Source organism: Harmonia axyridis, chromosome 6 (assembly GCF_914767665.1).
Source record: "Harmonia axyridis chromosome 6, icHarAxyr1.1, whole genome shotgun sequence".
NCBI classification, from domain to species: Eukaryota; Metazoa; Arthropoda; class Insecta; order Coleoptera; family Coccinellidae; genus Harmonia; species Harmonia axyridis.
The window spans coordinates 19,663,770-19,724,717 of record NC_059506.1 but is presented as its reverse complement, the minus strand read 5'-3'; the positions used below and the strand labels follow the sequence as shown (position 1 = coordinate 19,724,717).

General features: G+C 33.5%; 1 protein-coding gene and 1 long non-coding RNA gene across 3 annotated transcripts; both read left to right on the top strand.

The window, feature by feature from the left end:
- The first annotated feature begins 1,121 nt into the window (after positions 1 to 1,121).
- On the top strand, positions 1,122 to 6,350 carry LOC123683105. Its single transcript, XM_045622007.1, has one exon. It carries the CDS (start codon positions 1,122 to 1,124, stop codon positions 6,348 to 6,350), a length of 5,229 nt encoding a protein of 1,742 aa, XP_045477963.1.
- A 10,252-nt stretch (positions 6,351 to 16,602) lies between these two features.
- On the top strand, positions 16,603 to 19,678 carry LOC123682421. 2 transcript variants are annotated; one of them, XR_006747817.1, is made up of 6 exons: positions 16,603 to 17,202; positions 17,372 to 17,455; positions 17,509 to 17,606; positions 17,888 to 17,985; positions 18,716 to 18,874; positions 18,982 to 19,678. It is a non-coding gene; the product is annotated as an uncharacterized LOC123682421 (long non-coding RNA). The 2 variants fall into 2 exon arrangements; XR_006747816.1 differs by having other exon boundaries at positions 16,603 to 17,455.
- Positions 19,679 to 60,948: the final 41,270 nt, after the last annotated feature.

Here is a 60,948-nt window from a genome sequence, read left to right as displayed (position 1 = left end):
TAGGTACCGTAGGGGTGCACTAAGAAAGGAATTCCCGAAATTCCCACGGGAACGGGAATTAGCGGGAAAAAACTTTTGTATGAAAAAATCTAAACCGCGTAAGTTAGATGATTGAAATTTGACATGCATATACCTTAGTGAATGCAAAGTTAAGTCATGATTGGATTTTCCAAAATTCCCATGGGAACGGGAATAGCGGGAAAAACTTTTGTATAGAAAAAAAAATTACCGCGAGTTAGAGGCTTGAAATTTTTTAGTATATGGGTATCTTAGCAAATGTACAGCTTCATGGGAATGGGAAACATCTTTTTCATGAAAAAATACTGCACTAGCGCCAGATTCAGAATAATTGTTAGCGGTAGCGAGGCGCGGAGGGGGGCGCAGATACCCGAGTGAGCAACCGGAACGCGGCAGACGCATGAGGGCAGACGTCGTTGATGGTCGTGTCAAATATTGAATTTTGCGGGCGAACTTTTTACTATTCTTGGATGGTTTAAATCTTTAGTAGGTAGTTTTCTGTTGTAGATTACTGTTGAATTTTCCAGGCGGACATTTCACGGTCTTGGATTATCTTATAATTTTCTGTTGTAGTTTCTAAATTTTGTTCTAATAATTGTAGGTTATAAGTCTTTACGATTTCTTAATTTTGTTCTTATAGGCTTTTCGCCGTTCTTGGATGCTTTTTTTATTTTCTATTGTAGATTCTAAATTTTGTTCTTAAAATAATTGCAGGTTATAAGACTTCAAGATTTTTTATTTTTGTTCTTATAGGCTTTTCGCCGTTCTTGGATACTTTAATAATTTTCTGTTGTAGTTTCTAAATTTTGTTCTTAGAATAATTGTAGGTTTTAAGTCTTTACGATTTCTTAATTTTGTTCTTAGGCATTTCGCCGTTCTTGGATGCTTAAAATCTTTATTAGTTTTCTGTTGTAGGATTTCTTTATTTTGTTCGTAAAATAAATTAAAAAATTACAATTTTTTTTTCTTATTTCGGTTATTACGATTTCTTATTTGATTCTTAGTGGTTTCTTATAAACAACATAGGTTGATTTAGTTATTGTTTCTTTTATTTTGTTGGAATAATTGTTATCTTTTCGTATCTTTTAAAAGTATCTTTCAAAATGAAGGTAGAAAATATAAACATTAACGGAGAGATAGTGCCACAATTAGCAGTGGAAATGGAAGGAGATGGGGCTTGCCTTTTCAGAGCTCTTTCATTCCTGATGTACGGCACTCAGGAAAATGCTTTTGCCACACGGCAAGAAGTGGTCGTTTATGTAGTAGAACATTGGGATGAATTTTCTATAATGTCTCACGACATAAACGGTGACAATTACAGTTCCGCAGAACAATATTTTGCGGATATGATTAAACGCAACACATATGGTGGATTATGTGAATTAATCGCGGCAGGGAGAATATACAATTTCGTTTTTCAAGTTTATCGCAACGGTGAATTGTATGTTGAAGTTGGTACTCAAGGTCGCCCAATAAAACGCCTTCGCTTCAAAAATAATCTATCCGACGGGCATTTTGATGTTTACCTACCTTATGAAGAATTTAACCCCATGGTGGTATTGAACGTTGTGGAACTAAGGTCCAATCAACCAGGGCTAAACGAACCGAAGGCGAAAAAGAATAAAAATAGTGAAGCACTTGATGTTGTGCCTCCTATTTGTTCTTCCGAATCAGAATCTGCAGTTTCTGCTGACCTGTCTTTAGAAATGAGTACATCATCTGTCAGGAAGACTAAGAAACGTAGGGCTAGATTTACAGACAAAACAAGAAAGATGCAAATTCATCGCAATCAGAAAAAATATGTCCAAAATAATCCTGTGCCACACAGAAACGCTACTGCTAATTACCAGCGTAAAAATCCTGAAGTACATCGAAAATCTGTTGTTGTTTATCAGGAGAAGCACCCTGAAGTGCACAGAGAATCTGTTGCTACTTATCAGGAGAAACACCCTGAAGTACACAGAGAATCAGTTGCCGCGTACCAGAAGAAGCACCCTGAAGTACATAAAAAATATGTTGCTACTTATCAGGAGAACCATCCTGAAGTACACAGAAAGTCTTCCGGTACTTATCAGGAGAAGCATCCTGAAGTACACAGAAAATCTGTTGCCGCTTATCAGGAGAAGCACCCTGAAGTACACCGAGCAGCTCAAACTCGATATAATACAAATGTAACAACACGCCCATGGAATACTAAGTGTCAATCGGCAATGTCTTATCAGCCCGAAATAGATTACGAATGTGACAAATTAGTAGCAATAGGTAATATGAGTCAGAAATGTCAATGGTGTAACGCGCTTAAGTGGAAAGACGAGACCCCTGGACTTTGTTGCGGCAGCGGAAAAGTTCAACTCAATTCACTCAGTAAACCTCCTGAACCACTTCACAGTTTACTGATGGATCTCCATCCTGATCATAAGCATTTTATGGCTAATGTCCGTAAATACAATAATTGTTTTCAGGTGTCGTCTTTTGGTGGAAAACAGGTTGGAGGTGATGGATTTACGCCGACATTTAAAGTACAAGGGCAGGTGTATCATTTAGCAGGTAGTTTATTACCAGAACCTGGAAAAGCAGCACAGTTTTTACAGATTTATTTTGTCGGAGAAGATGAAAGGGAAGCAAATTTAAGACTAGCCAACTATCCGCATTTGAAGCCAAACATTGTCAAGCAGCTTCAAAAATTGTTACACGAAGTCAATCCCTATATTAGAGACCTAAAGTGTGTTATTGACAAGGTGCCTGCTTCATGCGATACGTTCAAGGTAGTTATACATGCGGAAAAAAATCCACAAGGTGCTCACAGAGGACGCTATAATAGCCCTGCTGTCAATGAAGTAGCATTAGTGCTATTGGATCAACAGTTTGAGCAACGGGATATTATATTAGAAAGTCGCAGTAGTCAACTACAACGCATAAGTGAATTCCATCGGTCATACGATGCTTTACAGTACCCGTTAATGTTCAGCCACGGAGAAGACGGTTATTCGATTGGTATATCACAGCGGGACCCCAACACTAAACTACCTCTGAAAAAGACAGTTTCAGCTGCCAGTTTCTATTCATATCACATAATGATACGGGAGGGGGAAGAAAACTACCTGCTTTACTTCGGTGCTCTATTTAGCCAATACATAGTGGACCAGTACGCCAAAATAGAGACTGAGAGACTTAATTTCATTAGGTACAATCAGGCAAAACTCCGAGCTGAGAGCTACATACACCTAAAAGATGCGATTGGTCAACAAGATGTAGAAGCTAATCAGTTAGGTCAAATTGTTGTACTGCCATCCTCATTCACCGGTGGGCCAAGATATATGCATGAGCGGACCCAGGACGCCATGACATACGTCCGACACTATGGCCGCCCGGATTTATTTATCACCTTTACTTGCAACCCTAAATGGGAAGAAATTACAAAGCTACTGCACCCAAATCAAAAATCCTACGACCGCCATGATTTAATAGCAAGAATATTTCGCCTCAAAGTAAAAAAAATGATGGATTTGATAAATAAGGGCAAAATCTTTGGTGAAGTTCGATGTTACATGTATTCCGTGGAATATCAAAAACGTGGTCTCCCACACATACACATTCTTTTATGGCTAATTGAGCACATTTCTGCTGACATGATTGACAATATTATTTGCGCAGAGATTCCGGATCCAGATGCTGATCCGAAACTTTATCAAATAATCAGATCGAACATGATACATGGCCCCTGTGGCAACTTTAATAACAAGTCTCCGTGTATGAAAGATAGCGTGTGCTCTAAACGGTTTCCAAGACCTTTACTTTCAGAAACACAGACCGGTGATGACGGCTATCCCCAATATAGGCGACGATCTCCAGGGGATGGTGGCTTTACTGTACATATCAACGGGGTAGAGCTCGACAACCGCTGGGTTGTTCCATATAATGCGGTTCTTTTGAGAACATTTAATGCTCATATTAATGTTGAGTACTGTAACTCCGTAAAATCCATAAAATATATTTGTAAATATGTAAATAAGGGGTCGGATCAAGCGACTGTTACACTGGAGGATTCGAAAGATGAGGTGAAAATGTATGAAAGTGGAAGGTATATAAGTAGTGCTGAAGCGGTCTGGCGAATACTTGGGTTTCCTATTCATGAGCGATATCCTACAGTTATACATCTGGCGGTGCATTTAGAAAACGGTCAAAGAGTTTATTTTAATCCATCTAATTTGGCTGATAGGGTATCCAGTCCACCAAAAACAACACTGACCTCATTCTTTGAACTATGTAGATTCGACGATTTTGCAAAAACTTTATTATACTGTGAAGTACCGGCATATTATGTTTGGAACAATAATAAATTTGAAAGAAGAAAACGAGGAGCAAATGTAGATGGTTGGCCAGGTGTTAAAAAAGAGCACGCGTTGGGTAGGGTTTACACCGTACACCCGAATAATACAGAGTGCTACCACCTCCGATTGCTCTTACACGAAGTTCGAGGTCCAACATCGTTTGAATCACTAAGGACTATAAACGGTGTTGTACAACCAACATTTAAATCTGCTTGCAAGGCCCTTGGATTACTTGAAGATGACCAACATTGGCGTACAACACTTCAAGAGGCAGCCCTTTGTCAGTCTCCGTTCATGATGAGAGAACTCTTTACTATTTTGTTAGTGTTTTGTCAAGTTGCAGATCCTGTCAGTCTATGGAATGAATTCAGAGAAAATCTTTCTGAAGATTTCAAAAGACAGATTGAGAGGCAAGCAGCTTGCGATGTAAACTCTCTCATGGATGAAATCTTCAATAGGTGCCTTTTGGAGATAGAAACAGCATGCTTAGCTCTAGGTGGATGCGCAATAGAAGGGTACGGATTACCAAAGCCGACTAGATCGGAAGGATTTAATAATGAATTAGGAGTATATATTAATGAACTAAACTATGATGTCCCTACATTGCAAAGATTTGTTAATACAAATGAGGATTGCTTAACAGATGAACAAAAATTGATATACAATAAAATTATAGCAAACATCAATACAAACGACGGAAAAATTTTCTTTTTGGACGCCCCTGGAGGAACTGGTAAAACTTATCTCATTAATTTGATACTTGCAAAGATTAGAAGCAATCGTGGAATTGCCATAGCTGTCGCTTCATCGGGGATTGCTGCAACTTTATTGGAAGGAGGTCGCACTGCTCACTCGGCTTTAAAGTTACCGCTTAATTTATCTATTTCGGAAACCCCAATTTGCAATATTCCAAAGCAAAGCAATCTTGCCAAAGTTTTACGTAAAGCTGAAATCATAATCTGGGATGAGAGCACTATGGCTCATAAAAAATGTTTTGAGGCGTTGAATAGGACTTTACAAGACTTGAGAGATAATAACTCTCTGATGGGTGGCTTGACACTTTTGTTAGCCGGAGATTTCAGACAAACATTACCGGTTGTACCAAGGGGAACTCGGGCAGACGAGATCAAAGCATGTTTAAAAAGATCAGTTTTATGGCCATCTATTGAAATTCTTAACTTAACTAAAAATATGCGAGTGCTCTTAAAAGGGGATATCAATGCAGGTAACTTTTCAAATATACTACTTAAAATAGGAAATGGCATATACCCAGAAAAAGACGGTTTGATAAATTTACCAGAAAATTTATGCACTGTAGTTACAACAGTCCCGGAATTAATAGATAAAGTATATCCAAATATAGCTCGAATTCAACATAAACCTATAGAATGGCTGCATGAAAGAGCTATTTTATCACCCACAAATGAACACGCCGCACTAATAAATGACGTTTTGCTAAATTCATTTGAAGGTGAAGAAATGATATATAAATCAGTAGATACAGTAATACATACAGAAGACGCTGTTCACTATCCGGTTGAGTTTTTGAACACTATTAATCCAGCTGGTCTTCCATACCACAGTCTTAGATTACGAGTCGGTGCACCAGTAATGTTGCTCAGGAATTTGAAACCACCTAAATTATGCAACGGCACGAGACTTCAAGTCAGGGTCTTGCATCGTAATATTGTCGAAGGTATTATTTTAACTGGGTCTGCAAAGGGAGAAACGGTATTTATACCGCGAATACCGTTAATCCCAAATGATCTTCCTTTCGAATTTCGGAGACTACAATTTCCATTGAAGGTATGTTTCGCCATGACCATTAATAAGTCGCAGGGTCAAACACTCGCGCTAGCAGGAGTTGATTTGCGACAGCCCTGCTTCTCCCATGGTCAGTTATATGTGGCGTGCTCCCGCGTAAGTTCGCCATCCAGTCTGGTCATTCTCGCACCACCCTCCAGAACGACCAGAAACGTTGTTTATAAGGAAATTTTATAAATATGTTTCCTAAATACATTTCAGTCTAGCTCTTATCCCGGTTGCACCAGCCACCCACCAACCGAACCACTCTTCCATGCTACTCTTTTTAGGGTTCCGTACCCAAAAGGTGAAAACGGGACCCTATTACTGAGACTTCGCTGTCTGTCTGTCCGTCTGTCACCAGGCTGTATCTCATGAACGCTGATAGGTAGGCAGTTGAAATTTTCACAGGTGATGTTTTTCTGTTGCCGCTACAACAACAAATACTCAAAATAAAAATATAATAAATATTTAGGGGGGCTCCCATACAAAAATCGTGATTTCTTGCACGTTTTTACAGATAAGGCTGTATCTTATGAACCGTGACAGTAAGACAGTTGAAATTTTCACAGAATATGTATATCTATTGTTGCTATAACAACAAATACTGAAAATAAGAATAAAATAAAAAATTTTGTACGGAACCCTTCGTGCGCGAGTCCGACTCGCACTTGGCCGGTTTTTAATTTTCATGTGGTCAAACTTTTACTTTCATACCGACTGACATTCACATTCACACCTCTGAACTCCAGACGAAAGCCTATAGGTACTTTAGGGTTATAATAGCCTCCCCTGATCGTTTTATCCTAAATTTATAAGAAACCAAATTATCCTAAACTAATAATCTAAAAATTAATAACAATACATTATTCAGCTGAGCTACTTATACTATAACCTAATTTAAAAATAATAAAATTAAGCATTTTTTAAACTTTTCTCCAACACCCACAAAGATCTCTCTTTTATAACACGCCACGCGGACGAAGTCGCGGGCAAAAGCTAGTATTAAATATACTGAATATAATGTGAAAATTACAATATTCAAATATTGGTAATGTTAATATGAGAAAATATAATAAAAATTTAGAAAAGGAAATGTGCCAAAGGTGAATTTAATATTATATCCAAAATTGTATCTAATCAACAATGAAGAAAAAAAAACCATGAGAAGGAACTTATCTTAAAATTAGGGTGAATCTCCTCCCCAAGCCAACTGTACCAAGTGACTCAAAATGAAACGGTATGAAAATCTCTAGCAACAAATGTAGGACCAATTGAACAATTTTCCCAGGAGGTATGCACCATTAACTCGCAATTTTCGTGAAGATCTTGAATGATACCAATACGTCCGATAGAAAAAAAATTACCATATAATAAAAATCTAAGAATGACAGAAAAAAGTATGTATTACTTTAAAATTCAATTCAAATTGATCACAAGGTAACTTACCCTCGTTGTCGAGGATTTTCACTCAATTGTAGCTCACAAAATAAATACTTGATTTGACTAGGCTATCCAAATTAAATTGATTATTGCCTTAGCAGAAAAATTAATTCAGCTACCATAATAAATTTCAAAAAAATGCCGACTTTAAACTCTACTGCTCGCCAAAATTTCGTTGTTACTCTGTGAGAGGCTACGATGGAAAAAGAACGATATTCGAAATGCATTTTCAAAAGAACTCAAATTGAATGATAACCGAGATACAAAAAAATGAATGAAAAAACTGAACGTGTTGATGTTACTTTTTGTGTTTTAAATGCAAGTTTGAATTTAACGCTATAACATGACATCTACCGGCAATGCAACATACCCCCTGTTACAGAAATCATTAACCACAGGAACAAATTATAAGGAATACTGTAAATAATTAAATTCAAATTCAAACCGTAACATACCTCCCCTTCCCATAAAAAAAAAATCGAAGATTTTTTTCCAAAGAAAGCAAGCAAATAATCGATACAGTCAACATGAGAGAAGAAAACTTCACCCCAATCACTGACCAGCATCAAGAGTTTTATCAGGCTTAAGTTGAGACACATGCCAATTTCCCTTAGAAACACCTGAATCATCTCTAAGTTCATATGTATTAACCCCTAGCTTTTTCGATACTCTATATGGACCACAAAATTTATCACCTAATTTAGCTGAAAAATCTTTTATACTGGATGACAAGAAATGTGATTTTACCCAAACAAAATCATTTACACTATATTGTTGAGGTCTATGCCGCAAATTATAATCGTGTTTAGTTTTTTCATGAGCTTTTTTCAACCTATCTTTCACGAATAGTCTCAATTTTTCCATCCTCATTAGCTTTTCCGACTCTTTACTACCTTGTTTCTCCTTGACTCCATCCACAATACTTTCTCTATCCCTGATTAATTCATAATCATTACCATCCACAATCATTTCACATCCAAAATTTATAGAATACGGTGTATTATTAACAACTTCATGTTTCGCTGTACGATAGGCACAAGCCAATTGAGGTAAATATTTGTCCCATTTTTTATGATTTTCTTCAATGTAACTAGCTATCATAGTTTTTATAACTCTATTCGACCTCTCTGAGAAATTTGGTTCCGGATGATAAAGAGGATTATAAAATACTTTCACATGATATTCATTAAGCAACTTTGAAAATTCTTTACTCTTAAATTGAGTGCCATTGTCACACTTAAGTATTTCAGGAACTCCGAATAACAAAAATACCTGTTCTTCTAAAATTCTTATTATTGAAGATGCTGTTGCTTGTCGCAAAGGATAAAGTAGTGTGAACTTACTAAAAAAATCGCAAACCACCAAAATATGTTGATAACCCTTAGTACTACGAGGAAAAGGACCAATCAAATCAATAGCTTTGTATTGCCAACATCTATTAACTTCAGGTTTCTTACCCATTATACCAGCTTTTAGTTTTTGTTCCGGTTTATGTGCAGCGCATATTTTACATTTATTTACATATCTAGTAATATCATGCTGCATCCCAGGCCAACAATAATTTTCCAAAATTCTATGGTATGTTTTGTATATACCGAAATGTCCTCCACTTGTAGGATCATCGTGAAATTTCTTGAGTAACTCAATACGTTTTTCTTTAGGTACTACTTGCTTCCATGTAGTTGCATCAGATGAGGTCTTACCCATATTTTTATATAAAATTCCGCCGTCAGAAATTCTAAAATTTGAATATTTCAAAGGATTTATCTTAACTTGACTTACAAGCTTATTGTACCAAGAATCCTTGATATTTTCCAATGAAATTTCAGACATGACAAAAGTTTCCTCAGGAATTGCTCTAGAAAGGCAATCTGGTACTTGATGAAATCTTCCTGGTCTATGCAAAATAGTGAAATTGTACATTTGAAGTTTTAGTACCCATCTTCCTAGTCTACCGTGTGGGTCTTTAAGATTATTAAGCCAAAGTAAACTATGATGATCTGTGATTACTGTAAAATTTGGAGCACCTTCTAAATAACAACGTAATTTTTCTATTGACCACAGCACGCTCAAACATTCAAGTTCAGTTGCTGAAAAATTTCTCTCAGTACGAGTTAAACTCCGAGAAAGATAGCAAATTACGTGTTCTCTTCCATCATAAACCTGAGATAAAACGCAACCAAGGCCATAAGAGCTAGCATCACATTCAAGAATAAATGGATATTCGAAATTTGGACAAGCCAAAATTGGAGCACTCACTAAAAGATCTTTAATTTTAGCGAAAGCTTGTTCACAGTCGGCTGACCATACAAATTTACAATTTTTACGAGTAAGTTTAGTGATGGGTTCTGTGATAGTCGACAGGTCTGGAATAAATTTACGATACCACATAATCATGCCAATTACTCTCTTCACCTCCCTAGGTGACTTTGGGCTGGGCATATTAACTATCGCACTTATTTTATCTGGATCTACAGCTAAACCGTTCCTATTTACTATATATCCTAAAAATTTCAACTCTGGTCTACAAAATACACATTTTTCCTTGTTCAGAACTAAATTTGCCTGTGCTAATTTGTCGAGAATACTTTCTAATATACGCAAATGAGTTTCGAAGTCAGATGTTACTATAATTATATCATCCAAATATCTGAATACGTAACCTGGAAATTCGGCAAGTAAAACATCTATTATTTTTTGAAATGTTCCAGGGGCATTAGTTAAACCGAATGCCAATCTTTTAAATTGAAACAACCCGCGTCCTGGAATGGTAAACGCTGTATATTGTTTACTTTTCTCGGAAAGTTTGATTTGCCAATAAGCGTTTTTTATATCCAACGAAGTAAGATATTTAGCATTACCTAAACTATCGAGAATTGAGGAAATATGTGGTAAAGGATAAGCACACTTCTCAGTTACAGCGTTTAGCTTTCGGAAATCAACACAAAATCTATAAGTGTTATCCTTTTTTGGAACCATAAGAATTGGTGAACTCCAACCACTATTAGAAGGTTCAATTACATCTAAATCGAGCATTTTATCTATTTCCTCATTTATTTTAGTTTGCATGTAAGGACTCACTGGATAATATTTAGATTTTATAGGTTTACTGCTCGTTATTATTTCATGCTCAATATCTTTGACACAACCCAATTTTACATTCTGCATTCTATTGAAATAACCATCAACAATCTGATTTAGTTTTTTCCTCTGACAATTCGTTAAATCATCAGAAGTTTGTAAAGAATTCAGAGAATCAGAATAAAAAGATTGTTCTTTACTAAAGCTCCAATAACCTTTCCTCAAATCTGGAACTATACCCATCTTAATCCAAAAAACCGTTCCCAGTACAATGCTATGACGTAAGTCAGACAATACAAAGCATTTAAATATATGTGTCTTATTTTCCAAAGTAATAGGTATATTGACAAATCCTAAGCATTTAAGTTCCTGATTATTCGCTAAAACGCATGACGACACATTTTCCGTATGTAAGACTATTCCTAACTGATGTAAAAATTCGTAAGTGGATTCATTGATGAATATTTGATTAGCTCCTGAGTCTAATAATCCTTTAAATTTTTTATTATAAATGTCTACTGAAATATATGGACACTCTCCTCCTGAAACTCCGTCTAAAATATAATTTAAAACTGGTTTATATTTATTATTGAAAGTTTCGATTTCTTCTTTAGAACAAACAAAATCTGAAGTATCCGAACCCAAATTATAATAATCATCTGAAGATATATGTTGATTAACCGATAAAGGTTCTGAAGTCGAAGCTCGGTCCACACTTGACTTCCTTAGTGGTTTAAATTACAACTTGGACAATTTAATTTTGTAAATCCGAACCTACCACAATTGTAACATCGAATTGATTTTACTGTGCAATGTCTAGCTAAATGATTTTTTCCCTGACACTTGAAACAAACAACAGACGAATCTTGAAAAGAATTCTGAGCCCTATTTCTGTCACTTTGATCGATAATTGGTCTTTTACTATTCTGCGCACTATTCCTATCTACACTTGGAGATCTATCATCATTCAAACGTTTCTGATAAGGATATGTTTTATGCTGACTTCCATATGACTTATTTGAATAGTTCCTATCTGAGTATTGTCCATCTTTACTATAATTAACTTCTGAACAACAATATCTATTCTTAGAAGAATCTCTAGTTCTAGTGCTACCTCGGGAATTTGATCTATTTCTACTTCGCGAATTGGATCTACTTCTGCTTCTCAACCTATTATCATCACTAAATTGTTCATTTTCTGACTTAGAAATACTTGGTTTATAATCACTAAAACTAACCTGTTTTTCAGTCTCTAAATTACATAATTTACCCTTTGTCGATTCGCGCTTGTATTCTAAATCAACTTCAATTGCATGCTTATTTGATGACGGTGGAATAAAATTATTAACATAACGCTTATTATCCTCCAACTTACGACCCAATTTAATCAACATTTCCAGAGAATTAATATCATCTATCAATCCGAACCCTATACGATATTCTGGCCTGATTCTATCTTTTATTAACTCTAACTTTACCTTTTCATCGACTGAGAAAGACAATCTATTGAACAAGTTTTGCATATATGCTACATAGATAGCTATTGTCTCAGTTTCACCTTGAGTTCTTCCTTTAATTTGTTCAAAGATTTTTCTGTCTCCATCTCTGAAAAATTCATCTCGAAAAATAGCAATAAGTTCCTTCCAATCATCAACCAAACTCTTGACCGCTCTATAGTATACTAGTGCTTCACCCTCGAACAATTCTGATGCGATTCTGAACATAAATTCTTCCGAATAACCTCTTGCTTCCATAATATCATTTACTCTTTCGAAAAAAGCATTCAAGCTCAGAGAATCGTTTCTACCTGAATATTTAATTCCCAGACTTTTCAAGTGAATTTTAGGATCTACTACATTCAAATTTTGCATCATATTAGTCGCTGTTGTTAAGCTGTTATTTTGAATATTACCAGAAACATTAGCAGATAAATTTTTTGTTGGTGTCGAACTCACGGCTTTTTGATTCAAGAAACTTTGCTCGAATTCTACCTCCGCAGGCAATGATTTTGGAGCCTTAGAATCACCCATTAATTTACTCTCATATGAAGACATTAAGCGCAAACTCGCAGTGAGTAACTTAGATCTTAATTCACATAAGGTTTTATCCTGTTCAGATGGTTTGATTCTTTCTACTCTACCCAATAAATGACTTAATTTTGTTCTAATTTTGCGTTGCATAGAACCTGAAAAAGGTTCTTTGAGATAAACTTCAATTTCGTCAACCTTAGCAGAACATATATCCAATTCTACTTTTGCATCAAAATTATAAAATTCCTTGAATGATTGTCCCTCTGACTCTAATTTCAATAAACCTCGTAACATTTTGATCAACTCCGAAACTGACCCTTCAGGTTTCAGACCTCTTAACGCAATTTCATACTCTAGTTCCTCTTTAATTAACCGATCGGGTTCAATTTTCAAAAACATGGTAGCCATATTTAAAAAATGTGTCTATTCCAGTGTAAAAGTCAAAATTATATAAATGAAAATAACGTAGCAAAAAAAAAAATGGTCCAAACAGAGAAAAGAAAAGTGTCTCACCAAAAACCGAAAATTTCACAGTTCAAAATGATGGTGTTCCCTCAGCATGAATTGATCCTCTTCAAAGAACAGTATGACTTGGTTTCAGTAATGAACAATGTCCTGTACAATTGTCGATTAATCGTGTATTGGTTGTTACGTTGGGCGCCAATTGCCACGGTAGTACTTTCTTTATTATAACCTGTGATAATAAATTCCAATTATAAAGTTGCTGATGAGACAATTAATCAGTCATAAACAATTAATTAATCAGGGTTGGGTTAAGTACTTTTAATCACAAATAAATTTTTAAATCTGAAATAACAACAACTATAATCTAATAAGTTTCTTACAAATATATAATTCTTAGTTCTAATATACTGAATCGAAAGATTGCAATACCGTGCACTTAGGACAATTATACACTAATGAGTAATTTAGATAATGAAGTTCTAGTTAAAGCAGTCAAAATGTGAATGATGAAAAATTTAAAGTATCAAGCTAATATGGAATGTAATCTCTAAGAATAAGGATGAAGTTGAATTTGGAAAAATATACGATTAAGAAAATTTAAAAAAAGATACTCAATTTGGATAAGTTGAAATATAAGACAATATGAAATTATGAGTACTAAACTTTGAGAACTGCGAATACAAATCTGGAATATTAAATATACTGAATATAATGTGAAAATTACAATATTCAAATATTGGTAATGTTAATATGAGAAAATATAATAAAAATTTAGAAAAGGAAATGTGCCAAAGGTGAATTTAATATTATATCCAAAATTGTATCTAATCAACAATGAAGAAAAAAAAACCATGAGAAGGAACTTATCTTAAAATTAGGGTGAATCTCCTCCCCAAGCCAACTGTACCAAGTGACTCAAAATGAAACGGTATGAAAATCTCTAGCAACAAATGTAGGACCAATTGAACAATTTTCCCAGGAGGTATGCACCATTAACTCGCAATTTTCGTGAAGATCTTGAATGATACCAATACGTCCGATAGAAAAAAAATTACCATATAATAAAAATCTAAGAATGACAGAAAAAAGTATGTATTACTTTAAAATTCAATTCAAATTGATCACAAGGTAACTTACCCTCGTTGTCGAGGATTTTCACTCAATTGTAGCTCACAAAATAAATACTTGATTTGACTAGGCTATCCAAATTAAATTGATTATTGCCTTAGCAGAAAAATTAATTCAGCTACCATAATAAATTTCAAAAAAATGCCGACTTTAAACTCTACTGCTCGCCAAAATTTCGTTGTTACTCTGTGAGAGGCTACGATGGAAAAAGAACGATATTCGAAATGCATTTTCAAAAGAACTCAAATTGAATGATAACCGAGATACAAAAAAATGAATGAAAAAACTGAACGTGTTGATGTTACTTTTTGTGTTTTAAATGCAAGTTTGAATTTAACGCTATAACATGACATCTACCGGCAATGCAACATACCTCCTGTTACAGAAATCATTAACCACAGGAACAAATTATAAGGAATACTGTAAATAATTAAATTCAAATTCAAACCGTAACAATTCCAAAAATCATTTCCTTCAATAGAACCATTTACGAGATATAGCCGAAAATCACATTTTTTTAACGATTTTCAACAGCCTGTATCTTTTTAACCCGGCCGAATCGGAAAAAATGGTAAAGGAAAAGAGTGTTTCTTTTGACCTCAGGAATCTTGGGTTAAAATATATGTACAAGTCAAAGACTCACCCTGTATACTCACTAAGTCCCAATTGCTTGATATTCCTCTTGAGATTTTTGGGCACTATTCCAGTTGTTGAGATGATAATTGGGATAGTTTTCGTTGATATCATTACCCACTAGCGCTTAATCTGAAATTCGAGGACCCTATATTTTGAAATTTTTTCGACCTCCTTTTGAGGCAGGTTGTTGTTATTTGGTTTTGCTACGTCAATGAGTAATGCTGTCTTTTGATGTTTATCGACTAGTAATATATCTGGTCTATTGTGAGGGACTGTTTTATCAGTCAAAACTGTACGATCCCAGTACAGCTTATAGCGTTCGTTTTCAAGGATGGTCTCCGGTCGGTACTTCTAATATGGCATTTTTTCAGAATGAATTAGTTTTAATATGGTTGCCAATTCTTGGTGTAGTCTCTCTTTATATTCATTTCCTGCAAACATTTGATATCCTCCCGTGATATGTTCTATTGTCTCATTTGTTGGACACCCATATAGGCATCGATCGTCAGTAATAGTTCGATCCTTTATGATATGCCTGCAGTAATTTCTAGTTGAGATCACTTGATCTTGGATGGCTAAAAGAAAACCTTCCCTTTCTGGGTACATTGCACCTGATGTGAGCCAATAGTTCGACGCTTCAATGTCGACATGATCCTCGTTCACCTCGTTGAAATGTCTTCTCTCTCCATCTTTCCAGTTTTTCTTGGGTTGTTTGGTGGTTGAATGAAGATTGCTCCTTTTGAAGTTGTAAAGGTGTTGATTCGTCTGCTTCACACAGTGACTCTGATGTACTTGCTTGATCTCTGAAGTATTCCCGTAGGCTTTCTATCTGCCCACTAGCAAGTTCCATGATGTCCATAAGACCTCTGCCTTCTTTATTTCTCTGCAGTGTAGTCCTCTCAATGCTGCTTTTCGGATGGTGCTTGTTTGCTTTTGTCATCAACGTTCTCATTTTACGTTGCAAGTTTTCGATGTCTGTTTTGCTCCATGGAACTATACCGAATGAGTATGTTAGAATTGAACATGCATATGTGTTGATGGCTCTCGTCATGTTCCTGCTGTTGAGGTTTGTTTTTAAGATTTTTTTAATTCTCGTAATGAACTCAGTCGTTAAGTCTTGCTTCATTCTTTGGTGGTTGATTCGTCGGTTCTGTTTCATTCCAAGATATTTATAAAGATCCTCCGACTTCATTGCTTTTATTTGCTGTCCATTAGCGAGAGTGATCGGTTCATCTTGTATTCTTCCTCTCACTACGCTGAGAGTACGACATTTGTCCGATCCGAATTCCATACCTACATCTTTCGAAAAATGTTCCACTAGTTTGACCATAATTTCTAGGTGGTTCTTATTGCCTGTTATCAGTTTCAAATCATCCATGTACAGCAAATGATTGAGGGTGGTAGTATTATTATTTCCTTTAATGTTGAGACCCTTTTCAATAGCGTTTAGCTGTTTAGAGAGTGGGTTCAGCGCCAAGCAGACTATAAAGGGCTCAAGGAGTCTCCTTGGAAAATTCTCTTCTTAATTGGAATCAGATTGGTTTTTATGTTTGCCGTGGAAAGCTCGATGTTCGTTTTCCAATTGTCCATTGCAAGCTTTAGAAAATTGGTTATAATTGGATCGATCTTGTATATCTCCAAAATTTTCTTCAGCCAGCCATGTGGAAGTGAGTCGAAAGCCTTCTTATAATCAAAATAACTCATTTATTATTATTATTATTATATTCACACAGTCTCAAATGTACATTTGTCAAATGGTCTAAATGAAAGAGTAAACTAAACCATAGTCGATGAAATAAGATGTAGAGTCATTGAATCTACACAAAAGAAAGCTTGGAAAACAATAGTGAGAGAATGTGTTGACAAATATAATATAACATAATGCCCAGTAACAGGTTTTACACCAAAATATCTACTAGATGGGACTAATACAAATAAGCTACCCGAAGAACTCAATGAACATAATAATAATAATAATAATAATGAAGTTTATTCGAGAACTTCAACAAATAAACATAGTTCATCACAGAGGTAATATATACTGAAAGAGTATATTAACCTGTACGTGATACTAAATTAATTTTACATTCTAAAACTGTTCTGCAAAGAAAGGAAACAAAATTTACAAAATCTAAAAAAGTACAAGTGAAAAATTGGATGCTTCGAACCCAGATACTTCCATCCACCACCATATGAAAGGATTCGAAATACAGGATGTCTCATTCGGTATTCCATGCCAATGCCAGGATTTTGCTGTCTTTAATCGGGTAAGTGTGCGTCTTATTTGGTTTAATATAGTCATCATAGGGTATAATTGTCATGTTTCGGGTAAGTTCATTTTTTGTTTATCACGTTGCTAATGATAGATCTGATTTCACCATTAAGCCACATTTTTAAACGTTTCTTGAATAGTCTAATACTTTTTTCTTCCTTTAGGTGTTCAGGGATTATGTTGAAAATTTTTGGGGCCAAGTAGGCATGGCTTCTCTGTCCCACACTTTTACTACATCTTGGTGCTTGGTAAGTATAATCTTTTCTCCTGGTTCCGTAATCATGTTGAGGTATTTTCACAGGTATCTTACCCAACTTGACGTCCATAATGAGTTTCAGAGCATATAATTGCCTTACATCGTGTACTCCTGCCAATTCAAATAGTTGTTGACTAGAAAAGGTACGAAAATGTAATTTTCAGTATCCATTTCTGAATTGTTTCTAATCTTCTTAAGTGGCTCTGACAAGCTCCACCCCATCCAACTATTCCATAACTAATTTGTGATGCCACCAGAGCCTGGTAACATATCTTTAAATATTTGATGTCATTTATCAGATTGCGCAAGTGTTTAAACTTGGATAGCAATCCTCTTATTTTATTAGTTAAATTTTTGATGTGTTTGTCCCATTTCAGCTGCTGGTCTATTGTGACTCCTAGGTATTTAATTTCTTTTGTTTCAGCTACGGAAGTGTTATCATCAATTTGAAGGGTTCCCATGTCCGGTAGGCCAGGAGAATAGGAGGTAAAAACCATGTACTTTGTTTTAACGACATTTAAGGTGAGTTTATTATTTTTGAACCACTTGCTTATTTCAGAAAAATCACTTTCGGCTTTTGCTTCAGTCCTTCCCATGTATCGGCCTGATACTGAAAAACTGCATCGTCAGCAAAACATATAGCATCTTTAGATTCCTTCAGTTTTAGTAATCCATTTATATAAATAAGAAAGAGGACCGGCCCGAGGACTGTTCCTTGTGGAACACCATATGTAACAGTTTCCTCCGAGCTCCTAATCCCTCCAACTTCCACAATCTGTTTCCTGTTTGTCAAATAACTTTTTAGGATACCATATATTGGCCCTCTAAACCCGTAGTTTTTCATCTTTTCAAGAGGACGGGTATGACAGACCGTGTCGAACGCTTTACACAAGTCCACAAATATACACAGTGAAGGAATTTTTTTGTCTAGATTTTCATATAGTTTCCCGTTTAATTTTCTGATAGCATCTTCTGTAGATTTTCCTTCAATAAATCCAAATTGTTTCTCATCAATTATTTTATACTTTCTCAGGAAATCTACCATACGCATTTTAATGATCTTCTCAATTATTTTCGCTATGTTCGAAATAAGGGAAATTGGCCTGTAATTTATTACTTGTTTACGATCACTGCTCTTATAAAGAAGTTTAATTATACCTAATTTTAATAAATCAGGATAGCATCCATCGTCAAAACATTTATTGATTAAGTATGATAGCGGTCTTGATATCTCTGCTTTAATTTCTTTTAGTGTCTCGGATTTTATCAAGTCCGGACCTGGCGCTCTCCCCGATTTAAGCTTGGCAATGATATTCTCCACCTCCAAGTGATCAGTAGGAATCAAGTAGAGGGAATTACACAAAGCTTTATCGGCTTCTTTATTCTCTTTTGGACAATCAATTTTTTCCGCGTAAGATTTTCCTACATTACTATAATATACATTGAATATATTAGCTATTTCTTTATTATCTTGCGGGCCGACACCGTCAAATATTATTTCTTTTATTTCTGTTTCAGATTTAAGGCCGCTGCCACATATATTCTTCATGCAATCCCATACAGCTTTGGACTCACATTGGGAAATGTCAATAACCTTTTGTAAATGAGCCTTTTTAGAATTATTCACCGATATTTCTATTTCTTTTTTCAGGTGGATGTATTCATTTTTGATTATTTCATTATTAGGTTCGTTTTTAGTTTGTATGTAAAGGTTATTTTTTTTGTTAATTAACTTAAGTATTGCGGATGTAATCCACTTCTTTCGAATTCTTTCTTGTTTTTTCAATTTTACTGTCTGTGTATTATTTTTTATGTGTCTGACTAAGGTATTAATAAAAAGCTGAGCAATGTGATTTAAGTTAGTTTTTTCCTATATTTGAGACCATGACTCCTCCAGCAAATCCTCCCTCAATTTAAAGTAGTCTATATAATGCTTAACTTTTCTTTCTATAGTTCGATGTATGGGTATATCCTTTTCAGAGCCTATGATCAGTACAACTGGAAAATGATCCGTAATAAGGTACTGCAGAATATAGCCTTTCACATTTTTCAGTTTGTTTTCAATGTTGGGTGTTTTGAAAAATATATGGTCAATACAACTATTTCCTTCAGGGCGTGTGCATTCATGAACGATAGACATAAACCCATATGTGTACATAATATTTTTATATTCGTCTACGAAATCGTTATCCGTTAATAAATTTATGTTCATATCTCCGATCAGCACATGTCTTTTTACGTGATTCATATTATCAAGATAAGTTAGAAGATCTTTATTAAAGGTGTCCACACAAGTTTGGGGAGACCTATAAATTACGGTTAATGCCATGTTCATTTCGCTATTGATTTTTACTTCTATAGATTTGCTTTCTCCTAGGTTCATTATTTTATGCGTATATTCTATATGGTCTTTTAGGTAAACCAAGACACCATCATTTTTATTTAGAGTTCCCTCATTGTAAATAATTTGGTATCCTTCTATATTATACATTACCAAATTATTGATCTGAAAAGTTTCCGACAATACTATTATGTCGAATTGTATCGGCAAATAGTTCAAGAGAATCATGAACTCATCAAAATTCCTTGCAACACTTCTAACGTTCATGTGCACTATCTTTAGTTCGCCCGTTTTTTCATGCATGAATTTGTCGATATGATCAATTGTTTTTGTTTCATACTTGCTTTCGTGATAATCTCTAATGTACGGATTCATATTTTTGATGAGAAAGGATAACAAAAAATAATTAGATAAAAAAATAATAATTTTTTTTTGTTTTTTCTCCTTTTTTTTATTTTATTTTATTTTATTTTTTTTTATTTTTGCTTTCGTGATATTTTCTTATGTATGGTTTTATATAATTGATGAGAGAAAAAAAAAGAGCCAACGGTACGTACTGTTACTACTTTCCTATGCCCTCTCTGGGTCTCAACCTTGATCCTATTGGACCCAAGTTGGAATCCTTTCTTGACACTGGTTGAGGATGATTGAGCGTATGTCCTGATGTATTTGTGGGTTGGGCCGAGAGAAATGGACCATGGGGCTCAGCTTTCTGCTCGTTATTTATTAATTCTTTCAACGCATATTCCCTGGTGCCGACCACAAGGCGATTTCCCCGTATGTATGATTTTCTAGTGGAGTTTGTTCTGGCTTTGAGTAGGTTCGCCCTCAGGATCTTGAGTTCTTCTCGCTGTTTCCCCGTTAGGTCGTTAGATATACTCAGGGGGGTATCTTTTAATTGCTTAACCTTTGAAAATATTACCTTCTTCTTTAGGTTAGAGATTAACTCTACTTTTATTGGGGAGTCTTCAGTCTTTCCAAGCTTATAACAATTATCAATATCACTTTCTTTAATTTCGACATTCAGCACTCGATGTAATTCTTCGCAAATTAACTGAGGAGTAGTTTCTTTAACTGATTTATTGAGACCAAATATAATGATATTGTTTTTCCTGTTTTCACGGTCAACATATTCACGTTTCTCCTTTAAGTCGGAGTTTTCTTTTTCTAGTTGATCTATTCTATTTTTCGATAATTTCAGTTCTTGTGTGAGTCTGGTTTCAGTGGCCGAGATTGAGCTTTTAACTTCTTCTTTGCTATTAATGATTTCCTCGTAAAGTTGCTTCAACGTAATATCCGGTGACTTCCCGTCTAACGTCATTACTTATATCTTTGATATTGTGTGATATTCTTTAGAATTTATTGTACACTTGTTTCCAATTTTTTCTCTATATCTTGGGATGTTTTGCTTGATGGCTAGCGATAAGCGAATTCCGCTGTACTGATTCACAATTTCAGAATTTCACTGTTATACAAGAACAGAATAAAAATTTTATCTTGCTAGTTAGCACTCCATTCTCTCGCAGTATCACTTGAAAGGTTTCCACAATTTGTTATCACTTTAATATTACTGAAATTGGTGAAACCGAGAGGAGCCACAACTCGACGTGTGTGTATCTTTACAGATGTACAGAATCAATGATGCAGAAGATTGGAAAACTAGCTCTAGATAGCACTAGAAAATCACGATGCATCCGGGCACGAAGCCTGAAGATTCACATGAAAGTACGCTTGACCGATTGATCGCCCCTATCGAAAGTAAAAGAAAGGTGATTAGTTGTAATGTCCTAACATTATTATCATGCTATTGCGAGTGATTAAGTTTTTGAGTGATTTAACAAAGAGATAGTAGATATAATGAGAGTAGTTGTCAAAAATGGAATAAACTATTCAAGATTTTGTGGTCTTGAGATATTTTTTGCTCAAAAACAAAGTCGACATGGAAGGTATATGTGAGCAATAATAAAGACGTATGAGAAATTTTTGCCTCAAATAAGCAAGTTTGATTGATGAAAATAAATAATGTTCTGATAAAATTTGAAGAATGAGTTGTATTCGGAAAGATTATTTGTTTCAACAATTTAAAAATTTATATTATTGAACTCGAAGAACACATAAGCTAATTGGAAATATAAGAACTTTCAATGTAGAATTTTTGGAAGGTATTATCACTGAAGAAGCAAATTTATCAGTATAATAGTGATTTGCTCTGATTCTCTGGACAATCATTCACATCGGAACCTGACGAACTAATTCCTGATGTTGAAGCACCAAGATGCCACCAGACTCTCGATCGTATCAGCTTTAGTCCCACAGAAATTAATGACATTCTAAGATCACTTGACCCCACCTCTGCACCAGGTCCTGACAACATTCCTGCTAGCATCCTAAAAAACTGTGCTGAGTCTCTAACTGATCCTGTTACCAGACTACTTAATATTTCTTTTGATTCTATGAAGCTGCCTACATTATGGAAATGTGCCAAGGTGACTCCAGTGTATAAGGAAGGGGACAAGTTTGATACTTCAAATTATAGACCCATAAGCCTGCTTCCTATTATTGGTAAGATCGCCGAGCGGTTTGTCAGTTCGAGGCTATAATCGTTCATTGAACAAAACAGCAATATTCATGGCGATCAGCATGGTTTTCTCCCGAAGAGATCAGTCATAACCGATTTTAAATCATTTATGTTCTTGAGTCTGTTCCAAATAATTATCAGTTCTGAAGTTATTCGCCCAATGTTTCTTCTCGGAAAAGTTGACATACCATCTTATTTACAGGAAGAAGGCTTTTGTTCAATTTTCAAAGATCGATTTTTTTCGTGGAATTTGGTTTTTTCGCATCTTCATATGAGTGCCAGATATTCTTGTTCCTGACTTTCATATCGATATTTCGTTAGTTCTGAAAATATTCAATTCAAATTTCTATAACGAAAAGTTGAAATACTTACCTAACACTTGGGTAGGCTTTTGCTAAATTTTCAAGGTTCAAATTTTGCATTGAAATTTGGTTTTTCCCTACTCCTTTGGATTTCAAATAATTTATGTTCTTTAGTTTTTTCTGACATATTATCAATTCTCGAGTTATTCGCCCAATGTGTCTCCTCGGAAAAGTTGATATACCATCTTACTATCAGGAAGAAGGGCTTTTTGTTCAATTTTCAAAGACCGATTTTTTTCGTGAAATTTGGTTTTTTCGCATCTTCATATGAGTGCCAAATATTCTTGTTCCTGACTTTCATAGCGGTATTTCGTTAGTTCTGAAGATATTAAATTCAAGCTACTACTACTTGTAGGATTTCACGTATACCTACTTATGCGTTTCGTCCCTGGCACACACACACCGGACTCATCAGTGTGACTTTGGTATAATTGTGTGTGCCGTGTCACAGACGCTTGGGGAATTTATTATTATCGGGAGCCGCCGGGACTCGAACCCGGGACCTTGTTACATCTCGGTGAGTGAGAACACAGTCTTAGCCTCTAGGCTACCGAATGCTGTGTATATTGTTGCTATGTGGAGCTTTATGTGGAGCCGCCACATGACTCCCTCCCCAGTGACGGAGGAACGAAACTTATGCGTGTTACGAGGTCATCGGTGCAGCCGGGTGATTGCCGCCTAATCAGAGCTGCACCTCGTGGCATCGTGCGGACGGTGAATGCCGCCTATTCAGGTCCGCTATACCGCGGCAGACCAAGGAGCACGTATTGCACGTCATGGGAATAGGCGTCTAGAGTTTCGTTGGAAATTGCAGATATATGGGAGCTACGCATCGACCTTCTGCTTTCCAGGACACATCGTTAAGACGGACATTCCCATCACGTCGGGCTTGCGTGCTGTGTTGACGGAAACACGAGGCTCGGCGTGACATCAGCTCTAGTGTCCGATGGACACCCCAGTAGCCGTAACGTTGATCGGGGCAGTGGGTCGCCTCATGCGCTCCAACGCCGCAGTTTTCCGCCATCACGTCGGGGTCACCAATGTAGGATTTCACGTATACCTACTTATGCGTTTCGTCCCTGGCACACACACCGGACTCATCAGTGTTACTTTGGTATATTTGTGTGTGCCGTGTCACAGACGCTTGGGGAATTTATTATTATCGGGAAGTTATTCGCCCAATGTGTCTCCACGGAAAAGTTGATATACCATCTTACTTTCAGGAAGAAGGCTTTTTTTCAAATTTCAAAGACCGATTTTTTTTTCGTGAAATTTGGTTTTTTCGCATTTTCATAAGACATCTAGATATTTTTGTTCCTGACATTCATAGCGATATTTCGTTAGTTCTGGAGATATTCAATTCAAGCTACTACTACGAAAAGTTGAGGTACCCACCTAACACTTGGGTGGGCTCTTGTTAAATCTTGAAGATCTGAATTTTTGCATTGACATTTCGTATTTCAACCCTCTTCTGGATTTCAAATAATTTATGTTCTTGAGTTTTTTCCAAAAAATTATAGTTCTGAAGTTATTCGCCCGATGTGTCTTCTCGGAAAAGTTGATATACCATCTTATTTTCAGGAAGAACGCTTTTTTCAAATCTCAAAGACCAATTTCTTTCGTGAAATTTGGTTTTTTTGCATCTGCATATGACATCTAGATATTTTTGTTTCTGACATTTATAGCGATATTTCGTTAGTTCTGGAGATATTCAATGCAAGCTACTACTACGAAAAAATGAGGTACCAACCTAACACTTGGGTAGGCTCTTGATAAATCTTGAAGATCTAAATTTTTGCATTGACATTTCGTTTTTCACTCCTCCTCTGGATTTTAAATAATTTATGTTCTTGAGTTTTTTCCAGCAAATTATCAGTTCTGAAGTTATTCGCTCAATGTGTCTTCTCGGAAAAGTTGATATACCATCTTATTTTCAGGAAGAAAGCTTTTTTTCAAATTTCAAAGACCGATTTTTTTCGTGAAATTTGGTTTTTTCGCATCTTCATATGACATCTAGATATTTTTGTTTCTGACATTTATAGCGATATTTCGTAAGTTCTGGAGATATTCAATTCAAGCTACCACTACGAAAAGTTGAGGTACCCACCTAACACTTGGGTAGGCTCTTGTTAAATTTTGAAGATCTAAATTTTTGCATTGACATTTCGTTTTTCACTCCTCCTCTGGATTTTGAATAATTTATGTTCTTGAGTTTTTTCAAAAAATTATAGTTCTGAAGTTATTCGCCCGATGTGTCTTCTCGGAAAAGTTGATATACCATATTATATTTTTCAACTTGAAATCGAATAGCATAGATAAGCTGCAGAAAATATTGAATCGTGGTATGAGAATGGTCTTGAGGTGTAATAGAAGAACTCCAATTAGGTTGATGTTAGAAGCGTTGAATTTGATGAATGTAAGACAAAGGATTAAATTCAGAACATTAGAAATGATTAATAAGATTGAACATAAAATGCTGCCAAACTATTTATCTGAAAATATTAAGTATATATCTGAAGTGCATGAGTATAATACAAGAAATAGAAATAACTTTTATGTAGATTCTTTTCGTACCTGTTCGGCATCAGGGTCAACACTTGTAAGAGGATTAACTTTATATAATGAATTGCCAATTGAAATAAAAAATTGTGATAATTATAGGAATTTCAGAAAATTATTGATTTCTTACATTGAGGAGCATTATGGTTGAATTATTGTATTTCTGTAATTTCATTGTTTGTAAATAGTATATTTTGCTAATAAAGGGTATTATTATTATCATTATTATTATTATTTTCAGGAAGAAAGCTTTTTTTCAAATTTCAAACACCGATTTTTTTCGTGAAATTTTGTTTTTTCGCATCTCCATATGATTTCGATATATTTTCGTTCCTGACTTTTATAGCGATATTTCGTTAGTTCTGGAGATATTCAATTCAAGCTACTACTACGAAAAGTTGAGTTACCCAGCTAACACTTGGGTAGGCTCTTGATAAATCTCGAAGATCTGAATTTTTGCATTGACATTTCGTTTTTCACTCCTCCTCTGGATTTTAAATAATTTATGTTCTTGAGTTTTTTCCAGAAAATTATCAGTTCTGAAGTTATTCGCTCAATGTGTCTTCTCGGAAAAGTTGATATACCATCTTATTTTCAGGAAGAAGGTTTTTTTTCAAATTTCAAACACCGATTTTTTTCGTGAAATTTCGTTTTTTCGCATCTCCATATGATTTCGATATATTTTCGTTCCTGACTTTTATAGCGATATTTCGTTAGTTCTGAAGATATTCAATTCTAGCTACCACTACGAAAAGTTGATATACCCACCTAACACTTGGGAAGGCTTTTGATGAATTTTCTAGGACTAAATTTTTGCATTGAAATTTGTTTTTTCTCTCATCCTTTGGATTTCGAATAATTTTTGTTCCTTAGTTATTTCCAGGATATTATCATTTCTCTAGGTATTCGCCCAATGTGTCTTCTCGGAAAAGTTGATATAACAACTCATTTTCAGGAAGAAGGTTTTTTTCAAATTTCAAAGACCGATTTTTTTCGTGAAATTTCGTTTTTTCGCATCTTCATATGATTTCGAGATATTTTTGTTCCTGACTTTTATAGCGATATTTTGTTAGTTCTGGATATATTCAACTCAAGCTACTACTACGAAAAGTTGAGGTACCCACCTAACACTTGGGTAGGCTCTTGTTAAATTTTGAAGATTTAAATTTTAAGATGAAGTATTATGGAATTCGTGGCACGGCACTCTTTATCTTCCAGTCATTCCTTCAGGGAAGAATGAATATTGTTGACTGGAAGGGTCAAAAAACAACCTATACTACAGAGCGTGGGGTTCCACAGTGCTCAATTTTGGGACCAGTATTATTTAATATATACACGAACGATCTCCCTCTGAATGTCCCTGTCAGTGCGACTGTACGCTATGCTGATGATACGAATTTGTTCAACAGAGCCGATTCTGTGGAGTTACTGAGAGATGCGTCTTCAATGTCTATGCTGGCTGCACAGGGATGGTTTTCTGCAAATGGTTTGAAATTAAATATAAATAAAACCCAGATTCTGAGATTCGGAGGCCACGGGGATCACGATGCAGAACAGATTAAATTACTAGGTATAATATTCGACAGAAATCTCTCATGGAAACCCTATATGTCTGAATTATCAAGAAGGTTGTCTACGGCCATATATACGATAAGGCGGATGAGAGCAGTCTCCTCGGCTGATGTCTGTAGAATTACTTATTTTGCCAACTTTCAATCCGTGGCCACCTACGGTATACTTCTGTGGGGGTGTTCTTCTGCTGCACATAGGATTTTTTTGAGACAGAAAGAGGCTCTTCGCGCTTTGTGTGGAGTCTCAACCAGAACAAGTTGCAGACATTTGTTTAAACAGGAGCGAATACTGACTCTGTCGTCTGCTTACATCCTCGCATGTATGAAATATGTGGTAGAGAATAATTCGGACTTTAAAACTCTCGAAAGTTTTCATTGTTATGAAACGAGGCACAGGGACCATCTACTGATTAAACATCATCGTCTCACGAGAACCCAATCAAGCACAAATTATATGTGTGCCAAGATATACAATAGGTTACCAGACTGTCTGAAAGATCTGAGAGGGAGAGAGTTCTTGCATTCGTTGAAAACTTTTTTGAAGGATAATTGTTTTTATTCTGTGCGAGAATTCCTTGATCGTACTTTTTAAATGTTTATTTTCATTGTTTGTTAAACTTGTAACAGTGTTTGTTGTGTACATTTAACTCGTGTTATATATTATTGTCTATATATATCCTGACATTCCATGTAACATATTTGATGGAGCAAATAAATAAATATTATTATTAATTTTTGCATTGACATTTCGTTTTTCACTTCTCCTCTGGATTTCAAATAATTTAAGTTCCTGAGTTTTTTCCAAAAAAATTATAGTTCTGAAGTTATTCGCCCAATGTGTCTTCTCGGAAAAGTTGATATACCATCTTACTTTCAGGAAGAAGGCTTTTTTTCAAATTTCAAAGACCGATTTTTTTTTCGTGAAATTTGGTTTTTTCGCATTTTCATAAGACATCTAGATATTTTTGTTCCTGACATTCATAGCGATATTTCGTTAGTTCTGGAGATATTCAATTCAAGCTACTACTACGAAAAGTTGAGGTACCCACCTAACACTTGGGTGGGCTCTTGTTAAATCTTGAAGATCTGAATTTTTGCATTGACATTTCGTATTTCAACCCTCCTCTGGATTTCAAATAATTTATGTTCTTGAGTTTTTTCCAAAAAATTATAGTTCTGAAGTTATTCGCCCGAAGTGTCTTCTCGGAAAAGTTGATATACCATCTTATTTTCAGGAAGAACGCTTTTTTCAAATCTCAAAGACCAATTTCTTTCGTGAAATTTGGTTTTTTTGCATCTGCATATGACATCTAGATATTTTTGTTTCTGACATTTATAGCGATATTTCGATAGTTCTGGAGATATTCAATTCAAGCTACTACTACGAAAAAATGAGGTACCAACCTAACACTTGGGTAGGCTCTTGATAAATCTTGAAGATCTAAATTTTTGCATTGACATTTCGTTTTTCACTCCTCCTCTGGATTTTAAATAATTTATGTTCTTGAGTTTTTTTCAGCAAATTATCAGTTCTGAAGTTATTCGCCCAATGTGTCTTCTCGGAAAAGTTGATATACCATTTTATTTTCAGGAAGAAGGCTTTTGTTCAATTTTCAAAGATAAATTTTTTTCGTGAAATTTGGTTTTTTCGCATCTTCATATGACTTCCAGATATTTTTGTTTCTGATATTTATAGCGATATTTCGTTAGTTCTGGATATATTCAATTCAAGCTACTACTACGAAAGGTTGAGGTACCCACCTAACACTTGGGTAGGCTTTTGATGAATTTTCTAGGACTAAATTTTTGCATTGAAATTTGGTTTTTCTCTCATCCTTTGGATTTCAAATAATTTTAGTTCCTTAGTTATTTCCGGAATATTATCATTTCTCTAGATATTCGACCAATGTGTCTTTTCGGAAAAGTTGATAAACGATCTTATTTTCAGGAAAAAGGTTTTTCTTAAAATTTCAAGGACCGATTATTTTCGTGAAATTTTGTTTTTACGCATCTTCATATGATTTCGAGATCTTTTTGTTCCTGACTTTTATAGTGATATTTCGTTAGTTCTGAAGATATTCAGTTCAAGCTATTACTACGAAAAGTTGAGGTACCCACCTAACACTTGGGTAGGCTTTTGATGAATTTTCTAGGACTGAATTTTTGCATTGAAATTTGGTTTTTCTCCCATCCTTTGGATTTCAAATAATTTTAGTTCCTCAGTTATTTCCGGAATATTATCGTTTCTCTAGATATTCGCCCAATGTGTCTTCTCGGAAAAATTGATATACCATCTTATTTTCAGAAAGGAGGCTTTTGTTCAATTTTCAGAGATCAATTTTTTTCGTGAAATTTGGTTTTTTCGCATCTTCATATGATTTCGAGATATTTTTGTTCCTGACTTTTATAGCGATATTTCGTTAGTTCTGGAGATATTCAATTCAAGCTACCACTACGAAAAGTTGAGGTACCCACCTAACACTTGGGTAGGCTCTTGTTAAATTTTGAAGATTTAAATGTTTGCATTGACATTTCGTTTTTCACTCCTCCTCTGGATTTTAAATGATTTATGTTCTTGAATTTTTTCCAAAAAATTAGAGTTCTGAAGTTATTCGCCCAATGTGTCTTCTCGGAAAAGTTGATATACCATTTTTTTTCAGGAAGAAGGGTTTTGTTCGATTTTCAAAGATCGATTTTTTTCGTGAAATTTTGTTTTTTCGCATCTCCATATGACTTCGAGATATTTTTGTTCCTGACATTTATAGCGATATTTCGTTAGTTATGGAGATATTCAATTCAAGCTACTACTACCAAAAGATGGGGTACCCACCTAACACTTGGGTAGGCTCTTGTATAATTTTGAAGATCTAAATTTTTGCATTGACATTTCGTTTTTCACTCTTCCTCTGGATTTTAAATAATTTATGTTCTTGAGTTCTTTCCAAATATTTATAGTTCTGAAATTATTCGCCCGATGTGTCTTCTCGTAAAAGTTGATATACCAGGAAGATATTGATATTTCAGGAAGAAAGCTTTTTTTCAAATTTCAAACACCGATTTTTTTCGTGAAATTTGGTTTATCACATCTACATATGACATCTAGATATTTTTGTTCCTGACATTTATAGCGATATTTCGTTAGTCCTGGAGATATTCATTTCAAGCTATTACTACGAAAAGTTGAGGTACCCACCTAACACTTGGGTTGGCTTTTGATGAATTTACTAGGAAATTTGGTTTTTCTCTCATCCTTTGGATTTCAAATGATTTTAGTTCCTTAGTTATTTCCGGAATATTATCATTTCTCTAGATATTCGCCCAATGTGTCTTCTCGGAAAAGTTGATATACCATCTTATTTTCAGGAAGAAGGTTTTTTTTCAAATTTCAAAGACCGTTTCTTCCCTGAAATTTTGATTTTTCTTATCTCCATATGATTTCGAGATATTTTTGTTCCTGACTTTTATAGCGATATTTCGTTAGGTCTGGAGATATTCAATTCTAGCTACTACTACCAAAAGTTGAGGTACCCACCTGACACTTGGGTAGGCTCTTGTTAAATTTTCAAGATCCAAATTTTTGCATTGACATTTCGTTTTTTTCTCCTCCTCTGGATTTCGAATAATTCATGTTCTCGTGTTTTTTACAAAAAATTATCAGTTCTGAAGTTATTCGCCCGATGTGTCTTCTCGGAAAAGTTGATATACCATCTTATTTTCAGGAAGAAAGCTTTTTTTCAAATTTCAAAGACCGATTTTTCTCGTGAAATTTGGTATCGTCAGCATAACTGCAAATTTTTCCAGCTGCTATATTTTCAGAAAGATCATTCATGAATATGATAAACAACAGGGGGCCCAAAATTGAACCCTGTGGAACTCCAGCTTCAACTTTTTTCTGACTAGATGATTTTTCATTCCACTTCACGACCTGATATCTGTCCTTCAAATAAGAGAAGAGATCATGTGCCTTTCCTCTAACACCATAAAAATTCAGTTTATTCAAAAGGACTTCATGGCAAACTGTATCAAATGCCCTACTTAGATCAACGCAAGTCATTTCCAAATCACTACCGCTGTTATATGCTTCGGTTATAGTCTCAAGCACATCAATCTTAGCTGTGATAGTTGATTTATTCTGCCGATAGCCATGTTGAGTATTATTTAGAAGAGAATTTTGTTCTAAAAAGTTCAGCAGCCGATTTTTCAAGGCCATCTCAAAAAGTTTTGAAATTGTGGGCAAGACAGATATTGACCTATAGCTAGAACACATTCGGATGTCACCTTTTTTAAAAACAGGTGTAATAAGTGCCAACTTAAGCTCACTTGGAAAAATGCCCTGATCAATGCAATCATTGAAGACCCTACTCGAAGGCTCTTCAATGTAGGGTACAATTTTTTTTAACAAAGAGGTGGACATGCCATAAATATACTTGGAATCTTTATTTTTTAAATTAGCTGCAAGTTTCAATATTTCATCTTCGGTGACAGGAAACACATACAATGATTCAGAAACATGCAACTTAATGTTGTTCAGTAGATCCAGCGGTTCTCGAGGTGACGGTCTAGCCTGACTATGTGCAGCAGCAATGAAATGGCTACCGAAACAATCCGCCGTGAGATCAGTCTCCTCTGATGAAGTGGATATATCTCCTTTCTTTCTTGATTCCTGATTGATGATCCTCCACATCGCTTGTATTTTATTGGCCCCTCTGTTTATTTTTCAGCATTTTTTTTTTATCGATTGAACAATACTTTCCTTCAATAATTTTTTCAGTCTAGCGTAAAGTCTTGCACTAGCCTCGTCTTTTTTCACCCTAGCAATCGTGTGTGCAGCATCAACTTTGTTCTTCAACAATTCAATATGTTTACTGCTCTTCACATGTTTCTTCTGTTTCATTTCAATTTTCTCTTCAGGGAAGCAGTATCCAAATATTTCAACCAACCTATCATGGAAATTTTTAAATTGTGCCTCAGCATTTTCAGCATACAGTCTGCTCCAGTTTTCAGCTTTTAAATGTTTTATAAATTGATTAGAATTCTTTTCGTTGATTTTCCTTATAAATTTAAATCTTCTTCTTCCAGTTATTGTATGGGATAGTGGAATCTTTACAATCTGTGCGTGATGATCTGATAGATGTGGTTCGTAGGTTATGTTGCGGAGAGTATCCTGGCATATATTTGTAACTACATTATCAATGTATGTGTCCGTCTATTTACCCTGGCGTGATGATTCATGGAATGTATAGTCCAAGTTGTATGACTAAAAGAGTTCAAATAACTCGTCTCTTAATTTCGATGGCTTTGCGAAACCAATATTGAAGTCTCCTGATATCACGATTTTATCATTCCTGTATGTATCATAGCATCTCTCGAGCAGATCATTCAATACCGCCATAAATACCACAGGATCAGCCGATGGTGGTATATATAACGAGACAGCAACAAGGTTATATTTTTTAATTCTTACCGCTGCGAGTTCAATTACTCTCTCAACAGTTAGATTACGTAGCTCATCGAGCCCTACACCTGATAAACCTTTTTTTATGATGACTGCAGCACCCCCATGCCGTGACGTTTCTCTGCAGTAGGCGTTTACTACTTTGTGATTGTTTAAATTTATTTTTTGGAGAATATCATATGATAACCAGTGTTCCGTCAGGCAAGCTATATCAACTATCAAAATTGCTAAACATATCTATTTTATTTGCTAGGGACTGGATGTTCTGGTTTGACAAAGTAAGGTAATTTATTTTACCTTTCTGGGGTTTCAGAGACTGGATTTTTTCGAAAAAACGTAAATCGACGAACAGTAACCCCACTTGGCCAATTCTCACTATTATAAAGTTCATCTTTCAAGTCCATATCCCCTCCTATTTTGAAGGCCATGCTATGTGCCCCATTTCGAGTTTGCATTGCTTCGACAATAAAGCTACTACTACCAAAAGTTGAGGTACCCACCTAACACTTGGGTAGGCTCTCGTTAAATTTTGAAGTTCTAAATTTTTGCATTGACATTTCTTTTTTCACTCCTCCTCTGGATTTTAAATAATTCATGTTCTTGAGTTTTTTTCCAAAAAATTATAGTTCTGAAGTTATTCGCCACATGTGTCTTCTCGGAAAAGTTGATATACCATCTTATTTTCAGGAAGAAAGCTTTTTTTCAAATTTCAAAGACGATTTTTTTCGTGAAATTTGTTTTTTTTGCATCTTCATATGACATCTAGATATTTTTGTTCCTGACATTTATAGCGATATTTCGTCAGTTCTGGAGATATTCAATTCAAGCTACTACTACGAAAATTTGAGGTACCCACCTAATACTTGGGTAGGCACTTGTTAAATCTTGAAGATCTAAATTTTTGCATTGACATTTCGTTTTTCACTCCTTCTCTGGATTTTACATAATTTATATTGTTGAGTTTTTTCCAAAAAATTATCAGTTCTGAAATTATTCGCCCATTGTGCCTTCTCGAAAAAGTTGATATGCCATCTTATTTTCAAGAAGAAGGCTTTTGTTCAATTTTGAAAGACCGATTTTTTTCGTGAAATTTGGTTTTTCGCATCTTCATATGACATCCAGATATATTTGTTCCTGACATTTATAGCGATATTTCGTTAGTTCTGGAGATATTCAATTCAAGCTATTACTACGAGAAGTTGAGGTACCCACCTAACACTTGGGTAGGCTTTTGATGAATTTTCTAGGGCTAAATTTTTGCATTGAAATTTTGTTTTTCTCTCATCCTTTGGATTTCATATAATTTTAGGTCCTTAGTTATTTCCGGAATATTATCATTTCTTTAGATATTCGCAAATGTGTCTTCTCGGAAAAGTTGATATACCATCTTATTTTAAGGAAGGTTTTTTTTCAAATTTCAAAAACCAATTTTTTTTTTCGTGAAATTTTGTTTTTTCGCATCTCCATATGACTTCGAGATATTTCTGTTCCTGACATTTATTGCGATATTTCCTTAGTTCTGGAGATATTCAATTCAAGCTACTACTACGAAAAGTTGAGGTACCCACCTAACACTTGGGTAGGCTCTTGTTAAATTTTGAAGATCAAAATTTTTGCATTGACATTTCGTTGTTCACTCCTCCTCTGGATTTTATAATTTATGTTCTTGAGTTTTTTCCGAAAAATTATTGTTCTGAAGTTATTCGCCCAATGTGTCTTCTCGGAAAAGTTGATATACCATCTTATTTTCAGGAAGGTTTTTTTCAAATTCCAAAAACCGATTTTTTTTCGTGAAATTTTGTTTTTTCGCATCTTCATATGATTTCGAGATATTTTTGTTCCTGACATTTATTGCGATATTTCGTTAGTTCTGCAGATAATTAATTCAAGCTACTACTACGAAAAGTTGAGGTACCCACCTAACACTTGGGTAGGCTCTTGTTAAATTTTGAAGATCTAAATTTTTGCATTGACATTTCGTTTTTCAATTCTCCTCTGGATTTCAAATAATTTATGTTCTTGAGTTTTCTTCAAAAAATTATAGTTCTGAAGTTATTCGCCCGATGTGTCTTCTCGGAAAAGTTGATATACCATCTTATTTTCAAGAAGAAGGCTTTTGTTCAATTTTGAAAGACCGAATTTTTCGTGAAATTTGGTTTTTTCGCATCTTCATATGACATCCAGATATATTTGTTCCTGACATTTATAGCGATATTTCGTTAGTTCTGGAGATATTCAATTCAAGCTATTACTACGAGAAGTTGAGGTACCCACCTAACACTTGGGTAGGCTTTTGATGAATTTTCTAGGGCTAAATTTTTGCATTGAAATTTTGTTTTTCTCTCATCCTTTGGATTTCATATAATTTTAGGTCCTTAGTTATTTCCGGAATATTATCATTTCTTTAGATATTCGCAAATGTGTCTTCTCGGAAAAGTTGATATACCATCTTATTTTAAGGAAGGTTTTTCTTCAAATTTCAAAAACCGATTTTTTTCGTGAAATTTTGTTTTTTCGCATCTCCATATGACTTCGCGATATTTCTGTTCCTGACATTTATTGCGATATTTCCTTAGTTCTGGAGATATTCAATTCAAGCTACTACTACGAAAAGTTGAGGTACCCACCTAACACTTGGGTAGGCTCTTGTTAAATTTTGAAGATCAAAATTTTTGCATTGACATTTCGTTGTTCACTCCTCCTCTGGATTTTATAATTTATGTTCTTGAGTTTTTTCCGAAAAATTATTGTTCTGAAGTTATTCGCCCAATGTGTCTTCTCGGAAAAGTTGATATACCATCTTAGTTTCAGGAAGGTTTTTTCAAATTTCAAAAACCGATTTTTTTTCGTGAAATTTTGTTTTTTCGCATCTTCATATGATTTCGAGATATTTTTGTTCCTGAAATTTATTGCGATATTTCGTTAGTTCTGCAGATAATTGATTCAAGCTACTACTACGAAAAGTTGAGGTACCCACCTAACATTTGGGAAGGCTCTTGTAAAATTTTGAAGATCTAAATTTTTGCATTGACATTTCGTTTTTCACTCCTCCTCTGGATTTTAAATAATTCTTGTTCTTGAGTTTTTTCCAAAAAATTATAGTTCTGAAGTTATTCGCCCGATGTGTCTTCTCGGAAAAGTTTATATACCATCGTATTTTCAGGAAGAAAGCTTTTTTTAAAATTCAAAGACCGATTTTTTTCGTGAAATTTGGTTTTTTCGCATCTTCATATGACATCCAGATATATTTGTTCCTGACATTTATAGCGATATTTCGTTAGTTCTGGAGATATTCAATTCAAGCTATAACTACGAGAAGTTGAGGTACCCACCTAACACTAGGGTAGGCTTTTGATGAATTTTCTAGGGCTAAATTTTTGCATTGAAATTTGGTTTTTCTCTCATCCTTGGGATTTCATATAATTTTAGTTCCTTAGTTATTTCCGGAATATTATCATTTCTCTAGATATTCGCCCAATGTTACTTCTCGGAAAAGTTGATATACCATCTTATTTTCAGGAAGGTTTTTTTTCAAATTTCAAAAACCGATTTTTTTCGTGAAATTTGGTTTTTTCGAATCTTCATATGATTTCGAGATATTTTTGTTCCTGACATTCATTGCGATATTTCGTTAGTTCTGGAGATATTCAATTCAAGCTATTACTACGAGAAGTTGAGGTACCCACCTAACACTTGGGTAGGCTTTTGATGAATTTTCTAGGGCTAAATTTTTGCAATGAAATTTGGTTTTTCTCTCAACATTTTGGATTTCATCTAATTTTAGTTCCTTAGTTATTTCCGGAATATTATCATTTCTCTAGATATTCGCCCAATGGGAACTGGAGGAACTGGAGAGTGTTATATATATTCATAAAAACAAGAATAAATATGTGCTACAATCTGACATACATGGATATGATACACGGAACAAATCACTCATTAGGAAAGATTTCCTAAGATTGAGTAAATCCCAGCGCGCTCCTGGATTTCGAGCGGTGTCTTTGTACAACAAACTTCCTGGTGGGCTGAAAAATCTGCGAATGAACGTTTTCAAGATAAAAATAAAAAAGATGTTGACATTGAAGGTATTTTATTCAATTGACGAATTTTATAATATGACTCTGGATGAAATTGATTTAGCATAATATTGTTCTGGAGCTGAGATTTAATATACTATTTATAGCATTTATTTATTTATTTATTTTATATTATGTTTCTATTATATATTTATTTATTTTAGCATAATATTGTTCTGGAGCCGAGATTAAATATACTATTTATACTGCTGTTAGTAAATTACCCATAATGACGTGTGAAAACAATGTATTATTTGTATTAATCACCAATAAATATCTTATGTTATCTTTATCTTATCCAATGTGTCTTCTCGGAAAAGTTGATATACCATATTATTTTCAGGAAGACGGTTTTTCAAATTTCAATGACCGATTTTTTTCGTGAAATTTTGTTTTTTCGCATCTCGATATTATTTCAAGATATTTTTGTTCCTGACGTTTATAGCGATATTTCGTTAGTTCTGGAGATATTCAATTCAAGCTACTTCTACGAAAAGTTGAGGTACCCACCTAACACTTGGGTAGGCTCTTGTTAAATTTTGAAGATCTAAATTTTTTGCATTGACATTTCGTTTTTCACTCCTCCTCTGGATTCCAAAAAATTTATGTTCTCGAGTTTTTTTCAAAAAATTATCAGTTCTGAAGTTATTCGCCCAATCTGCCTTCTCGGAAATGTCAAAAACCGATTTTTTTCGTGAAATTTTGTTTTTTCGCATCTTCATATGATTTCGAGATATTTTTGTTCCTGACATTTATTGCGATATTTCGTTAGTTCTGGAGATATTCAATTCAAGCTACTACTACGAAAAGTTGAGGTACCCACCTAACACTTGGGTAGGCTCTTGTTAAATTTTGAAGATCTAAATTTTTGCATTGACATTTCGTTTTTCACTCCTCCTCTGGATTTCAAATAATTTATGTTCTTGAGTTTTTTACAAAAAATTATAGTTCTGAAGTTATTCGCCCGATGTGTCTTCTCGGAAAAGTTGATATACCATCTTATTTTCAGGAAGAAAGCTTTTTTTCAAAATTCAAAGACCGATTTTTTTCGTGAAATTTGGTTTTTTCGCATCTTAATATGACATCTAGTTATTTTTGTTCCTGACATTTATAGCGATATTTCGTTAGTTCTGGAGATATTCAATTCAAGCTACTACTACGAAAAGTTGAGGTACCCACCTAATACTTGGGTAGGCTCTTGTTAAATCCTGAAGATCTAAATTTTTGCATCGACATTTCGTTTTTCACTCCTCCTCTGGATTTCAAATAATTTATGTTTTTGAGTTCTTTCCAAAAAATTATCAGTTCTGAAGTTATTCGCCCACTGTGCCTTCTCGAAAAAGTTGATATACCATCTTATTTTCAGGAAGAAGCCTTTTGTTCAATTTTCAAAGATCAATTTTTTTCGTGAATTTTGGTTTTTTTGCATCTTCATATGACTTCTAGATATTTTTGTTTCTGACATTTATAGCGATATTTCGTTAGTTCTGGATATATTCAATTCAAGCTACTACTACGAAAAGTTGAGGTACCCACCTAACACTTGGGTAGGCTTTTGATGAATTTTCTAGGACTAAATTTTTGCATTGAAATTTGATTTTTCTCTCATCCTTTGGATTTCATATAATTTTAGGTCCTTAGTTATTTCCGGAATATTATCATTTCTCTAGATATTCGCCCAATGTGTCTTCTCGGAAAAGTTGATATACCATCTTATTTTCAGGAAGAAGGCTTTTGTTCAATTTTCAAAGATCAATTTTTTTCGTGAATTTTGGTTTTTTTGCATCTTCATATGACTTCTAGATATTTTTGTTTCTGACATTTATAGCGATATTTCGTTAGTTCTGGATATATTCAATTCAAGCTACTACTACGAAAAGTTGAGGTACCCACCTAACACTTGGGTAGGCTTTTGATGAATTTTCTAGGACTAAATTTTTGCATTGAAATTTGGTTTTTCTCTCATCCTTTGGATTTCAAATAATTTTAGTTCCTCAGTTATTTCCGGAATACTATCATTTCTCTAGATATTCCAACAATGTGTCTTTTCGGAAAAGTTGAAAAACCATGTTATTTTCAGGAAGAAGGTTTTTTTTCAAATTTCAAGGACCGATTATTTTCGTGAAATTTTGTTTTTTCGCATCTTCATATGATTTCGAGATATTTTTGTTCCTGACTTTCATAGCGATATTTCGTTAGTTCTGGAGATATTCAATTCAAGCTACCACTACGAAAAGTTGAGGTACCCACCTAACACTTGGGTAGGCTCTTGTAAGATTATGAAGATTTAAATTTTTGCATTGACATTTCGTTTTTCACTCCTCCTCTGGATTTTAAATAATTTATGTTCTTGAATTTTTTCCAAAAAATTATAGTTCTGAAGTTATTCGCCCAATGTGTCTTCTCGGAAAAGTTGATATACCATCTCAATTTCAGGAAGAAGGCTTTTGTTCAATTTTCAAAGATCAATTTTTTTCGTGAATTTTGGTTTTTTCGCATCTTCATATGACTTCTAGATATTTTTGTTTCTGACATTCATAGCGATATTTCGTTAGTTATGGATATATTCAATTCAAGCTACTACTACGAAAAGTTGAGGTACCCACCTAACACTTGGGAAGGCTTTTGATGAATTTTCTAGGGCTAAATTTTTGCATTGAAATTTGATTTTTCTCTCATCCTTTGGATTTCATATAATTTTAGGTCCTTAGTTATTTCCGGAATATTATCATTCCTCTAGATATTCGCCCAATGTGTCTTCTCGGAACAGTTGATATACCATCTTATTTTCAGGAAGACGTTTTTTTCAAATTTCAATGACCGATTTTTTTCGTGAAATTTTGTTTTTTCGCATCTCCATATGATTTCGAGATATTTTTGTTTCTGACTTTTATAGCGATATTTCGTTAGTTCTGAAGATATTCAATTCAAGCTACTACTACGAAAAGTTGATATACCCACCTAACACTTGGGTAGGCTCTTGTTAAATTTTGAAGATCTAAATTTTTGCATTGACATTTCGTTTTTCAATTCTCCTCTTGATTTCAAATAATTTATGTTCTTGAGTTTTTTCAAAAAATTATCAGTTCTGAAATTCTTCGCCCAATGTGTCTTCTCGGAAAAGTTGATATACCATCTTATTTTCAGGAAGGTTTTTTTCAAATTTCAAAAACCGATTTTTTTTCGTGAAATTTTGTTTTTTCGCATCTTCATGTGATTTCGAGATATTTTTGTTCCTGACATTTATTGCGATATTTCGTTAGTTCTGGAGATATTCAATTCAAGCTACTACTACGAAAAGTTGAGGTACCCACCTAACACTTGGGTAGGCTCTTGTTAAATTTTGAAGATCTAAATTTTAGCATTGACATTTCGTTTTTCACTCCTCCTCTGGATTTTAAATAATTTATGTTCTTGAGTCTCTTCCAAGAAATTATAGTTCTGAAGTTATTCGCCCGATGTGTCTTCTCGGAAAAGTTGATATATCATCGTATTTTCAGGAAGAAAGCTTTTTTTAAAATTCAAAGACCGATTTTTTTCGTGAAATTTGGTTTTTTCGCATCTTCATATGACATCCAGATATATTTGTTCCTGACATTTATAGCGATTTTTCGTTAGTTCTGGAGATATTCAATTCAAGCTATTACTACGAGAAGTTGATATACCCACCTAACACTTGGGTAGGCTCTTGTTAAATTTTGAAGATCTAAATTATAGCATTGACATTTCGTTTTTCACTCCTCCTCTGGATTTCAAATAATTTATGTTCTTGAGTTTTTTACAAAAAATTATAGTTCTGAAGTTATTCGCCCGATGTGTCTTCTCGGAAAAGTTGATATACCATCTTATTTTCAGGAAGAAAGCTTTTTTTCAAAATTCAAAGACCGATTTTTTTCGTGAAATTTGGTTTTTTCGCATCTTAATATGACATCTAGTTATTTTTGTTCCTGACATTTATAGCGATATTTCGTTAGTTCTGGAGATATTCAATTCAAGCTACTACTACGAAAAGTTGAGGTACCCACCTAACACTTGGGTAGGCTCTTGTTAAATTTTGAAGATCTAAATTTTTGCATTGACATTTCGTTTTTCACTCCTCCTCTGGATTTCAAATAATTTATGTTCTTGAGTTTTTTACAAAAAATTATAGTTCTGAAGTTATTCGCCCGATGTGTCTTCTCGGAAAAGTTGATATACCATCTTATTTTCAGGAAGAAAGCTTTTTTTCAAAATTCAAAGACCGATTTTTTTCGTGAAATTTGGTTTTTTCGCATCTTAATATGACATCTAGTTATTTTTGTTCCTGACATTTATAGCGATATTTCGTTAGTTCTGGAGATATTCAATTCAAGCTACTACTACGAAAAGTTGAGGTACCCACCTAATACTTGGGTAGGCTCTTGTTAAATCCTGAAGATCTAAATTTTTGCATCGACATTTCGTTTTTCACTCCTCCTCTGGATTTCAAATAATTTATGTTTTTGAGTTCTTTCCAAAAAATTATCAGTTCTGAAGTTATTCGCCCACTGTGCCTTCTCGAAAAAGTTGATATACCATCTTATTTTCAGGAAGAAGCCTTTTGTTCAATTTTCAAAGATCAATTTTTTTCGTGAATTTTGGTTTTTTGCATCTTCATATGACTTCTAGATATTTTTGTTTCTGACATTTATAGCGATATTTCGTTAGTTCTGGATATATTCAATTCAAGCTACTACTACGAAAAGTTGAGGTACCCACCTAACACTTGGGTAGGCTTTTGATGAATTTTCTAGGACTAAATTTTTGCATTGAAATTTGATTTTTCTCTCATCCTTTGGATTTCATATAATTTTAGGTCCTTAGTTATTTCCGGAATATTATCATTTCTCTAGATATTCGCCCAATGTGTCTTCTCGGAAAAGTTGATATACCATCTTATTTTCAGGAAGAAGGCTTTTGTTCAATTTTCAAAGATCAATTTTTTTCGTGAATTTTGGTTTTTTTGCATCTTCATATGACTTCTAGATATTTTTGTTTCTGACATTTATAGCGATATTTCGTTAGTTCTGGATATATTCAATTCAAGCTACTACTACGAAAAGTTGAGGTACCCACCTAACACTTGGGTAGGCTTTTGATGAATTTTCTAGGACTAAATTTTTGCATTGAAATTTGGTTTTTCTCTCATCCTTTGGATTTCAAATAATTTTAGTTCCTCAGTTATTTCCGGAATACTATCATTTCTCTAGATATTCCAACAATGTGTCTTTTCGGAAAAGTTGAAAAACCATGTTATTTTCAGGAAGAAGGTTTTTTTTCAAATTTCAAGGACCGATTATTTTCGTGAAATTTTGTTTTTTCGCATCTTCATATGATTTCGAGATATTTTTGTTCCTGACTTTCATAGCGATATTTCGTTAGTTCTGGAGATATTCAATTCAAGCTACCACTACGAAAAGTTGAGGTACCCACCTAACACTTGGGTAGGCTCTTGTAAGATTATGAAGATTTAAATTTTTGCATTGACATTTCGTTTTTCACTCCTCCTCTGGATTTTAAATAATTTATGTTCTTGAATTTTTTCCAAAAAATTATAGTTCTGAAGTTATTCGCCCAATGTGTCTTCTCGGAAAAGTTGATATACCATCTCATTTTCAGGAAGAAGGCTTTTGTTCAATTTTCAAAGATCAATTTTTTTCGTGAATTTTGGTTTTTTCGCATCTTCATATGACTTCTAGATATTTTTGTTTCTGACATTCATAGCGATATTTCGTTAGTTATGGATATATTCAATTCAAGCTACTACTACGAAAAGTTGAGGTACCCACCTAACACTTGGGAAGGCTTTTGATGAATTTTCTAGGGCTAAATTTTTGCATTGAAATTTGATTTTTCTCTCATCCTTTGGATTTCATATAATTTTAGGTCCTTAGTTATTTCCGGAATATTATCATTCCTCTAGATATTCGCCCAATGTGTCTTCTCGGAACAGTTGATATACCATCTTATTTTCAGGAAGACGTTTTTTTCAAATTTCAATGACCGATTTTTTTCGTGAAATTTTGTTTTTTCGCATCTCCATATGATTTCGAGATATTTTTGTTTCTGACTTTTATAGCGATATTTCGTTAGTTCTGAAGATATTCAATTCAAGCTACTACTACGAAAAGTTGATATACCCACCTAACACTTGGGTAGGCTCTTGTTAAATTTTGAAGATCTAAATTTTTGCATTGACATTTCGTTTTTCAATTCTCCTCTTGATTTCAAATAATTTATGTTCTTGAGTTTTTTCAAAAAATTATCAGTTCTGAAATTCTTCGCCCAATGTGTCTTCTCGGAAAATTTGATATACCATCTTATTTTCAGGAAGGTTTTTTTCAAATTTCAAAAACCGATTTTTTTTCGTGAAATTTTGTTTTTTCGCATCTTCATATGATTTCGAGATATTTTTGTTCCTGACATTTATTGCGATATTTCGTTAGTTCTGGAGATATTCAATTCAAGCTACTACTACGAAAAGTTGAGGTACCCACCTAACACTTGGGTAGGCTCTTGTTAAATTTTGAAGATCTAAATTTTAGCATTGACATTTCGTTTTTCACTCCTCCTCTGGATTTTAAATAATTTATGTTCTTGAGTCTCTTCCAAGAAATTATAGTTCTGAAGTTATTCGCCCGATGTGTCTTCTCGGAAAAGTTGATATATCATCGTATTTTCAGGAAGAAAGCTTTTTTTAAAATTCAAAGACCGATTTTTTTCGTGAAATTTGGTTTTTTCGCATCTTCATATGACATCCAGATATATTTGTTCCTGACATTTATAGCGATTTTTCGTTAGTTCTGGAGATATTCAATTCAAGCTATTACTACGAGAAGTTGATATACCCACCTAACACTTGGGTAGGCTCTTGTTAAATTTTGAAGATCTAAATTATAGCATTGACATTTCGTTTTTCACTCCTCCTCTGGATTTTAAATAATTTATGTTCTTGAGTTTCTTCCAAAAAATTATAGTTCTGAAGTTATTCGCCCGATGTGTCTTCTCGGAAAAGTTGATATATCATCGTATTTTCAGGAAGAAAGCTTTTTTTGAAATTCAAAGACCGATTTTTTTCGTGAAATTTGGTTTTTTCGCATCTTCATATGACATCCAGATATATTTGTTCCTGAGATTTATAGCGATATTTCGTTAGTTCTGGAGATATTCAATTCAAGCTTTTACTACGAGAAGTTGAGGTACCCACCTAACACTTGGGTAGGCTTTTGATGAATTTTCTAGGGCTAAATTTTTGCATTGAAATTTGGTTTTTCTCTCATCCTTTGGATTTCCTATAATTTTAGTTCCTTAGTTATTTCCGGAATATTATCATTTCTCTAGATATTCGCCCAATGTGTATTCTCGGAAAAGTTGATATACCATCTTATTTTCACGAAGACGGTTTTTTTCAAATTCCAAAGACCGATTTTTTTCGTGAAATTTTGTTTTTTCGCATCTCCATATGATTTCGAGATATTTTTGTTTCTGACTTTTATAGCGATATTTCGTTAGTTCTGAAAATATTCAATTCAAGCTAGTACTACGAAAAGTTGATATACCCACCTAACACTTGGGTAGGCTCTTGTTAAATTTTGAAGATCTGAATTTTTGCATTGACATTTCGTTTTTCAATTCTCCTCTGGATTTCCAATAATTTATGTTCTTGAGTTTTTTTCAAAAAATTATCAGTTCTGAAATTCTTCGCCCAATGTGTCTTCTCGGAAAAGTTGATATACCATCTTATTTTCAGGAAGGTTTTTTTCAAATTTCAAAAACCGATTTTTTTCGTGAAATTTTGTTTTTTCGCATCTTCATATGATTTCGAGATATTTTTGTTCCTTACATTTATTGCGATATTTCGTTAGTTCTGGAGATATTCAATTCAAGCTACTACTACGAAAAGTTGAGGTACCCACCTAACATTTGGGTAGGCTCTTGTAAAATTTTGAAGATCTAAATTTTTGCATTGACATTTCGTTTTTCACTCCTCCTCTGGATTTTAAATAATTCTTGTTCTTGAGTTTTTTCCAGAAAATTATAGTTCTGAAGTTATTCGCCCGATGTGTCTTCTCGGAAAAGTTGATATACCATCGTATTTTCAGGAAGAAAGCTTTTTTTAAAATTCAAAGACCGATTTTTTTCGTGAAATTTGGTTTTTTCGCATCTTCATATGACATCCAGATATATTTGTTCCTGACATTTATAGCGATATTTCGTTAGTTCTGGAGATATTCAATTCAAGCTATTACTACGAGAAGTTGAGGTACCCACCTAACACTAGGGTAGGCTTTTGATGAATTTTCTAGGGCTAAATTTTTGCATTGAAATTTGGTTTTTCTCTCATCCTTTGGATTTCATATAATTTTAGTTCCTTAGTTATTTCCGGAATATTATCATTTCTCTAGATATTCGCCCAATGTTACTTCTCGGAAAAGTTGATATACCATCTTATTTTCAGGAAGGTTTTTTTTCAAATTTCAAAAACCGATTTTTTTCGTGAAATTTGGTTTTTTCGAATCTTCATATGATTTCGAGATATTTTTGTTCCTGACATTTATTGCGATATTTCGTTAGTTCTGGAGATATTCAATTCAAGCTATTACTACGAGAAGTTGAGGTACCCACCTAACACTTGGGTAGGCTTTTGATGAATTTTCTAGGGCTAAATTTTTGCAATGAAATTTGGTTTTTCTCTCATCCTTTGGATTTCATCTTATTTCAGTTCCTTAGTTATTTCCGGAATATTATCATTTCTCTAGATATTCGCCCAATGGGAACTGGAGGAACTGGAGAGTGTTATATATATTCATAAAAACAAGAATAAATATGTGCTACAATCTGACATACATGGATATGATACACGGAACAAATCACTCATTAGGAAAGATTTCCTAAGATTGAGTAAATCCCAGCGCGCTCCTGGATTTCGAGCGGTGTCTTTGTACAACAAACTTCCTGGTGGGCTGAAAAATCTGCGAATGAACGTTTTCAAGATAAAAATAAAAAAGATGTTGACATTGAAGGTATTTTATTCAATTGACGAATTTTATAATATGACTCTGGATGAAATTGATTTAGCATAATATTGTTCTGGAGCTGAGATTTAATATACTATTTATAGCATTTATTTATTTATTTATTTTATATTATGTTTCTATTATATATTTATTTATTTTAGCATAATATTGTTCTGGAGCCGAGATTTAATATACTATTTATACTGCTGTTTGTAAATTACCCTTAATGACGTGTGAAAACAAAGTATTATTTTTATTAATCACCAATAAATATCTTATCTTATCTTTATCTTATCCAATGTGTCTTCTCGGAAAAGTTGATATACCATATTATTTTCAGGAAGACGGTTTTTCAAATTTCAATGACCGATTTTTTTCGTGAAATTTTGTTTTTTCGCATCTCGATATGATTTCAAGATATTTTTGTTCCTGACGTTTATAGCGATATTTCGTTAGTTCTGGAGATATTCAATTCAAGCTACTTCTACGAAAAGTTGAGGTACCCACCTAACACTTCGGTAGGCTCTTGTTAAATTTTGAAGATCTAAATTTTTTGCATTGACATTTCGTTTTTCACTCCTCCTCTGGATTCCAAAAAATTTATGTTCTCGAGTTTTTTTCAAAAAATTATCAGTTCTGAAGTTATTCGCCCAATGTGCCTTCTCGGAAATGTCAAAAACCGATTTTTTTCGTGAAATTTTGTTTTTTCGCATCTTCATATGATTTCGAGATATTTTTGTTCCTGACATTTATTGCGATATTTCGTTAGTTCTGGAGATATTCAATTCAAGCTACTACTACGAAAAGTTGAGGTACCCACCTAACACTTGGGTAGGCTCTTGTTAAATTTTGAAGATCTAAATTTTTTGCATTGACATTTCGTTTTTCACTCCTCCTCTGGATTCCAAAAAATTTATGTTCTCGAGTTTTTTTCAAAAAATTATCAGTTCTGAAGTTATTCGCCTAATGTGCCTTCTCGGAAATGTCAAAAACCGATTTTTTTCGTGAAATTTTGTTTTTTCGCATCTCCATATGATTTCGAGATATTTTTGTTTCTGACATTTATAGCGATATTTCGTTAGTTCTGGATATATTCAATTCAAGCTACTACTACGAAAAGTTGAGGTACCCACCTAACACTTGGGTAGGCTCTTGTTAAATCCTGAAGATCTAAATTTTTGCATCGACATTTCGTTTTTCACTCCTCCTCTGGATTTCAAATAATTTATGTTTTTGAGTTCTTTCCAGAAAATTATCAGTTCTGAAGTTATTCGCCCACTGTGCCTTCTCGAAAAAGTTGATATACCATCTTATTTTCAGGAAGAAGGCTTTTGTTCAATTTTCAAAGATCAATTTTTTTCGTGAATTTTGGTTTTTTCGCATCTTCATATGACTTCTAGATATTTTTGTTTCTGACATTTATAGCGATATTTCGTTAGTTCTGGATATATTCAATTCAACCTACTACTACGAAAAGTTGAGGTACCCACCTAACACTTGGGTAGGCTTTTGATGAATTTTCTAGGACTAAATTTTTGCATTGAAATTTGATTTTTCTCTCATCCTTTGGATTTCATATAATTTTAGGTCCTTAGTTATTTCCGGAATATTATCATTTCTCTAGATATTCGCCTAATGTGTCTTCTCGGAAAAGTTGATATACCATCTTATTTTCAGGAAGAAGGCTTTTGTTCAATTTTCAAAGATCAATTTTTTTCGTGAATTTTGGTTTTTTCGCATCTTCATATGACTTCTAGATATTTTTGTTTCTGACATTTATAGCGATATTTCGTTAGTTCTGGATATATTCAATTCAAGCTACTACTACAAAAATTTGAGGTACCCACCTAACAGTTGGGTAGGCTTTTGATGAATTTTCTAGGACTAAATTTTTGCATTGAAATTTGGTTTTTCTCTCATCCTTTGGATTTCAAATAATTTTAGTTCCTCAGTTATTTCCGGAATACTATCATTTCTCTAGATATTCCAACAATGTGTCTTTTCGGAAAAGTTGAAAAACCATGTTATTTTCAGGAAGAAGGTTTTTTTTCAAATTTCAAGGACCGATTATTTTCGTGAAATTTTGTTTTTTCGCATCTTCATATGACATCCAGATATATTTGTTCCTGACATTTATAGCGATTTTTCGTTAGTTCTGGAGATATTCAATTCAAGCTATTACTACGAGTTGATATACCCACCTAACACTTGGGTAGGCTCTTGTTAAATGTTGAAGATCTAAATTTTTGCATTGAAATTTGGTTTTTCTCTCATCCTTTGGATTTCATATAATTTTAGTTCCTTAATTATTTCCGGAATATTATCATTTCTCTAGATATTCGCCCAATGTGTCTTCTCGGAAAAAATTGATATACCATCTCATTTTCAGGAAGGTTTTTTTTCAAATTTTAAAAACCGATTTTTTTCGTAAAATTTTGTTTTTTCGCATCTTCATATGATTTCGAGATATTTTTGTTCCTGACATTTATAGCGATATTTCGTTAGTTCTGGAGATATTCAATTCAAGCTACTACTACGAAAATTTGAGGTACCCACCTAATACTTGGGTAGGCTCTTGTTAAATCTTGAAGATTCAAATTTTTGCATTGACATTTCGTTTTTCACTCCTCCTCTGGATTTCAAAAAATCTAAGTTCCTGAGTTTTTTCCAAAAAAATTATAGTTCTGAAGTTATTCGCCCAATGTGTCTTCTCGGAAAAGTTGATATACCATTTTATTTTCAGGAAGAAGGCTTTTGTTCAATTTTCAAAGATAAATTTTTTTCGTGAAATTTGGTTTTTTCGCATCTTCATATGATTTCGAGATATTTTTTTTCCTGACTTTTATAGCGATATTTCGTTAGTTCTGAAGATATTCAATTCAAGCTACTACTACGAAAGGTTGAGGTACCCACCTAACACTTGGGTAGGCTTTTGATGAATTTTGAAGATCTAAATTTTTGCATTGACATTTGGTTTTTCAATTCTCCTCTGGATTTCAAATAATTTATGTTCTTGAGTTTTTTTCAAAAAATTATCAGTTCTGAAATTCTTCGCCCAATGTGTCTTCTCGGAAAAGTTGATATACCATCTTATTTTAAGGAAGGTTTTTTTCAAATGTCAAAAACCGATTTTTTTCGTGAAATTTTGTTTTTTCGCATCTTCATATGATTTCGAGATATTTTTGTTCCTGACATTTATTGCGATATTTCGTTAGTTCTGGAGATATTCAATTCAAGCTACTACTACGAAAAGTTGAGGTACCCACCTAACACTTGGGTAGGCTCTTGTTAAATTTTGAAGATCTAAATTTTTGCATTGACATTTCGTTTTTCACTCCTCCTCTGGATTTCAAATAATTTATGTTCTTGAGGTTTTTCCAAAAAATTATAGTTCTGAAGTCATTTGCCCGATGTGTCTTCTCGGAAAAGTTGATATACCATCTTATTTTCAGGAAGAAAGCTTTTTTTCAAAATTCAAAGACCGATTTTTTTCGTGAAATTTGGTTTTTTCGCATCTTAATATGACATCTAGTTATTTTTGTTCCTGACATTTATAGCGATATTTCGTTAGTTCTGGAGATATCCAATTCAAGCTACTACTACGAAAAGTTGAGGTACCCACCTAATACTTGGGTAGGCTCTTGTTAAATCCTGAAGATCTAAATTTTTGCATCGACATTTCGTTTTTCAGTCCTCCTTTGGATTTTGAATAATTTATGTTTTTGAGTTCTTTCCAAAAAATTATCAGTTCTGAAGTTATTCGCCCACTGTGCCTTCCCGAAAAAGTTGATATACCATCTTATTTTCAGGAAGAAGGTTTTTTTAAAATTTCAAAGACCGATTTTTTTCGTTAAATTTTGTTTTTTCGCATCTCCATATGATTTCGAGATATTTTTGTTCCTGACTTTTATAGAGATATTTCGTTAGTTCTGAAGATATTCAATTCAAGCTACTACTACGAAAAGTTGATATACCCACCTAACACTTGGGTAGGCTCTTGTTAAATTTTGAAGATCAAAATTTTTGCATTGACTTTTCGTTTTTCAATCCTCCTCTGGATTTCAAATAATTTATGTTCTTGAGTTTTTCCCAAAAAATTATCAGTTCTGAAATTCTTCGCCCAATGTGTCTTCTCGGAAAAGTTGATATATCATCTTATTTTCAGGAAGGTTTTTTTACAAATTTCAAAAACCGATTTTTTTCGTGAAATTTAGTTTTTTCGCATCTTCATATGATTTCGAGATATTTTTTTTTGACATTTATTGCGATATTTCGTTAGTTCTGGAGATATTCAATTCAAGCTACTACTACCCACCTAACACTTGGGTGGGCCCTCGTTAAATTTTGAAGATCTAAATTTTTGCATTGACATTTCGTTTTTCACTCCTCCTCTGGATTTTAAATAATTCATGTTCTTGAGTTTTTTTCCAAGAAATTATAGTTCTGAAGTTATTCGCCCGATGTGTCTTGTCGGAAAAGTTGATATACCATCTTATTTTCAGGAAGAAAGCTTTTTTTCAAATTTCAAAGACCGATTTTTTTCGTGAAATTTGGTTTTTTCGCATCTTCATATGACATCCAGATATATTTGTTCCTGACTTTTATAGCGATATTTCGTTAGTTCTGGATATATTCAATTCAAGCTACTACTACTACGAAAAATTGAGGTAACCACCCAACACTTGGGTAGGCTTTTGATGAATTTTCTAGGACTAAATTTTTGCATTGGAATTTGGTTTTTCTCTCATTCTTTGGATTTCAAATAATTTTAGTTCCTCAGTTATTTCCGGAATACTATCATTTCTCTAGATATTCGCCGAATGTGTATTCTCGGAAAAGTGGATATACCATTTTATTTTCAGGAAGAAGGTTTTTTCAAATTTCAAATACCGATTTTTTTCGTGAAATTTCGTTTTTTCGCATCTCCATATGATTTCGAGATATTTTTGTTCCTGACTCTCATAGCGATATTTCGTTAGTTCTGGAGATATTCAATTCAAGGTACCACTACGAAAAGTTGATATACCTGTCTAACACTTGGGTAGGCTCTTGTTGAATTTTGAAGATCTAAATTTTTGCATTGACATTTCGTTTTTCAATCCTACTCTGGAATTCAAATAATTTATGTTTTTGAGTTTTTTTAAAAAAATTATCAGTTCTGACATTATTCGTCCAATGTGTCTTCTCGGAAAAGTTGATATACCATCTTATTTTCAGGAAGAAAGCTTTTTTTCAAAATTCAAAGACCGATTTTTTCGTGAAATTTGGTTTTTTCGCATCTTAATATGACATCTAGTTAATTTTGTTCCTGACATTTATAGCGATATTTCGTTAGTTCTGGAGATATTCAATTCAAGCTTCTACTACGAAAAGTTGAGGTACCCACCTAACACTTGGGTAAGGTCTTGTTAAATTTTGAAGATCTAAATTTTTGCATTGACATTTCGTTTTTCACTCCTCCTCTGGATTTTAAATAATTTATGTTCTTGAGTTTCTTCCAAAAAATTATAGTTCTGAAGTTATTCGCCGATGTGTCTCCTCGGAAAAGTTGATATACCATCGTATTTTCAGGAAGAAATCTTCTTTTAAAATTCAAAGACCGATTTTTTTCGTGAAATTTGGTTTTTTCGCATCTTCATATGACATCCAGATATATTTGTTCCTGACATTTATAGCGATATTTCGTTAGTTCTGTAGATATTCAATTCGAGCTATTACTATGAGAAGTTGATATACCCACCTTACACTTGGGTAGGCTCTTGTTAAATTTTGAAGATCTAAATTTTTGCATTGAAATTTGGTTTTTTCTCTCATCCTTTGGATTTCATATAATTTTAGTTCCTTAGTTATTTCCGGAATATTATCATTTCTCTAGATATTCGCCCAATGTGTCTTCTCGGAAAAAATTGATATACTATTTTATTTTCAGGAAGGTTTTTTTCCAAATTTCAAAAACCGATTTTTTTTCGTGAAATTTTGTTTTTTGCATCTTCATATGATTTCGAGATATTTTTGTTACTGACATTCATTGCGATATTTCGTTGGTTCTGGATATATTCAATTCAAGCTACTACTACGAAAAGTTGAGGTACCCACCTAACACTTGGGTAGGCTCTTGTTGAATTTAGAAGATCTAAATTTTTGCATTGACATTTCGTTTTTTACAAATTCTCTGGATTTAAAATAATTTATGTTCTTGAGTTTTTTCCAAAAAGATATCAGTTCTGAAGTTATTCGCCCAATGTGTCTCCACAGAAAAGTTGATATACCATCCTACTTTCAGGAAGAAGGCTTTTTTTCAAATTTCAAAAACCGATTTTTTTCGTGAAATTTGGTTTTTTCGCATCTTAATATGACATCTAGTTATTTTTATTCCTGACATTTATAGCGATATTTCGTTAGTTCTGGAGATATTCAATTCAAGCTATTACTACGAGAAGTTGAGGTACCCACCTAACACTTGGTTAGGCTTCTGATGAATTTTCTAGGGCTAAATTTTTGCATTGAAATTTGGTTTTTCTCTCATCCTTTGGATTTCATATAATTTCAGTTCCTTAGATATTTCCGGAATATTATCATTTCTCTAGATATTCGCCCAATGTGTCTTCTCGGAAAAGTTGATATACTATCTTATTTTCTGTAAGGTTTTTTTCAAATTTCAAAAACCGATTTTTTTCGTGAAATTTTGTTTTTTCACATCTTCATAAGATTTCGAGATATTTTTGTTCCTGACTTTTATTGCGATATTTCGTTAGTTCTGGAGATATTCAATTCAAGCTACTTCTACGAAAAGTTGATATACCCACCTAACACTTGGGTAGGCTCTTGTTAAATTTTGAAGATCAAAATTTTTGCATTGACTTTTCGTTTTTCAATCCTCCTCTGGATTTCAAATAATTTATGTTCTTGAGTTTTTCCCAAAAAATTATCAGTTCTGAAATTCTTCGCCCAATGTGTCTTCTCGGAAAAGTTGATATATCATCTTATTTTCAGGAAGGTTTTTTTACAAATTTCAAAAACCGATTTTTTTCGTGAAATTTAGTTTTTTCGCATCTTCATATGATTTCGAGATATTTTTTTTTGACATTTATTGCGATATTTCGTTAGTTCTGGAGATATTCAATTCAAGCTACTACTACCCACCTAACACTTGGGTGGGCCCTCGTTAAATTTTGAAGATCTAAATTTTTGCATTGACATTTCGTTTTTCACTCCTCCTCTGGATTTTAAATAATTCATGTTCTTGAGTTTTTTTCCAAGAAATTATAGTTCTGAAGTTATTCGCCCGATGTGTCTTGTCGGAAAAGTTGATATACCATCTTATTTTCAGGAAGAAAGCTTTTTTTCAAATTTCAAAGACCGATTTTTTTCGTGAAATTTGGTTTTTTCGCATCTTCATATGACATCCAGATATATTTGTTCCTGACTTTTATAGCGATATTTCATTAGTTCTGGATATATTCAATTCAAGCTACTACTACTACGAAAAATTGAGGTAACCACCCAACACTTGGGTAGGCTTTTGATGAATTTTCTAGGACTAAATTTTTGCATTGGAATTTGGTTTTTCTCTCATTCTTTGGATTTCAAATAATTTTAGTTCCTCAGTTATTTCCGGAATACTATCATTTCTCTAGATATTCGCCCAATGTGTATTCTCGGAAAAGTGGATATACCATTTTATTTTCAGGAAGAAGGTTTTTTCAAATTTCAAATACCGATTTTTTTCGTGAAATTTCGTTTTTTCGCATCTCCATATGATTTCGAGATATTTTTGTTCCTGACTCTCATAGCGATATTTCGTTAGTTCTGGAGATATTCAATTCAAGGTACCACTACGAAAAGTTGATATACCTGTCTAACACTTGGGTAGGCTCTTGTTGAATTTTGAAAATCTAAATTTTTGCATTGACATTTCGTTTTTCAATCCTACTCTGGAATTCAAATAATTTATGTTTTTGAGTTTTTTTAAAAAAATTATCAGTTCTGACATTATTCGTCCAATGTGTCTTCTCGGAAAAGTTGATATACCATCTTATTTTCAGGAAGAAAGCTTTTTTTCAAAATTCAAAGACCGATTTTTTTCGTGAAATTTGGTTTTTTCGCATCTTAATATGACATCTAGTTATTTTTGTTCCTGACATTTATAGCGATATTTCGTTAGTTCTGGAGATATTCAATTCAAGCTTCTACTACGAAAAGTTGAGGTACCCACCTAACACTTGGGTAAGGTCTTGTTAAATTTTGAAGATCTAAATTTTTGCATTGACATTTCGTTTTTCACTCCTCCTCTGGATTTTAAATAATTTATGTTTTTGAGTTTCTTCCAAAAAATTATAGTTCTGAAGTTATTCGCCGATGTGTCTCCTCGGAAAAGTTGATATACCATCGTATTTTCAGGAAGAAATCTTCTTTTAAAATTCAAAGACCGATTTTTTTCGTGAAATTTGGTTTTTTCGCATCTTCATATGACATCCAGATATATTTGTTCCTGACATTTATAGCGATATTTCGTTAGTTCTGTAGATATTCAATTCGAGCTATTACTATGAGAAGTTGATATACCCACCTTACACTTGGGTAGGCTCTTGTTAAATTTTGAAGATCTAAATTTTTGCATTGAAATTTGGTTTTTTCTCTCATCCTTTGGATTTCATATAATTTTAGTTCCTTAGTTATTTCCGGAATATTATCATTTCTCTAGATATTCGCCCAATGTGTCTTCTCGGAAAAGTTGATATACTATCTTATTTTCTGTAAGGTTTTTTTCAAATTTCAAAAACCGATTTTTGTCGTGAAATTTTGTTTTTTCACATCTTCATAAGATTTCGAGATATTTTTGTTCCTGACTTTTATTGCGATATTTCGTTAGTTCTGGAGATATTCAATTCAAGCTACTTCTACGAAAAGTTGATATACCCACCTAACACTTGGGTAGGCTCTTGTTAAATTTTGAAGATCAAAATTTTTGCATTGACTTTTCGTTTTTCAATCCTCCTCTGGATTTCAAATAATTTATGTTCTTGAGTTTTTCCCAAAAAATTATCAGTTCTGAAATTCTTCGCCCAATGTGTCTTCTCGGAAAAGTTGATATATCATCTTATTTTCAGGAAGGTTTTTTTACAAATTTCAAAAACCGATTTTTTTCGTGAAATTTAGTTTTTTCGCATCTTCATATGATTTCGAGATATTTTTTTTTGACATTTATTGCGATATTTCGTTAGTTCTGGAGATATTCAATTCAAGCTACTACTACCCACCTAACACTTGGGTGGGCCCTCGTTAAATTTTGAAGATCTAAATTTTTGCATTGACATTTCGTTTTTCACTCCTCCTCTGGATTTTAAATAATTCATGTTCTTGAGTTTTTTTCCAAGAAATTATAGTTCTGAAGTTATTCGCCCGATGTGTCTTGTCGGAAAAGTTGATATACCATCTTATTTTCAGGAAGAAAGCTTTTTTTCAAATTTCAAAGACCGATTTTTTTCGTGAAATTTGGTTTTTTCGCATCTTCATATGACATCCAGATATATTTGTTCCTGACTTTTATAGCGATATTTCATTAGTTCTGGATATATTCAATTCAAGCTACTACTACTACGAAAAATTGAGGTAACCACCCAACACTTGGGTAGGCTTTTGATGAATTTTCTAGGACTAAATTTTTGCATTGGAATTTGGTTTTTCTCTCATTCTTTGGATTTCAAATAATTTTAGTTCCTCAGTTATTTCCGGAATACTATCATTTCTCTAGATATTCGCCCAATGTGTATTCTCGGAAAAGTGGATATACCATTTTATTTTCAGGAAGAAGGTTTTTTCAAATTTCAAATACCGATTTTTTTCGTGAAATTTCGTTTTTTCGCATCTCCATATGATTTCGAGATATTTTTGTTCCTGACTCTCATAGCGATATTTCGTTAGTTCTGGAGATATTCAATTCAAGGTACCACTACGAAAAGTTGATATACCTGTCTAACACTTGGGTAGGCTCTTGTTGAATTTTGAAAATCTAAATTTTTGCATTGACATTTCGTTTTTCAATCCTACTCTGGAATTCAAATAATTTATGTTTTTGAGTTTTTTTAAAAAAATTATCAGTTCTGACATTATTCGTCCAATGTGTCTTCTCGGAAAAGTTGATATACCATCTTATTTTCAGGAAGAAAGCTTTTTTTCAAAATTCAAAGACCGATTTTTTTCGTGAAATTTGGTTTTTTCGCATCTTAATATGACATCTAGTTATTTTTGTTCCTGACATTTATAGCGATATTTCGTTAGTTCTGGAGATATTCAATTCAAGCTTCTACTACGAAAAGTTGAGGTACCCACCTAACACTTGGGTAAGGTCTTGTTAAATTTTGAAGATCTAAATTTTTGCATTGACATTTCGTTTTTCACTCCTCCTCTGGATTTTAAATAATTTATGTTCTTGAGTTTCTTCCAAAAAATTATAGTTCTGAAGTTATTCGCCGATGTGTCTCCTCGGAAAAGTTGATATACCATCGTATTTTCAGGAAGAAATCTTCTTTTAAAATTCAAAGACCGATTTTTTTCGTGAAATTTGGTTTTTTCGCATCTTCATATGACATCCAGATATATTTGTTCCTGACATTTATAGCGATATTTCGTTAGTTCTGTAGATATTCAATTCGAGCTATTACTATGAGAAGTTGATATACCCACCTTACACTTGGGTAGGCTCTTGTTAAATTTTGAAGATCTAAATTTTTGCATTGAAATTTGGTTTTTTCTCTCATCCTTTGGATTTCATATAATTTTAGTTCCTTAGTTATTTCCGGAATATTATCATTTCTCTAGATATTCGCCCAATGTGTCTTCTCGGAAAAAATTGATATACTATCTTATTTTCAGGAAGGTTTTTTTTCAAATTTCAAAAACCGATTTTTTTTCGTGAAATTTTGTTTTTTGCATCTTCATATGATTTCGAGATATTTTTGTTACTGACATTCATTGCGATATTTCGTTGGTTCTGGATATATTCAATTCAAGCTACTACTACGAAAAGTTGAGGTACCCACCTAACACTTGGGTAGGCTCTTGTTGAATTTAGAAGATCTAAATTTTTGCATTGACATTTCGTTTTTTACAAATTCTCTGGATTTAAAATAATTTATGTTCTTGAGTTTTTTCCAAAAAAATATCAGTTCTGAAGTTATTCGCCCAATGTGTCTCCACAGAAAAGTTGATATACCATCCTACTTTCAGGAAGAAGGCTTTTTTTCAAATTTCAAAAACCGATTTTTTTCGTGAAATTTGGTTTTTTCGCATCTTAATATGACATCTAGTTATTTTTATTCCTGACATTTATAGCGATATTTCGTTAGTTCTGAAGATATTCAATTCAAGCTATTACTACGAGAAGTTGAGGTACCCACCTAACACTTGGTTAGGCTTCTGATGAATTTTCTAGGGCTAAATTTTTGCATTGAAATTTGGTTTTTCTCTCATCCTTTGGATTTCATATAATTTCAGTTCCTTAGATATTTCCGGAATATTATCATTTCTCTAGATATTCGCCCAATGTGTCTTCTCGGAAAAGTTGATATACCATCTTATTTTCTGGAAGGTTTTTTTTCAAATTTCAAAAACCGATTTTTTTTCGTGAAATTTTGTTTTTTCACATCTTCATAAGATTTCGAGATATTTTTGTTCCTGACTTTTATTGCGATATTTCGTTAGTTCTGGAGATATTCAATTCAAGCTACTTCTACGAAAAGTTGATATACCCACCTAACACTTGGGTAGGCTCTTGTTAAATTTTGAAGATCTAAATTTTTGCATTGACATTTCGTTTTTCAATCCTCCTCTGGATTCTAAATAATTTATGTTCTTGAGTTTTTTCCAAAAAATTATAGTTCTGAAGTTATTCGCCCGATGTGTCTTCTCGGAAAAGTTGATATACCATCTTATTTTCAGGAAGAAAGCTTTTTTTCAAATTTCAAAGACCGATTTTTTTCGTGAAATTTGGTTTTTTCGCATCTTCATATGATTTCGAGATATTTTTGTTCCTGACATTTATTGCGATATTTCGTTAGTTCTGGAGATATTCAATTCAAGCTTCTACTACGAAAAGTTGAGGTACCCACCTAACACTTGGGTAGGATTTTGATGAATTTTCTAGGGCTAAATTTTTGCATTGAAATTTGGTTTTTCTCTCATCCTTTGGATTTCATATAATTTCAGTTCCTTAGTTATTTCCGGAATATTATCATTTCTCTAGATATTCGCCCAATGTGTCTTCTCGGAAAAGTTGATATATCATCTTATTTTCAGGAAGGTTTTTTTACAAATTTCAAAAACCGATTTTTTTCGTGAAATTTAGTTTTTTCGCATCTTCATATGATTTCGAGATATTTTTTTTTGACATTTATTGCGATATTTCGTTAGTTCTGGAGATATTCAATTCAAGCTACTACTACCCACCTAACACTTGGGTGGGCCCTCGTTAAATTTTGAAGATCTAAATTTTTGCATTGACATTTCGTTTTTCACTCCTCCTCTGGATTTTAAATAATTCATGTTCTTGAGTTTTTTTCCAAGAAATTATAGTTCTGAAGTTATTCGCCCGATGTGTCTTGTCGGAAAAGTTTATATACCATCTTATTTTCAGGAAGAAAGCTTTTTTCAAATTTCAAAGACCGATTTTTTTCGTGAAATTTGGTTTTTTCGCATCTTCATATGACATCCAGATATATTTGTTCCTGACTTTTATAGCGATATTTCGTTAGTTCTGGATATATTCAATTCAAGCTACTACTACTACGAAAAATTGAGGTAACCACCCAACACTTGGGTAGGCTTTTGATGAATTTTCTAGGACTAAATTTTTGCATTGGAATTTGGTTTTTCTCTCATTCTTTGGATTTCAAATAATTTTAGTTCCTCAGTTATTTCCGGAATACTATCATTTCTCTAGATATTCGCCCAATGTGTATTCTCGGAAAAGTGGATATACTATTTTATTTTCAGGAAGAAGGTTTTTCAAATTTCAAATACCGATTTTTTTCGTGAAATTTCGTTTTTTCGCATCTCCATATGATTTCGAGATATTTTTGTTCCTGACTCTCATAGCGATATTTCGTTAGTTCTGGAGATATTCAATTCAAGGTACCACTACGAAAAGTTGATATACCCGTCTAACACTTGGGTAGGCTCTTGTTGAATTTTGAAGATCTAAATTTTTGCATTGACATTTCGTTTTTCAATCCTACTCTGGAATTCAAATAATTTATGTTTTTGAGTTTTTTTAAAAAAATTATCAGTTCTGACATTATTCGTCCAATGTGTCTTCTCGGAAAAGTTGATATACCATCTTATTTTCAGGAAGAAAGCTTTTTTTCAAAATTCAAAGACCGATTTTTTTCGTGAAATTTGGTTTTTTCGCATCTTAATATGACATCTAGTTATTTTTGTTCCTGACATTTATAGCGATATTTCGTTAGTTCTGGAGATATCCAATTCAAGCTACTACTACGAAAAGTTGAGGTACCGACCTAACACTTGGGTAGGCTCTTGTTGAATTTTGAAGATCTAAATTATTGCATTGACATTTCGTTTTTCAATCCTCCTCTGGAATTCAAATAATTTATGTTTTTGAGTTTTTTTAAAAAAATTATCAGTTCTGACATTATTCGTCCAATGTATAATCTCGGAAAAGTTGATATACCATCTTATTTTCAGGAAGAAGTTTTTTTTCAAATTTCAAAGACCGATTTTTTTCGTGAAATTTTGTTTTTTCGCATCTTCATATGACATCTAGATATTTTTGTTCCTGACATTTAAAGCGATATTTTGTTAGTTCTGAAGATATTCAATTCAAGCTATTGTTACGAAAAGTTGAGGTACCGACCTAACACTTGGGTAGGCTCTTGTTGAATTTTGAAGATCTAAATTATTGCATTGACATTTCGTTTTTCAATCCTCCTCTGGAATTCAAATAATTTTTGTTCTTGAGTTTTTTTCAAAAAATTATCAGTTCTGACGTAATTGCCCAATGTGTCTTCTCGGAAAAATTGATATACCATCTTATTTTCAGGAAAAAGGTTTTTTTTCAAATTTCAAAGACCGATTTCTTTCGTGAAATTTTGTTTTTTCGCATCTCCATATGATTTCGAGATATTTTTGTTCCTGATTTTTATAGCGATATTTCGTTAGTTCTGAAGATATTCAATCCAAGCTACTACTACGAAAAGTTGATATACCCACCTAACACTTGGGTAGGCTCTTGTTAAATTTTGAAGATCTAAATTTTTGCATTGACATTTCGTTTTTCAATCCTCCTCTGGATTCTAAATAATTTATGTTCTTGAGTTTTTTCCAAAAAATTATAGTTCTGAAGTTATTCGCCCGATGTGTCTTCTCGGAAAAGTTGATATACCATCTTATTTTCAGGAAGGTTTTTTTCCAAATTTCAAAAACCGATTTTTTTTCGTGAAATTTTGTTTTTTGCATCTTCATATGATTTCGAGATATTTTTGTTACTGACATTCATTGCGATATTTCGTTGGTTCTGGATATATTCAATTCAAGCTACTACTACGAAAAGTTGAGGTACCCACCTAACACTTGGGTAGGCTCTTGTTGAATTTAGAAGATCTAAATTTTTGCATTGACATTTCGTTTTTTACAAATTCTCTGGATTTAAAATAATTTATGTTCTTGAGTTTTTTCCAAAAAAATATCAGTTCTGAAGTTATTCGCCCAATGTGTCTCCACAGAAAAGTTGATATACCATCCTACTTTCAGGAAGAAGGCTTTTTTTCAAATTTCAAAAACCGATTTTTTTCGTGAAATTTGGTTTTTTCGCATCTTAATATGACATCTAGTTATTTTTATTCCTGACATTTATAGCGATATTTCGTTAGTTCTGGAGATATTCAATTCAAGCTATTACTACGAGAAGTTGAGGTACCCACCTAACACTTGGTTAGGCTTCTGATGAATTTTCTAGGGCTAAATTTTTGCATTGAAATTTGGTTTTTCTCTCATCCTTTGGATTTCATATAATTTCAGTTCCTTAGATATTTCCGGAATATTATCATTTCTCTAGATATTCGCCCAATGTGTCTTCTCGGAAAAGTTGATATACTATCTTATTTTCTGTAAGGTTTTTTTCAAATTTCAAAAACCGATTTTTTTCGTGAAATTTTGTTTTTTCACATCTTCATAAGATTTCGAGATATTTTTGTTCCTGACTTTTATTGCGATATTTCGTTAGTTCTGGAGATATTCAATTCAAGCTACTTCTACGAAAAGTTGATATACCCACCTAACACTTGGGTAGGCTCTTGTTAAATTTTGAAGATCAAAATTTTTGCATTGACTTTTCGTTTTTCAATCCTCCTCTGGATTTCAAATAATTTATGTTCTTGAGTTTTTCCCAAAAAATTATCAGTTCTGAAATTCTTCGCCCAATGTGTCTTCTCGGAAAAGTTGATATATCATCTTATTTTCAGGAAGGTTTTTTTACAAATTTCAAAAACCG

Coding starts and splice junctions, on each gene's coding strand:
- LOC123683105 (XM_045622007.1), top strand. CDS start 1,122: ATGAAGGTAGAAAATATAAACATTAACGGAGAGATAGTGCCACAATTA.